Genomic DNA, 70,667 nt, shown 5'->3' with positions numbered 1-70,667 from the left:
TTTCAGGAGATCTGCAAGTGGGAAAACTTTAGCTCTTCTAAATATGGGCATCCATACCCATATAAGGCGAAGGACACACGAAGGACACTATCCATGGGGAATATGTTTGATATGTAAAGAAATAAACAATAAAACACGATGATGTCAACAGTATTATCGCCTTTGTATCCGACTCCAAGTCTCTAGTTGTCACTGTGATAGTTTTAAAATAACTTTTTCCTAGATCCCGTTATCCGAAATAATTTTTCCTCATATCCTCACAAGTAAGAAACTCTTTAGGAACAACACTCTTGCGCTTTTATCAAATACATGTTATCCACGAAGTCAGAGAAAAACAAGTTAGAAGTATATTTGTAAGCAAGAGATCATATGATCATAATGCTCTTTTGTGAGCTAAGCAATTGGATCGAATTCCACGCATGTGTTTTTCTAGAATTCCCCTATCCAGGTCGCTAAACACATGCTAAATCCCGCATACATTTATCATAGGTTATTGTGATAAAAGTCTAGTCTTTCCACATAAATACAGAGAGTTAAGGAAAAATATATTGCTTTATTTTTTCAATGTATTTTTATTTTTTTTAATTAAAATGTATAATTTCCTTTTACAGAAAGAAAGTGTTCTTTTTTATCATTTGCCTGAATTTAGCTAGAAAACACTTTATTTTACTTTAGTGTTTCCATACATATACTATGGGAACATCAATTGGGCGAATAATTATCACACAAACTTAAAAAGATTACACTTGTTGCGAAAAAGGTATGTCAGGATTATTACAAAATCAGAATATCTCAGTCATACAGAGCCATTATTTGGACAAGAAAAACTGCTAACTGTCTATGAAATTAATCTACTAGAAACCGCAATATTAATGTTCAAATTCGACAATAAACAACTACCAAACACGTTTGATAAAATACTTATACAAAATAACACAATCCACAATTACAGTACCAGAAACTTATGTGATTATCGACCACCTCTACGGAAAACTAGACGAGGTCAATTCTCCATCTCTTACTAGGGTGTTGAAGTCTGGAGCAGCTTAAGTCCAAACATAAAATTGTCAAAATCCTTACAACAATTTAAAAGAGCTCTCAAAGATAGTATCATATCAGGGAAGCAGCATTTCATTTCCACATGATTATTTTAATGTTAAAAAACATTAATGCAATTAGTTCATCGAACACTTATATAAGTAATATATCCTTTCTCATATACATGTAATATTTTTTAAGACAAAGGAGTCTACTGAATATAAGCATTTTTGCTTTTAAGTAGACTCCTCATCATCAATATGATAAGGTACCAATGTAAGAATCACTATTTGTTGATGAAATAAACTTGATTGATTGATTGATCTAGCATAGAATCAAGCCCTTCATTCTGTTCCATTCCGTAAATTACTACGGGATCATTTGCGGGCCTGCTATGTTGTTTTTTGGGGGTCATTTGCGGGCCGGGATCATTTGAGGGCCTGTACAGTGCTGGGGCGGATGCTTAGGAAAAATTCGGTTATACACTTATTTCAATTAAGGTTGACTCTTAGAAAATGGAAAATGATAAATGCCTAGAGCACCACTGGTTAGGGAAAACAAGTCTTGTATCTTAATAACATTCAGTGAGGCTAAATTAAGTTTGTAGCTAGGGCCATGTAATGAATGAACGCATTTTTAATACAAGAAGACATTATCATCGGCCAAACTGCTGGCAGGTAAATAATTCCTATCCAATGCTGACTGGGAAAAAAATGGAAATGATCCCTCCTGGGAAAAAAGAACAGGTAATTTTTCCCCAGCAACTTTCAAAATTGATATTTTTGGCATCAGAACATAATCAAAATGTTTTTATGGGACAAAATTTTGTGATGAGGTCTCGAAAAACCATCTAAAACAGCTACATACTACTACAGAAGTTTATTTTCACCATAATATTAAATTACTTGGAGTAGCTATTTTTAAATCAACTTTTATCCATTGAATATTTTCCCTCTTCTTGTCGAGAGTCTCTGAGCTCGCGAACAGCACGAGATTTTTTACCAGAGGGAGCCGCTTATTAAAAGTTTTGTTTCAAAAGAGCGCTTATTCAATTAAATACGGCTGTACTATTCCACAAGCTGCAAGGATGTTAGCCGAGCCCCATTTCCAAAAATGGTATACAATGGAAATATGGTAGCAAATATTGGTAACCCATCGACTCGAGTTTTCGTGTCCTTATTATATGATTGACACCTTTTCCATTTTTCTTGGAAGTCCTTTATTTCACTTAAATACCTATGAATAATTTACAATCTTAAAGAACGGGGATGGCTTGATGTATCAGCAGGGAAAAAGTTGGGTTTGATATGAACTTATTAAAAATGAATGAGGTTAATAACTGGAATACGAATGAGGAGGAGTAGGTTAAAAACTAGATTAACCGTGATACTAATTGACCATCATATTAAACCTTGAGTAGAAATGAGCAAAAAACACCACTTTTTTGCCACAGATTGAATATCAATAATGCATCGATTTAGTTGTCATGAAAGCAAAATTTGTATTTGTAACCCTCGAAATTCAACAATAAGTTCAGCCAAATTATTATGTGTAATTTTGGAAAATTATTCCACCACCAGCAAAGTAAGGCTGTGGTGTGGCTACCTGAGTACCCTGGGTACCAGAGACTCCAAACATCTCTCGCCCTGTGACCCTCAGCCAAAATGTCTTCGCTCGTCACGTCACTGGACGAGAGAAGTTTGGAGGCGAGTTCTCTCGTTCCACTTGTTCATTGTCGTCGACATTACAGTTCTTGAAAATAGATATTTGGCGTAATAAAAATAAGTCGCTCTTCTTCGGTTTCAGTGAGCTCCATTCTCGCAGCGTGCTCACACTGAAACCACCTTTGGGAATTGAGTCCATGCGAGCAGCCCCGCTCTGTCTAAATGTTAATTTCGATTGTGTACAGTATTCAGTATTGAATTAATGAGCTTTTCAAATTTGTGCAATCAACCACCAACTCTTCTGGGTTTTCTTGCAGGTCAATAATAACCTGAACCTTGTTTGTTTTTTTTCCGAAAAAGTTAACTATTATTGAGTTTTGTCGCTTTTCCCCTAGTTTAAATTGTTATTAGTATGAATTATGTAACAAGCCAGGTACCTCGAACGTCGGCAGTTCGCCGTATAACAGCATTCGGGATGCGCCTTTAGGCTGTTATACGGCGAACTGCCGACGTCCAAGGTGTTTAACACTAAATACTTCATTAACTACATTCATTTGAAATATCGCTATAACCTCGCGAAACTGCAGATGGAATTGAAAGCTTTCTCTCAAGGATAACAAAATGGAGGCTGACAGACTCGCTTATCAATCACCAAGGTTGTTTAATTTGTTTGTGAATACCGGAAATGATTTTGACTTCCACTTCCGTTTTTTAGCTATATCGATATTGCCATGTTTTTTCAAGAATACTCATGTCTGAGTATTCTACGGTAAATCCTTGTTTATAAACCTTGTACTTTCGAACTTTGCAAGAAATGATAACAGTTGTGTGTATTTTAACACAAAGTTTGACCGCACTGTCACCTTTTGATAGAGCCATGTAGTAAAAATAGCAATGTTTTCGAGGTTCGCCTTCCGTCTACGTAACTGGAGACAGTTCAAGGGCACGATGACATTGCTCTATTACGAGAATGTAGAAGGAAAACATATGTTTTGAGGTATCGTGTGGCGATTAACAACGAAACAAAGCTATTATTTACTTTTTTTCCAACATGCAACGAGCTTTTACCCCCCCCCCCCCCCCCCCTTCGAAAGCATCAAACTTGGAGAACCCTGTTAACTTGTCATTCCTTATTTGCTAAAGTGTTATCTCTCGGTACAAAACAATGTTTGATCGAGAGTAAAGTCAGAAAGGAGGGAAAAATACAACCCTTCTTAGCACACGCGTCTGACCTTTGGTCGAAACACTAAATGCTATGAATGAAAAGACACGAAATCGTGCAAATTTGCCAGCTATCGGGCGACCAAGGCGACCAGACCCAATCTTTTCTCTTTTGTCCCTCCTAAAAAGGTCTTAGTGTGTAATTCCAGAAAAGTGGAGCAAAGTTTTGCATGTTTTGCAAAAGCATTTTCTGACCACTTCATTTCCGGTATGTCAATTAGCGGTGACCACAAAGAATCGAGGGGTGGTCCCCTCTCTCTTCAGTCAGATAAATAACATAGGAGCACTCACAGCGCGTGACAAAGCGCTCGCTACGAACCAATGAGAAGCACGCTACTAAGTTGTATTAGTCAATTAGCAAGGCTAGTATTGATTTGTGAAAGGCATGTAGACAACAACACACAAATCTGAGGGCCGCGTTTTATACGTATTGCAGGGTACTGGTGGAAAAGACTTCACGACACCCACGCGCGAGACTCAAAAGATTGGGGATTCCTAAGCGATTACTCACTGAAACAGTGGGTTGAGTGGTGAAACTAGTAATCGAGGGTGTAGCAGCGTGTTTTTCACTGAGCAGTTCGTACCACTACCCGAATTCACGCTTGTTCGTGTGCTTTTTTCGCTAAGTGCGAATTGCACACGCATAACAACATAATGAGTAAAAATGAGGAAAGTAACGCAACAACTAAAGAGGATGTCAACGATAACGCCGTGCCATCACCGGAGGTGAAAAAGAAACGGGGTAGGCCAAAAGCGAACAGAAGCGAGGCAACTGAGGTAATTCATTGATGCTAATGGTAGAAATTCACTTACTAAGAACTCAATTTTCTGAGAACTTGTTTGACAAGTCCTTATCCTGGTAATACTCTGATTCTATCTCTAAGGAGAAACCAAGCACGGAAAATTCCACAGAAGGTGCACCGACGGAGAAAAGAAAGCGTGGTCGACCAAAAGGATCAAAAAACAAAAACCCCAAGGTAGAGGTCCATTGTGTACTTCTTGGTGTAACGCGCTCCTAGTATCGTGGTCTCCAGCGTGCTGCTAGTAGTTTTTTTGCGCATCGCGTAATGCATCGCACATTAATCCACCCCTAACCACCTAACCACGCAATAAGAAAACAGCCCCCTGCTTTCCGGAAGTTGAAAAAATCCTTATAAATCCTTCTCTGAATCGGAGCTAAGCACTGGTTGTTTTGGTGTTTGGCGTTCCAGTTGAATGCGTATCTTCTCGCTTGAGCTCGTTGCTTTATCCAAGCCACTCGTGACAGCTTGTTTACAATGTTGAATAATTACACCCGCGAACCCTAGCATTTAAGGCACGAATTCAAATGTTTGTGTACATTATAGCACGACTTTCTCTCAAGATAAGCCGTTTATCGTTTCTCGATGACATTTCCGGTGGAGATAGTTCGATTGCGCCGGCCGTGTAATAATTTTCAGCGTGGTTTGTAGCCCTAAAGAAATAGAATTCTTTTCGTATTTTTGACATCCCACCATAATCACGTGCCGGTTGAGATCGCGCAGGCGTAATGTCCTGTGAAGTGTGACACGTGTTGTTTGCGCGGGAAAAATTAGCGCCAACTGCAAACGGCGGCGTATTGACGCGTGGACAATGTAGTCCACGTGTTCAGTATTGTACAACTACTCGAGGATACATCTGCGTTTTAATTCAAAAAAGAATGAACAAAAACGTAGACATTTTTAAAGATTATGAAGACGAAGGCGTTTTTGTGTTTGGGCAAATCTGTAGTGAGTTTAGAATGGTGGAGGATTTGAAACAACAGCGAAGATCTACACGAAACAAGCGGTACCGCTTATACTGCAGGGCTGATAGCTAGACTGGTCTCTTATCGGTAGACCTAAAATAACCACCATATCCAGCCCGCTAAGTGAAGAGCTGACTAAATAGTCTTGCACAACAAAAAATGACAGCTTTTGTCTCGGGCTTATAACCTAAACACCAATAATAGCTCGAGAGAAAACTCGTATTCTAACCCTAACAATGCGCTTGGTGAATTAGAGCAACTGCCCACTTTGGTGGCAGTTTTCCAATAATCCAGTGGTGTTTAGAGTGAAGTCGTTATTATCGGGGTCAAGTATCATAGTGAGTTAGTCAGGGTCCACGTGTTTCACCATGCTGGAGTTAATGGCCTGGTGTGTTGGACTTTATCTTGGTCTTATAAATCTCAGGTTTCGCTCTTCTCTCCTCAGACTTAGATTGTACTACCTTGTGGAGGTAGAAAGTATCTGAAGAATTTATATTGGTGTCTTTTGCAATTACCTTTCTCGTTATTCGTAAATCATTTTGAAAACATTTCTGTTATGTTTTTTGTTGTTCTAGAAAACTAATGCAACAATTTCATTACAATTTAAAGGACTATTAACCTCTTTGTGAATAATTCCGAAATATGTTTATTCCGAAATATGGTTTATTTCGTGATTTGTAAGATCACACTGTTTTAAGGTCAATCCAGCAATATAGCACCATGTATTAGTATCAACATAAGTAGATACACTTTTTTATAAGAACCTTTTTCATAAAAAAGAACGTCCAGCCTGAGGTTTCATCAAATAAGAAAATGCTAAGAACATACCAAGGCTCAGATAACAGAATTTTGTTTCTTTTTTAGTCCTAATGCGTTCTAAAATGCAGAATCAAATTGTGCTAATAGTAACAACCTTATTATTGCTATTGATCATTAGTACCTTATTACACTTAATTTTCGTGACTTCAAAATTTCGCGATTTTGAGATGGCGATATTTCGCGCCCCTTGATTTTCGCGATTTTCCTACTTCCGTAAAAACCAAATCACTTTATTTTCGCGATTTTGGGATAATAAAATCAAGCAAAACAATGGAATTTAATTTGAGACAAAAAGATGCGTGGGATAATTTAGTTTCATAAAAATCTATAAATACACAGATACAAGTCCAACTCAACCCCTTACGGTACTATATGTACATTAGATGACTAAATAGACGAGGTGTTTCCATAAAGCTTATTAAACGGCCAATATTCCCCCAAAGGCGTCTTGTGTACTCACTTAATTATCGCGCATCCTAATTTTCGCGACACTTAATTTTCGCGTCACTTTATTTTCGCGAATCTTTCAAAATCGCGAAAATTAAGTGTAATAAGGTAATTCTTTTCCTAATAATTCTTGGGTACATTCTTATGTACACTTAAATTTAAGAACATCGTTAAGAACATATTCAGCCTTTAAATCTCCCAAAAATTAAAACGGCCCAGCCTTAATTGAAAATTAGACGTTCTTAAAACAAGTGTATTCAGAATCAAATTCTGGTGGGGTCTCAATTTCTCGCTTTTTGATCAATGAACCAGTTCCCTCCTTCACTTTTGTGTTTCCATATTATGTTTATCTCTGAAACATGCCCTACAGGTGGTGTGTCTTAAGGATTGTTTATTTTTCAATTGTGAGGAAATCTTTTGTGAAGCACTGCTAATACCAGACTGCCACAATTTCACATTTAGGAATTTGCTGAATGGCCAGGCATGTGAGCCAGAGCCGAAGAATAGCCACGAGGTTTATGTATAACATCGACGACAAAACAAACACCTATGAATAATTTTATCATAAAACAATACTTTTAAAGTAAAACAATGATATTGAAATATTCAAACTCCATTAACTGCATATACTGTACGTAACATCATTTTAGTCTTCCTTGGAGAAAGAGGGTAGGGTGTTTGTTGATAAGTGTAGATTATATCCAAGCCGTGCCTCGTGATCTTCCCTTTCCCTCCCTTCTTTCTTGAGTGGAAACCTCATTACTCTTAACTCATGTTTTCTCTCTTTTCAATCTGTCTTCATGAAATTTCACCCATCTTGCGGAACTTGAAGCGTCGGGCGTGAGGCATTGTAAAAAATGCGTATTGTCTCCTTCCTCTAGTTGATCCCTGCCCAATCATACAAATAGCCTATGCATTTCGCCATGTTCTAATGTACCGTATCTTTCGCCTATAGCCCAAACCCGTTGTCACTGGTCCCCCTAGACCAAGAGGACGGCCGCGGAAGTGGGTATGTATAATCAGTGATCAATGCTTCACCTAAGGGAGATTTTTCTTAGCCCCCCCCCCCCCCCCCCTCCCCGATTTTTAATATTTTTATTCTAGCCCACACTAACGCGAATTCGACCGAATCACTTTATTCGCGTCCACACAACAGATCAAAGTATACGGATTCATTTTTATTCACTTTCAACAGCGTTTTCAAAGTATTCGATGTTAGTGAGGACGGAAGGCCTATCAAAAAGTATACGGATTTAAACGAAAACGTGTGACCCTTAATATAGTGATTTTAAGTTGAGAAAGCCCTATTATAGTGATTTGAAAATGAGAAATAAAGCCCCCCCACCCCCTCAGTTTGTCGTGCTCCGAGGTCCCTGTTCTCTTAGAAGTTTTATGCTATTATACCGGAAAATGAACCAACAAATTACCGGAAATTAACCGACATTTTACCGGAAAATGAACCAAAAATATTAATGTAATGTATTCTATTGAATTGTGATATTGATGCTGTTTTTCCGCCTCTAAGCCAAAACCAGACGAGAATACACCAAAAAGAGGAAGAGGCAGGCCAAGAAAAAATGTATGTTTATTATCTCTCGCCTTCTTTAGATATATTGACAGCCGCAAAATCAAGGGGGAGGGGGTGGGTATAGGGAGATACCTTTGTCATCCCTGATCTCTTCTCCCTCACCCCCTCTCCTAATTTTTCGCGCGCTTGTTTTAGCGGCTAGCTCGTTATCGCGCTTTTCGCCTCGGGTCCTCGAGGATGTTCTGGGCTGTAGCAGGGGATGGACCAGGGCCCAAACAGGGGGAGGGACCAGGGCCCAAACAGGGGGATGGACCAGGGCCCAAACAGGGGGAGGGACCAGGGCCCAAACAGGGGGAGGGACCAGGGCCCAAACAGGGGGAGGGACCAGGGCCCAAACAGGGGGAGGGACCAGGGCCCAAACAGGGGGATGGACCAGGGCCCAAACAGGGGGAGGGACCAGGGCCCAAACATGGGGAGGGACCAGGGCCCAAACAGGGGGAGGGACCAGGGCCCAAACAGGGGGAGGGAGCAGGGCCCAAACAGGGGGATGGACCAGGGCCCAAACAGGGGGAGGGACCAGGGCCCAAACAGGGGGAGGGACCAGGGCCCAAACATGGGGAGGGACCAGGGCCCAAACAGGGGGAGGGACCAGGGCCCAAACAGGGGGAGGGAGCAGGGCCCAAACAGGGGGATGGACCAGGGCCCAAACAGGGGGAGGGACCAGGGCCCAAACAGGGGGAGGGACCAGGGCCCAAACACGGGGAGGGACCAGGGCCCAAACACGGGGAGGGACCAGGGCCCAAACAGGGGGAGGGACCAGGGCCCAAACAGGGGGAGGGAGCAGGGCCCAAACAGGGGGATGGACCAGGGCCCAAACAGGGAAAGGGACCAGGGCCCAAACAGGGGGAGGGACCAGGGCCCAAACAGGGGGAGGGACCAGGGCCCAAACAGGGGGAGGGACAAGGGCCCAAACAGGGGGATGGACCAGGGCCCAAACAGGGGGAGGGACCAGGGCCCAAACAGTGGGAGGGACCAGGGCCCAAACAGGGGGAGGGACCAGGGCCCAAACAGGGGGAGGGACCAGGGCCCAAACAGGGGGAGGGACCAAGGGACTCGTGCTTGACGAAGAACAACATTTGTTTTATATACAATGACCACCCCACACCTCCCCCCCCCCCCCCCGTCCCTCCCTCCTCCTCTCCAGAGGCCTGCTACAGCCTCGCAAGCAAGCCATTTTGGAAATCAATCATAAATTGCTTGACAACGACAACCTTCCAATTCAGGAGAGTCAAGGAGAGAAGCTACCTACTATGGTAGGGGAGGTCCCGGCGTCAATTACCCACGACCCCCTCCCCCCTGACGAGATGTTCGCTGACGAGTAATCCTCGCAGGAAAAATGCTCAAACACTGGAAACGACACAGATCATATAAGTATACTCAAACATTGGACATGCTCACAGACCATCTAAAATAGGGGATATAAGGAGCTCTTAAGGTATTGCGTATAAGATATGTGATATCCAAAGAACTACTCTTAGCCTAGCCCTTGTGCAGGATTTTACTCGGCGATTTTAAATCAAAGTGGGATTAGTCGCCATTTTGTTCTGCATGACCGCGTGCGGCCTGGGCTAGAGTAGGTTATGTAAGGCGAAGACGACCTCTCCCCTACATCTTCCCCAGCTCATGCGCGGCCTCATAAAAAAAGGCCACTGGCGACTCCAATTCTACTGAGTAAATGCCTGCAAAAAGGCAACACTTAGTCTACCTAGTCTTCATACGTGGTTGTATATTTTGGTCCTCTTGCCTAGTTGAATTGTACAGTTACAAAATAATCTTGGAATAGAAAACAAGGTTTAGATAGAAAGACATATTGCATATACTGTAGAAAAAAATAGAATTATTGTTTTAATGCGTACATAAATAATTCTTGTTTGGAATTATTTTACCACTGATTAGACGAGGAGAACATTTCATGAAAAATGTAAGTTATTCAAGCTATTTAGAAGCGGCCCCACCCAGCACCCCAACCACGCCTTTTGTAAGCGTTGGTTGCAATACCACACATTTCTTTCTTCTTATCTACAACCTCGTGTTTATTTTAAAGAAAAGAGGGCTTGACCAGAGAAATACAATAACAGATACCCCTCCCCCTCTGTCCTTTCCTCTTGGCACCAGATTTTTGCCTCCAAGCAAAAGTTTTAACCAATCGCGTAGTGGAAAACTCTGCAGTTCCTTCGGTTCTTAACCTCACTGTCTCTGATTGGCTTTTTAAAAGTAATCCTTGTCAATCAAATGTTTTTCTCTTGTATCCTGATTGGCCCTGGGGCTGCCCCAATAGCACATCTAACATCATAAGTTATTTGGTTGCCATTTCTTGAGTTCCCAGGGCCGTAGCCAGGGGGGGTTCTGGGGGTTTGGAAGAGCTCCCACTCGACTGGAAGGTCCGCTCTAATGAAGAAAAATCGAGTAGCAAAGCGAGCTAGGATGGGCTACCTTAGAGAAAATGGACGGCTAATTGGTAAAAGAATCCCCAGCTTTTTAGTATTTAAAAATACTTGCTACGGGCCTGGTTCCTATGTTCCATTTTTTAACTTGAAATACAAATACATAAAGTACTGACGTAGAAAAGAGAATTATATAAAGATATGTATTAACATTCGTAATCTAGAAAAGTTATTTGATGTTATCTGCGTCAGTAAAACGTTTGTTAGTATTTACACATAGTTGGATTATTAATAACGATGTTATAGAAAATATATATCGTAAGTTGTATCAACACGTTATAAGTTGAATTGCTACACAGTTATATAAGTCAAAATGAAATTGTTTCAGGATTTTGAAAACCCGTTCCCAAAGGAACATATGTTTTGTTATTACAGAGTTATAGATACTTTCTTATTATACGCACGGAATTCTTTTGTTAAACTTTTTTGCGTTGCGTTGAATAGTTGGTATTACATCTAGACGCATAGAGTTATTTTAAATTTGTCAAATAAATATAGAATAGCAGTGTTGTCTGGACTTTTTTTCGCCCCCCTGTACATGTTATCTCGTGTTATTTACCCCTTCCGATTGTTATCAACCCCTTGTGCGTTACACAACCCCTCGTGTGTTATCCAACCATTTGTGCGTGTTACACAACCCCTTTTGGTCGTTATCCAACCCCATGTAGGTGTTAATCAACCTCTTGTGGGTTTTATCCAACCCCTTGTGAGTGTTATACAACCCCTTGTGGGTGTTTTTCAACCCCTTGTGAGTGTTATCCACCCCCTTTCTGGGTGTTATCCAACCCCTTGTGGGTGTTATCCAACCCGTTGTGGGTGTTATCCAACCCGTTGTGGGTGCTATCCAATCCCTTGTGGGTGTTTTTCAACCCCTTGTGGGTGTTATCCAACCCCTTGTGGGTGTTATCCAACCCCTTGTTGGTGTTATCCAACCCCTTGTTGGTGTTATCCAACCCCTTGTTGGTGTTATCCAACCCCTTCTGGGTGTTATCCAACCCCTTGTGGGTGTTATCCAACCCGTTGTGGGTGTTATCCAACCCGTTGTGGGTGCTATCCAATCCCTTGTGGGTGTTTTTCAACCCCTTGTGGGTGTTATCCATTCCCTTGTGGGTGTTATCCAACCCCTTGAGAGTGTTATCCAACCCCTTGTGGGTGTTACCCAACCCCTTGTGGGTGTTACCCAACCGCTTGTGGGTGTTTTCCAACCCCTTGTGGGTGTTATCCAACCCCTTGTGGGTGTTACCCAACCCCTTGTGGGTGTTTTCCAGCCCCTTGTGAATGTTATCCAACCCCTTGTGAGTGTTATCCAACTCCTTGTGTGTGTTATCCAACCCCTTGTGGGTGTTATCCAAACTCTTATGAGTGTTTTTCAACCCCTTGTGGTTGTTATCCAACCCCTTGTTGGTGTTATCCAACCACTTGTTGGTGTTATCCAACCCCTTGTTGGTGTTATCCAACCCCTTGTGGGTGTTATCCAACCCCTTGTGGGTGTTATCCAACCCCTTGTGGGTGTTATCCAAGCTCTTTTGGGTGTTAACCAACCTCTTGTGGGTGTTATCCAACCCCTTGTGGGTGTTATCCAAACTCTTATGAGTGTTATCCAACCCCTTGTGAGTGTTATCCAAGATCTTTTGGGTGTTATCCAACCCTTTGTGGGTGTTATCCAACCCGTTGCGGGTGTTATCCAACCCGTTGTGGGTGATATCCAACGCCTTGTGTGTGTTATTCAGCCCCTTGTGAGTGTTATCCAAGCTCTTTTGGGTGTTATCCAACCCCTTGTGGGTGTTATCCAACCCCTTGTGGGTGTTATCCAAGCTCTTTTGGGTGTTATCCAACCCCTTGTGGGTGTTATCCAACCCCTTGTGGGTGTTATCCAAACTCTTGTGGGTGTTTTCCAACCCCTTGTGGGTGTTATCCAACCCCTTGTGAGTGTTATCCAACCCCTTGCGAGTGTTATCCAAGCTCTTTTGGGTGTTAACCAACCTCTTGTGGGTGTTATCCAACCTCTTGTGGGTGTTACCCAACCCCTTGTGGGTGTTACTAACCCCTTGTGGGTGTTATCCAACCTCTTGTGGGTGTTATCCAACCCCTTGTGGGTGTTATCCAAATCCTTGTGGGTGTTTTTCAACCCCTTGTGGGTGTTATCCAACCCCTTGTGGGTGTTATCCAAATCCTTGTGGGTGTTTTCCAACCCCTTGTGAGTGTTATCCAACCCCTTGTGGGTGTTATCCAAGCTCTTTTGGGTGTAATTCAATCCCTTGTGGGTGTTATCCTACCCCTTGTGAGTGTTTTCCAACCCCTTGTGAGGATTATCCAACCCCTTGTGGGTGTTATCCAACCCCTTGTGGGTGTTATCCAACCCCTTGTGGGTGTTTTCCAACCTTTTGTGAGTGTTATCCAACCCCTTTTGGGTGTTATCCAACCCCTTGTGGGTGTTATCCAACCTCTTGTGGGTGTTATCTAACCCCTTGTGGGTGTTATCCAACCCCTTGTGGGTGTTTTTCAACCTCTTGTGGGTGTTATCCAACCCCTTGTGAGTGTTATCCAAAAACTTTTTGGTGTTATACAACCCCTTGTGGGTGTTATCCAACCCCTTGTGGGTGTTATCCAAGCTCTTTTGGGTGTTATCCAACCCCTTGTGGGTGTTATCCAACCCCTTGTGGGTGTTATCCAAACTCTTGTGGGTGTTTTCCAACCCCTTGTGGGTGTTATCCAACCCCTTGTGAGTGTTATCCAACCCCTTGCGAGTGTTATCCAAGCTCTTTTGGGTGTTAACCAACCTCTTGTGGGTGTTATCCAACCTCTTGTGGGTGTTACCCAACCCCTTGTGGGTGTTACTAACCCCTTGTGGGTGTTATCCAACCTCTTGTGGGTGTTATCCAACCCCTTGTGGGTGTTATCCAAATCCTTGTGGGTGTTTTTCAACCCCTTGTGGGTGTTATCCAACCCCTTGTGGGTGTTATCCAAATCCTTGTGGGTGTTTTCCAACCCCTTGTGAGTGTTATCCAACCCCTTGTGGGTGTTATCCAAGCTCTTTTGGGTGTAATTCAATCCCTTGTGGGTGTTATCCTACCCCTTGTGAGTGTTTTCCAACCCCTTGTGAGGATTATCCAACCCCTTGTGGGTGTTATCCAACCCCTTGTGGGTGTTATCCAACCCCTTGTGGGTGTTTTCCAACCTTTTGTGAGTGTTATCCAACCCCTTTTGGGTGTTATCCAACCCCTTGTGGGTGTTATCCAACCTCTTGTGGGTGTTATCTAACCCCTTGTGGGTGTTATCCAACCCCTTGTGGGTGTTTTTCAACCTCTTGTGGGTGTTATCCAACCCCTTGTGAGTGTTATCCAAAAACTTTTTGGTGTTATACAACCCCTTGTGGGTGTTATCCAACCCCTTGTGGGTGTTATCCAAGCTCTTTTGGGTGTTATCCAACCCCTTGTGGGTGTTATCCAACCCCTTGTGGGTGTTATCCAAACTCTTGTGGGTGTTTTCCAACCCCTTGTGGGTGTTATCCAACCCCTTGTGAGTGTTATCCAACCCCTTGCGAGTGTTATCCAAGCTCTTTTGGGTGTTAACCAACCTCTTGTGGGTGTTATCCAACCTCTTGTGGGTGTTACCCAACCCCTTGTGGGTGTTATCCAACCCCTTGTGGGTGTTATCCAACCTCTTGTGGGTGTTATCCAACCCCTTGTGGGTGTTATCCAAATCCTTGTGGGTGTTTTTCAACCCCTTGTGGGTGTTATCCAACCCCTTGTGGGTGTTATCCGAATCCTTGTGGGTGTTTTCCAACCCCTTGTGAGTGTTATCCAACCCCTTGTGGGTGTTATCCAAGCTCTTTTGGGTGTAATTCAATCCCTTGTGGGTGTTATCCTACCCCTTGTGAGTGTTTTCCAACCCCTTGTGAGGATTATCCAACCCCTTGTGGGTGTTATCCAACCCCTTGTGGGTGTTATCCAACCCCTTGTGGGTGTTTTCCAACCTTTTGTGAGTGTTATCCAACCCCTTTTGGGTGTTATCCAACCCCTTGTGGGTGTTATCCAACCTCTTGTGGGTGTTATCTAACCCCTTGTGGGTGTTATCCAACCCCTTGTGGGTGTTTTTCAACCTCTTGTGGGTGTTATCCAACCCCTTGTGAGTGTTATCCAAAAACTTTTTGGTGTTATACAACCCCTTGTGGGTGTTATCCAACCTCTTGTGGGTGTTATCCAACCCCTTGTGGGTGTTTTCCAACCCCTTGTGAGTGTTATCCAACCCCTTGTGGGTGTTATCAAACCTCTTGTTGGTGTTTTCCAACCCCTTGTGAGTGTTATCCAACCCCTTGTGGGTGTTATCCAACCCGTTGTGGGTGTTATCCAACCCCTTGTGGGTGTTATCCAACCCCTTGCGAGTGTTATCCAACCCCTTGTGGGTGAATTCCAACCTCTTGTGGGTGTTATCCAAACCCTGTTGGTGTTATCAAACTCCTTGCCATCACCTGTTTTATTCAAGTTGTAAAATATGGAACACAAGTTCACAAATTTCTTTTGTTGTATTTGTATAAATATAACAAATATTTACTATCCTACTAGCCTATTGTAAATAGAATCAATACCATCTGCTTCATAAATCATACTGGCGATCAAGTGTCATAGCTCGCTCTTCTTCTCACTTTCTGTGGAAAAAATGAACAATAAACCTTAAAAAAAAATTCTAAAAAAACATGTTTATATATTTCAGACCTGAAAGAGTTCAGCCTTCGCTTTGGCTTTTTATTCTAAAACATATGGCCTTGAACTGGTAAAAAAAACAATACTGAAGACTGGGAGACTGCCATCATAACCGAGGAATTAAATATATCCCAACTTTTGACAGGTTCACACTATAGTACTAACATCCTCATATATACCAAATTTTGACAGTTATACACTAGTACTAACATCTGTTCCAGAAGTTCCGTTTCTGTGTACCGGAAGTTGTTAAAATTATTAGTTTATGATCACCAATTATGTAATATGTAATTAGTAATAGGATCGGGTATCATTGTACCAGGCACGGGGTGAACTCGTGAGAGATTGTAAAAGAGATTGTGGAGAGATAGAGAGCTGATTCGAATAAAGTGAGAAGAAAGTCGGAGATCGTTAATTCAGAGTGTCGTTTGGTTCGAAACATTACCAATACGTGGTCCTTCGAAGACGGATAGAAGATGAGTGGGCAGTTAGTCCTGAAAAAGAAAGTGCGTGGAGCTCATAGAGGGGCAGCAACGAAGTTGATTAGAAAGGTAAATGAGATCTTGGATCTTGAAGAACACAGCGAAGATGAGAAGTTAGCGATCCGCCAGCACCGAGACAGCGCCAAAGAAAAGGCAGAGACCGTTCGCGCACTCGACGATGAGGTCATCGAGTTGTCGGCGGAGAAAGAAGATAGCGAAGAGCTCGAGGCAATCATAACGGAGGGCGACGAGATGCGTGCGAGACTGCACGAGGTTATCCACGGGATGGAGGGGTTAATGGCACTGTGGGATCAAGCCGCATCCCCAGCGATCAGCCCGGCTAGCTTACCTAGTTCACCGGCAAGGTCTTCTACCTCGACTGAGGCGAGAGTGAGAGCAAGGCTACCTGAGGTTGAAGTGCCGAAATTTGGTGGCAAAATACAAGAATGGCCGGAATTCTGGGACTCCTTTGAGAGCGCCATTGATAGCAATGGGGCGCTCGCGGACGTAGATAAGTTCGCTTATCTGAAGGGGTTACTGGTAGACGAGGCGAAACATACCATTGCTGGTTTCGCGATGACCGCGGCAAACTACGGCGCTGCTATCGGAATACTTCGCAAGCGATATGGCAAAACCGAGGCTATACAGCGGTCGCACATTAACGACCTACTTAACCTGTCGCCTGTTTTTAACGATGGGGACTTAACGAGGCTGAGGCGGTTCTACGATGTAGCGGAGACGCATTTCCGAGGGCTAGAAGCTCTAAATGTAAATGAAACAAGTTATTCGGGGATCGTGGTACCGGCCCTGCTACAGAAGTTGCTGAACTCGTTCCGGCTCACAACCACCCGTGGATATCAAAACTTCATGTCATGGAGTATGGAAAGACTGTTGGCTGAGATACGAGCGGAGGTAGAGCTGAGAGAAGAGCACAAGCCGATTTCTTCTGAGGCAAGTAACAAGAAACCACAAGACGGTATGCAAAGGCAAACAAGCGGGAGCGCATTATTTGTTGAAGCTAATGGACAGGGAGAGCGAAAGAAAATCTTGGTTAAGTATGCTAGATGTTTTAGATGCCTTAGGAAAAATCACAGGTCCTACGAGTGTAAATCGAAAGATAGTAACTGTAAGGGCTGCGCGGGCGCGCATCATCTTTCAATATGCGAAAATCAAGCTAGTGGCCAAACAGAAACGCCACAGCAGGAACGGGGGGAGAGCGAGCAAGCGGGAGAAGCTAGTTCAAATCACGTAACTTCGGGGTTTGCGGAGAGTTTTCATGTTGGCTCTGGTACGCGCATAGCTTTACAAACAGCGCAGGGCATTGTTAGCTGGGAAGGGGGCGTATCAGCTAGGACAAGGTTTTTGTTTGACGCCGGAAGTCACCGCTCATTCATCACGGCGTCGGCAGCGCGCAAAGCCAAACTTCCTGTCGTTAGGCGTGAATGGCTTTGCATTAACGCGTTTGGTCAGCGCTACCAGAAAGGCACGCTCAGAGAGGTGGTAGAGTTAAATGTAAGTCCTGTAAATGGAGGTGCTAGCATTAATGTGCAGGCGTTCGTAGTGCCATAAATTTCTAGCATACCCAATGGTCACGTAGAGTTAGCTAGAGATCAGTTTCCGCACCTCAAAGGTTTATGGTTCTCAGATGTGAATAGGAATGAGGAAAGACTAGAAATAAAGATTTTAGTTGGAGCGGATTATCTTTGGCATTTTCAGAAAGGACGAGTAATTCGAGGCAAAGTAGAGGAAGCCGTCGCCATAGAGACAGAGTTAGGATGGATATTGTCAGGCCCTATGACAGTAGATAGTGAATGTGTAGAGAATGTACAGATAGTACAGGCTAATTTGTTAGTCCAAGACCGGTCAGCAGAGCAATCAGAGAGTTTGGAGAGTGAGATAGCGAGACTGTGGGATTTAGAGACCTTAGGTATTAGAGAGACACAGGGAGTACAGGAAGAATTTCTGGATAACATTTGTTTCAATGGAGAGAGGTATTCGGTTAAGTTACCATGGAAGGTCAACCACAGATCGTTACCTACTAATTACGAAAACAGCCTAGGACGCCTTCATGGCACAATGAGAAAGCTTAGGCAAGAGCCAGAAGTGCTAGACCAGTACGAGGCAGTAATCAAGGAACAGTTAGAGTCGGGAGTGATAGAGCCGGTTCATGCGTTAGAAGATGGTAACAAGATCCATTACTTACCACATAGAGCGGTAGTGCGTAGGAATGTTGCTACTAGTACACCGGTAAGAGTGATCTATGATGCGTCGGCGAAGACAGGTAAAAAGGGCGTGTCGCTCAACGACTGTTTACACGTTAGACCGTCTCTCAACCCTCTCCTATTTAATGTGTTGCTGAGATTCCGTCTCCACAGGGTAGCCCTCATAGCAGATATCGAGAAGGCTTTCTTGAATATCGAAGTCGACCCTGGAGACCGAGATTGTTTACGATTCTTATTCCCAGAGTACCCGAGAAGGGAGGATTCCGTAATCAAGATATACCGGTTTTGTAGAGTGGTGTTTGGTCTGAACGCCTCGCCATTTCTATTGAATGGAACCTTGAGGCACCACCTCGTGAAGTTTAAAGAGATAGATCCTGAGTTTGTAGAGATGTTAGTCAACAGTTTTTATGTAGATGACTTGGTGACAGGGAGTAACACCCCGGAAGAGGCGTATGAGTTATACGTGAAGTCCAAGTCGAGATTGGCAGAAGGTGGGTCTAACCTGCGCAAGTGGCAGACTAACGATAGCGAGCTCAGAGGTAGGTTGGATGTAAGCGAAGGGAGATGTATGCCAGGTAGTAAAGAAGGTGTGGCGCGTGGTAAGACTAGCCAGGGCGTGGCAAGCGACTGTGATATTCAGAAGGTGTTAGGCCTACCCTGGAATAGCAGTAGTGACACTATAGGACTCACATTTGGCCACCGCAAGTGATCTTGCAGGTATGTTCGATCCCTAGGAATAGTAAGCCCAGTAACTGTAGCTGCAAGAATCCTTTTTCAGACCCTGTGTAGAATGACCGAGTTAACCTGGGACGAGGAATTGACTGGAGAGGTAAGGAAAGAGTGGGAGGCCTGGGTTAAAGAACTGGGAAATTTGATGAGTGTTGAAGTACCTCGGTGCGTATTGGACACGTCCAACCGTAAGGTGCAGATTCACGGGTTTGCTGATGCGAGTCGCAAGGCGAACTGTGCCGTCGTATACCTCGTATACGACGTGGGGGGAAAGAGGCAGGTAAGGTTACTTTGCAGAAAGACTAGAGTGGCCCCCCTTGAAGAGATGACAATCCCCAGGTTAGAGCTAATGGCCGCGTTAATCCTTGCCCGTCTAGTCAGCCATGTTAGAGCTAATGGCCGCGTTAATCCTTGCCCGTCTAGTCAGCCAGGTTAGAGCTAATGGCCGCGTTAATCCTTGCCCGTCTAGTCAGCCATGTTAGAGCTAATGGCCGCGTTAATCCTTGCCCGTCTAGTCAGCCAGGTTAGAGCTAATGGCCGCGTTAATCCTTGCCCGTCTAGTCAGCCAGGTTAGAGCTAATGGCCGCGTTAATCCTTGCCCGTCTAGTCAGCCATGTTATAGAAGCACTAGGCACACTCATTGAAGTAGAAAGCGAGGTGTACCGGTCAGATAGCAAAACAGTGTTATACTGGTTGGCGAACAAAGGTGAGTGGAAACAGTTAGTTAAGCACAGAGTAGATGAAATTTTGCAGCTGACTAGGAACGGTGAGTGGAGGCATTGCTCGGGAGAGCAGAACCCGGCCGACATTGGGTCACGGGGTGCACTCGCCTCCAAACTCAAGAGTAGTGCACTGTGGTGGAATGGCCCACACTGGCTGATTGGTCCCGAACAGGGATGGCCAGCATTACAGATCGAGAGAACGCCAGCTGGGGCGGAAGAGGAGAAGGGCACTGTAAGTATGGTAGTCAACACCAGAGTACCGAAGAGTGACATATCTAGTGTAATCAACCCTAACAATTTCAGTAATTGTAGCAAGTTGTTCAAGGTAACAGCGTATGTTCGGAAATTCATGCACAATGTTAGGGCAGAGAAAGTAGAAGACAGGATGACAGGCAGGTTATCTAGAGAGGAGACGACGAACGCAGAGCTAGAGTGGATAAAGTCAGCGCAAGTAGACTTGACGCAACAAGCGACGTTTAATCAGGTGACCAAGCAGCTAGATTTAGTAGAAGAGGCAGGCATACTTAGGTGCAGAGGGAGACTGGGTAATTCCGAGCTTGCGACAGACGCTAGAATGCCCATAATATTACCGAGAGATCACAGGCTGACAGAGCTGGTTATACTAGACTGCCATAGTAAGTTACACCACAGTGGTGTTAGCGGCACCTTAGCGCAGTTGCGGACAAGGTTCTGGGTTCCGAAAGGTAGACAAGTTGTAAAGAAGATAGTGCATAGGTGTGTCACGTGTAAGAAGCTAGAAGGCAGGGCATACGCGCCGCCTCCCGTGGCGGATTTACCAGGCTTTAGAGTTACGCAGGCAGAGCCATTCTCCAAAGTAGGAGTCGGCTTTGCAGGTCCTCTCTATTACAAGAGTAGTACAGGTATGATGCAGAACGCGTATGTGGCACTTTTCTCGTGTTGCGTGACACGAGCATTGCATCTTGATTTAGTGGTAGATTTAGAGGCTTGTACTTTCAGGAGATGCCTTAGAAGGTTTGCAGCCAGGAAGGGAGCTCCAACGCTGATAGTGTCAGACAATGCGAAAACGTTCAAAGCCGCAGCAAAGGCCCTGAGGGAGCTATATGACCACCCGGAGGTATAAGCATATTTAGGGGTCAACAGAGTATCTTGGCAATTCAACCTAGAGAAGGCTCCATGGTGGGGTGGGTTTTACGAGAGAATGATAGGAAGCGTCAAGCGGGGTTTGAGGAAGACCTTGGGCGAGGCACGATTGACCTATGATGAGCTAATTACAGTTTTGGTGGAGGTCGAGAGCACACTGAACGACAGGCCGCTTACATATGTGTACGATGAGGTCGGAGAGGTGGAGCTTGCACCAGCCCATCTAATGTATGGCAGACGACTAAATAGCTTTCCAGACGAGGTAGTAGAGCCAGACGATGTAGCAAATCCAGACCACAACAGTCGGTTTAGGTATGTAAATGCTAAACTCTCCCATTTTTGGAAGAGATGGAGTAAGGAGTATCTAGCTAGCCTTCGAGAGTTCTATCGTAGTAGTCGTGTCACCGGGCATCATAGGGAGACAGTTCAAGTAGGAGATGTAGTGACGAGTTCCATCGTAGTAGTCGTGTCACCGGTCATCATAGGGAGGCAGTTCAAGTAGGAGATGTAGTGACAAGTTCCATCGTAGTAGTCGTGTCACCGGGCATGGGAGGCAGTTCAAGTAGGAGATGTAGTGACGAGTTCCATCGTAGTAGTCGTGTCACCGGGCATCATAGGGAGGCAGTTCAAGTAGGAGATGTAGTGACAGTGCACGAGGACGGCAGTAAGAGGAGTCAGTGGAAGATGGCGGGAGTAGAGAAGTTGATCAAGGGCAGAGATGACGTAGTGAGAGGAGCACAAGTTAGACTTGTCAAGAAGGGCAAGCCATCTCGCCTGGACAGACCAGTCCAGAGACTCTACCCCATAGAAGTTAGTTGCGCGGACTCGACAGTGAATCGCATCGCGTGCGCGGACAGGAGTGTGCATACCAGAGCCAGGTCCACTCGAGCCGCAGCATTGCACGCGCAGAATAGAATCGCGATCGGGGCTTTGCTTGACTCCTAAGAGTCAAGGGGGGGGGGGGGGGGGGGAGTGTGTTGCAGAAGTTCCGTTTCTGTGTACCGGAAGTTGTTAAAATTATTAGTTTATGATCACCAATTATGTAATATGTAATTAGTAATAGGATCGGGTATCATTGTACCAGGCACGGGGTGAACTCGTGAGAGATTGTAAGAGAGATTGTGGAGAGATAGAGAGCTGATTCGAATAAAAGGAGAAGAAAGTCGGAGATCGTTAATTCAGAGTGTCGTTTGGTTCGAAACATTACCAATAACACCCTCATATATCCCACCTTTTTACAGGTATACACTAGCACTAATACCCTCATATATCCCAACTTTTGACAGATATACACTAGTACTAACACCCTCATATATCCCAACTTTTGACAGGTATACACTATACTTTAACACTCTCAAATATCCCAGAATTCGGTAGGTTTAGTATACACAAGTACTGGAACCTTCATATATCCCACCTTTTAGTAGGTATACACTAGTACTAACAACTTTATATATCCTACCTTTCGGTTCAAACTTCAAGGATGCAGAGTTGATGCAATATCGTTGACCAGTTGGTTGAGGACCATCCTCAAATAGGTGACCAAGATGCGCCCCGCACTAGGAAAAGAATGGATTGGATGTTAATCTGACTGTATAAAGTCTGAGTTAATTATTGCCTCTAATTTCCAAATTATACAATTTTCCGGATTTTCTCTTCTCTGACTCACATCTTGTAAGAATGATATTACTATAGCATTAATTGGTTATTATTAGCATAGAAATAATAAAATAAAGGAATTTCTATCATAGCTGATCAAAGGACTGTAACAACTGAAAGGGTATTGCTCACAGGGCCATAGCAGGGGTAGGGCACTGGGGCCTGTGTCCCCCTCCCCCAATATTTTCAAAAATTATAAGGAAATGACCAGTAGGTGCATGGCTGTGCCCCCAATATTTTCTTAATGTTTCTGTATTGTGCCCCCCCCCCAATAATTCGAGGCCTGCTATGGCTAACTAGAATCTTGTTAAGTTATTGGCTGCTATAGTAATTTAGCAACTCAGAATCCAAAATGATGAAATTAGAAAACTGCCAAAACAATCAATGTCATTTGCTGAAAAAGTTGTTTTTTGGAAAGTTATTTAAATAGCACTCCTTAAATGTCATCTTTGAATTCAATAATACAATAGTAGATTGACCTAGCACTGTTAAATGACTGGATCATAAACAAGGCCACTATTTCATAAGATTGACTCACATTGGCACACACGACTTCAATTCGTCTCATTCCATGAGAAAAGTCCGATTTCTGCTTGACATTTCCATGAGCTATGACATCATAGAAAGATGGCCATCCACTGCCTGAGTCATATTTATTTTTAGAGCTGAATAGCTCTATGTCACAAACAACGCATCTATAGATACCAGGGTCCTTTTTATCCCAGTATGCTCCAGTGAATGCCCTAAACAGGAAGTAATTACATCCAGACAATAGATTAAAGGCTGAGCCACAATAAGACTAGTAACAAAATGGCTTCAAAGTTACCTTCCAAAGATAGTGTAAAATGGTTTCTTTACAAATAAAAATCAGCAACAAATGGTGGTGTGAAGGAGGGGAAGTGTGGCTTCACAGAAGATGTTTCAGAATGCTTTCACTCACATTCACATAGCTGTCAACCTTGCTTTTGGAAAAATCTTGAGAAAAAACAGTGAATTTATCATAAGTATCAACATAGCTGTCAACCCAACTTGGACAGAAATCTTGTGAAATTGGGTGAAATACAGTAAATAATTATGTGGAGGAAAAAAAAAAACAAAAGAGCCAATGCAGGTGAATACAGAGGATGCATATAACCATACTCACACAACTTAGGCTTGGGTTGAGGTCCAAAATCTTGTTACACCCGCCTAAAGCAGATGAGTTAACAGCTATGTACAAGATGTACCAAGATAGCTAATGCTAGGCTTGAGAAAAAGTTCAAAATCAAATGCAAGAGAGTTGACAGCTATGCATTCCAATTTTATAAGAGTGATGCCACAATGTAAGTAATAAATTGATTAACAAAACTGATCATCAAAAGGCAATTGATAGAAAATAGCTCATTTATTATCATCTATTGATATAGTTATAAATTTATATCAATTGTTTTCAATTTTCATCAACCAAAATTGCTGTCAGAAGTCTTAACATGGTCAAGTTTTCACAAAAAAGTGTTGATCAAATAAGTTAGTTATTGTTCTATTCATAGTTAGTAGAGGGAGACTGGTTAGGAAAGCCGGCGAACTTCAAACAAGCATGTCTTTGTTCAATTTATTGATGGTCATGTGATATTATACATGCACATCAACGCATAACCCATGTGAAAAGGAGGACAATGTTTCACAGTAGCTTCACATGGGTTTCACATCATCATTTCACATGGTAATCATGTGAAAATTTCACATGGTCAGTTCACATCAATTTCACATGTTTTTCACATAGTCCCTTCCAGTAGTGATAACAAGCAAAACAAGCAAACTTCTAGTAATCAAGATTTATTTTACGACAACATCCATTCGTTTTTAGCTTTAAACTCTAAATAATTGCAAAGTCTTCAAGTTTAAAGTATCGGCAAGGACACCAGGCGATAATTGGGCGGTTAAAGGCAGTGGATCTTGCTGGAGAAAGCAAGGAATCGGGATATGGAAGCTGCCTGCTGGGTCTACATTAATATTTGTGAGAGGCATTTCCGAGACAAAGACATTGAGATGTATGGTCGATGGTCTGTGTTTTTAAATTTTAGCTTACTTTGCTGGAGTTTATTTTACACATTGCTTCTCTGATTTCCCGATTATTCTACTTGCAGTTCATGGCAAAGTTAAGATCACAAAGAGGCTAGTATTCGGCACTATTCCATCGCAGAATATGCCACAAAAAAGCCACGAAACACCAAAGCCAGAGCCAAGACCTGGGCGTTCGCTTGTCAACACAAAACCATGAGTAGAGGAAAAGGCAGTTTGTTACTCCCATATTCATGGAGTCTGGAAAGCGACTTCATAGGCTTGAAACCCTGAAGAATTGGAACAGTAGAATTATGAGTGACAGGGTTATACTTGAGAAGAAGAACGATGAATACTTGCTTCCAGAGTTGGAGATAAGTGTGGATGACAGCCTGGGCTTTACTGTCAAAGCACTTTGATGCTTTATAGTAGAAAATCAGTATGAGGACATTACAATTAGTAACCTGGTCAAAAATGTAGAAAGCTACATCTTGTGCGAAGGTGCAAAAATATAAGATAACTGCAAAGTTATATCACCATGATGCCCTGTGTACTTGTAATGACCAAGATGAGGATGAAGACCAGGCAATGCAGCAGTTTCCAAGCAAAGCCTACTGGAGGACGACTGGTTGTTTGATTATATGAACGAGTGATACTTCTGTGAGTCGTTCATGTCTGATTATACAAGACTTGCTGAAAGTTCTGGTCAAGCAAAGAAAAGACAGCTGTCTACCCCTACCTGCAAATGTCAAAAGCACCAGTTTCTAAATCAAATCTGGATAGAATTAAACTGAAATTGAAAGGACAAAGATTACGATGTGCAAAACTGAAACAGGAACTGAATGAAATGAGAGTGGAACTGTAAAAGTCAAGCATTAGGATTGATCATGGCCTTAGTAGTGACTCGACCATGCTTTTTGATAAAGATGACTCCCATGTTTCACCGTTCATGAATCTATTCCGGCAACAACAGAAGAAACCTTTCTCAACTAGTAGTGCAACTGGTGTGCGTGACCATCCTATGATCATTAAATTCTATGACTAATGATTCTATAACTATGTTTTATTGGAAACACAAGTTTAAAATAAAAGAAGGCATCTAAAAATGGCTGAAAATGTGAAACTCCCAAAAAGCCCAAAGCAAAGTGTAACCTTATTTTGTTCTTCCGACAACTGCCATGTAGTGTCATTGAATTAGATCAATTAACAGTAAAATCAGTTTCAGTATGTTTTTATCAATTTCTAGATAAATTCTCGTTTTTTTATTAATTACCACTTTTTATCAATTGGTCTTATTTTTTATAAATTATAATCAATATTCATCATTTAGACTCACGGTGATTTTGATTATCAATTGTTATGTAATAAATCTATATCAATTAGACAATCAACTATATTATCAATTTTATCAATTAGTTTTTATCAAGGATACCTATGTAATCAATCTTATCAATCACCGGGCTGGAAGTTCATGCTAGTCACCAATGCTTCTGATCATTCTACCTATTAGGTTATAGCTCAGCCCAGTTTCTGGGTTCCCTGTGGTGTTTCAGGTTCCCTGTGTCCAAAACTTTCTCCGAGTTGGCTCTCCCCAGCACTGCTCACTTAATGGCCAGCCACAGGGGTTCCAATATAGCCCAAGGAACTGGACTAGTTTTAACTATTTATACAATGACACTTGTAAATTGCACGCTCTGATTGGTCAAGAGTACATGTGTTATTAGGGGACACATACACGCTTGCCGTCAGCATGGGTGCGCGCTCCCCAAAAACCTAGATTGTAAAGTAAGAAAATATTAATTGTTATATAAAACAAATAAATCTCATTGTTTTGTGTGTCTGTTCTCTAATAGATGCTAAGAAGACTTCACAGCCTGTCAGGAACAACAGTCATGCAACTCAATGTTATAACTATGTAAAGCTATTGAGTTAATTTTGCTTACACAATAATACCTTTCAGTGCCGCTATCTTGTGTGACTGAAAACTGCTCAGGCGTAAGCTTCTCTTGGAGTGCATCCTTGCTGAACTTAACCTTGAATTCCTCTTTAGCTACTTAAAATACAAAAAATACAAAGCATTTTAGCTACTGAAAACAGAACAAACAGGCGCATACACAGGTGCACAGGGGGCACGCGCACACCCCCCCCCCCTTGGCAGCCAAAAAGTGGGTCATTTCTTAAAAAGGAACCTTCAAATACTAGGCTTTTTCTATAAGATACACGTGACTGTGTAATCCTCAGCCAATCCTGCATAGGCACCTGACAAATACATGACATTGCTTAAATTTTTAGCTACTTAAAATACAACATATACAAAGCATTTAAGCTATTGAATATAGAACAAATACATGGCATTTAAGCTACTTAAAATAGAACATATACAAAGCATTTTAGCTTCTGAATATAGAACAAATACATGGCATTTGAGCTACTGAAAATAGAAAAAATACATGATGGCATTTAAGCTACTGAAGATGAAACAAATATAAAGCACTTTATCTTCTGGTTTGATTAATACAATAATGCAGAGGTAGTTGCTTGTTTGAAACTAATTAAATTTCCTTCTTTTATGGTTTTTATAAGATTACCTCCTAAGATTACCACTAATGTCCTTAGAAAATTTCAAGAAATGTGCACAGGTCCTCGCCAGTGCCATATAAAGTGAGTTCTAATGTACCTTAACTTGAAAAGATGAGGATATACACAACATAGATTGTTAGTTCTCCTGTCAGTGCAATAAGATTCATGATTCTCAGCCTTATGCAAGCTGTAAATCCCTTGCTCAACCAAAATTTTTTAAGGTTTTAGTCCAAAAGTTGACATCTTAAAATTCAAATTGTTAAAATCAAAATGATTTTGTACCTTGATACCTCTTTAAATGTGATGGTTTAAAATTAGGTGGAAGATCTGGTGGAATAATTCTCCACATTGCTCATAGCATAAAAGCAGGCAGCTTTATCTTGGCAAAACCCAGTAAGCATTAAAAGTATCAATAATGCAAAACAGCAAGCCGGGAGTATGTAGGTTTCTGTGGAGGTCATTCTAAGCTTGCCAAGAATGGGTCTATCCCGCTATTAACCCAAATATAGCAATCAGAGATGCCAAATTGAGCTATAACACACCAGGTTTAGTGGCTGAGTGGGTCTCAAGGGATGGCCTTTTCACTTATGACGTAAAGGGTTTTATACGGTCACGAGTTTGTCCACAGAAAGTCAAAATAAACACGAAAACGATATGTTCTAAGACCACATAGGCATTTTTATAACCAACATCATATTCAAAGTGGATACAAGATGCTGATATTGATACGGCGAAATGACAGGCTTGATCTTGTTCGAAAAAAAAATCTGGCGTTGATGACGATGATTTCTTTCTGTGCTTACTGTCATTATAAGTTACTCAATGTCAAAAATTTATCAAAAAGTATAATCACTCGATTCATTCGAGAAAATGCTCTAAGTATTGTAGAATTCAAACCTTCTTGAAAGTTTTACAAACACATTAAAGCTTTTATAATACAGACCTTCGCTCCCCATTACAGTTTTCCTAACGATAAACCAAATTGCAAGTAGAATTACAGACAACAGATCCAACCTTTGCGGTCTTATAATTAACATTGCGTAATGTTGTTTTCCTCTCTCGCGCATAGTTTTAATGGCGCATGCAGACCGCTGGCTGACATACTGCTAGGCGTTACGCACAGGCGGCCCAAGCTCTAAGGCTGTCTAAATTCATATATGCAAAAAAATGTTTTAATATTTTTTCATTGATTCGGCTCAGAAGTAACCGGGCCCCCTTGACTGGCAAGGGAGTATTACGTTATTCAAATCATTGATAAGTTTGCTATCTTTTTTAGGAGGCGCTAATTTCTTTCCAATAGATTCCTACTCTGAGTGGGGTCCAGTCCCCTCCGGGGTACCACAGGGTCCAAGCAGGGTCCGTGGTTATTTGTTTTATTTATCAAACACTTATGGAAGTACGTAGACGACACCACGGTCTCCGAAGTGTTATTGAAAGGGGAATTAAGCAGCGCTCAGGGGTTGGTCAACGACATCATTGAGTGGTCCCACGACAATAGAGTAGTCCTTAATCCCGATAAATGCAAAGAGATGAGAATTTCGTTTGCGCGCTCGCCCCGACCTTTCGCTACCATTGCCATCGAGGGAAAGGAGCTTGAGGTCGTTAAAAGCACGAAATTATTAGGGCTCACAATAAGCGATAACTTGTCGTGGAACGCTCATGTGAACGAGGTAGTCAAGAAATCGAGCAAAAAGCTATACTTTTTAATCCAACTAAAAAGGGCTCGGCTACCTCCCTCAGACTTATCTTTAATTTACAAAGCTTGCATTCGTTCGGCCGTCGACCATGCGGTGCCGGTTTTTCATAACGCCCTGCCGCAGTACCTAAAAAATGAGCTCGTACGTATCGAGAAAAGGGCGCTATCTATAATTTTGCCCCGTACGAGCTACGATGGTGCTTGTGATTTGTTGGGCATAACACAATTAGAAGTGCACCACGGCCTAATTTGCAGCAAGCTCTTCGTCGAAATAGTTTCTGATCCGAATCATAAACTATAGAGCTTGCTGCCTCCATCAAACGTTTCAAGCCATAACCTTAGAAAAAAACGGCCCTTTGCCTTGCCCCGCCTCAAAGCAAACAGAGCCATGAATCTTTTACATTCACGATGGCCAACAAATCTTAAATGGAGAGTTATATATGATTAATTTTATATGGGATGAACTTTATCACGTTTTTAAATTTTTATATTTTATATTTATTAGTGTATATAGTTAAATTTATTATAGTTGTAATATAGTATCTATTGTTTTGTAAATGCCTAATTCAGCCTATGGGCTGCTACGCAATTTTTTCCTAATAAACTATCTATCTATCTAATGTATGGTCTTGCTGTGTAGAAGGCTTGGTTACCTAGGAGCACCACTCTTTCGGAGGACAAGATTGCCTGAGCCTGAGTTCTGTTTATGATTAATTTATTGTGTATTTAACATCAGAGTAGTGCTTCACCGCTTAGTGACAGGTGAATTTGATACAATGAGCCTTGTGCTTCATTCTGTTTATTGGATGGTCCACTAACAAGACTACCGATGCTTTATAAAAGCAGCGGTTTCTTTCGACCAGTTATAAACGTTAGTCTTAATGATTTCTGCAGGTTTTGTTTTTATTTCAGAATACGTTTTTATCTGGGCCTAAAGGTCTATTGTTCTTTATTCTTGTGGCATGTTAATTTCCTTGGACCTCTGTAGTTCGTTATAAAAAACACGGAGCTCCAACGACACACGCACCAAAGGAGACAGTTTTAAAATGTATCTTTCAAGGTCAACTTCTAAGCGCAATTACTTATCTCTCTTCATTTCTGATCTCTAAGGAATTTGCGGTTTTGCGTCCGTGAAAGCGAACGAGAATCGAGATTCGGTGGAAGGTTCTCTCGACATAAATCATGCCGTCCACCGGTAACGAGCCTTCCTTGCGTACAAAGCGATCCCCTTCTACCGTCACAATTGAGAACCTGACGGCCATTCCTGTCGGTGGAAGTATGTCGTTGATGTACATAGAAACTGATAACTCGAGATCCAAAGACAGAGGCTGGGCCTGGATGGTTTGCGCCGGGTCGTTCCTGATAATGTTTATTGTTTACGGGATCCATACATCGTTTGGCGTTCTCCTCAATGCCTTGTTGAATCATTTTCATGAAAGTAAAGCAAAGACAGGTAACATGAATCATAAGTGATATACTTAGATATACTATCAGTCTGATATCTTTTTAGTTCTTAAAGGGCAGAAGACTTTTTAGAGTATTATATTTACCCACTCTCGCAGCGTCATCCATAGCATTGATTTGCTAACGTGATAGCATGAAAAAAAAAAAAGAATTATATGTTTGTTTAGATTCAGAAACTGATCTCACCTGTTGTCATCTTATATTCGTCGTTTTTTATTCCATCTTTATGTACTGTGAGTCGCCGTGCTGTCTGCTTAATAAGTTTTTCTTTCGAGACATTTTTCGATTTCATTTCTATTTAGGGTCGTTCAAATAATGTAAATGTAACTTTGTTAAAAATTAATGCACCGCATTGCGTTGGTCTAGAAAGAAACCAATAAAGTCTTCAGCATGCAAGACTTGAAACTAGACACTGGTTATTTAGATATTCACTATAACTTATTAGATATCAAGAAATATGATTAAATTGGAGATACCCAGCCACATCTGTTGTACGATGGGATTTCACTCCACAGTTTCTACAGGGGAAAGTAATATAAAAAATGGAATTACTGGCTTAACTTGCTGGCCCCATACTAGCAGTGCCAGTATTACTGGCTTAGCTTGCTGGCCCCGTACTAGCAGTGCTAGTATTACTGGCTTAGCTTGCTGGCCCCGTACTAGCAGTGTTATTATTACTGGCTTAGCTTGCTGGCCCCATACTAACAGTGTTATTATTACTGGCTTAGCTTGCTGGCCCCATACTAGCAGTGCCAGTATTACTGGCTTAGCTTGCTGGCCCCATACTAGCAGTACTAGTATTACTGGCTTAGCTTGCTGGCCCCATACTAACAGTGTTATTATTACTGGCTTAGCTTGCTGGCCCCGTACTAGCAGTACTAGTATTACTGGCTTAACTTGCTGGCCCCATACTAACAGTGTTATTATTACTGGCATAGCTTGCTGGCCCCGTACTAGCAGTGCTAGTATTACTGGCTTAGCTTGCTGGCCCCATACTAGAAGTGTTATTATTACTGGCTTAGCTTCTGGCCCCGTACTAGCAGTACTAGTATTACTGGCTTAGCTTGCTGGCCCCATACTAACAGTGCCAGTATTACTGGCTTAGCTTGCTGGCCCCATACTAACAGTGCCAGTATTACTGGCTTAGCTTGCTGGCCCCATACTAGCAGTGCTAGTATTACTGGCTTAGCTTGCTGGCCCCATACTAACAGTGCCATTATTACTGGCTTAACTTGCTGGCCCCATACTAGCAGTGCTAGTATTACTGGCTTAGCTTGCTGGCCCCATACTAGCAGTGCTAGTATTACTGGCTTAACTTGCTGGCCCCATACTAGCAGTGCTAGTATTACTGGCTTAGCTTGCTGGCCCCATACTAGCAGTGCCAGTATTACTGGCTTAGCTTGCTGGCCCCATACTAGCAGTGCTAGTATTACTGGCTTAGCTTGCTGGCCCCATACTAGCAGTGCTAGTATTACTGGCTTAGCTTGCTGGCCCCGTACTAGCAGTACTAGTATTACTGGCTTAGCTTGCTGGCCCCGTACTAGCAGTACTAGTACTACTGGCTTAGCTTGCTGGCCCCATACTAGCAGTGCCAGTATTACTGGCTTAGCTTGCTGGCCCCATACTAGCAGTGTTATTATTACTGGCTTAGCTTGCTGGCCCCATACTAGCAGTACTAGTACTACTGGCTTAGCTTGCTGGCCCCGTACTAGCAGTACTAGTATTACTGGCTTAGCTTGCTGGCCCCATACTAGCAGTGCTAGTATTACTGGCTTAGCTTGCTGGCCCCATACTAGCAGTACTAGTACTACTGGCTTAGCTTGCTGGCCCCATACTAGCAGTGCTAGTATTACTGGCTTAGCTTGCTGGCCCCATACTAGCAGTACTAGTACTACTGGCTTAGCTTGCTGGCCCCGTACTAGCAGTGTTAGTATTACTGGCTTAGCTTGCTGTAAGTCAGTCAATGTAAGTTTCATGGGGATATGAAAGTTGAAAGTGCTGAGGGCATATTTGCCCCGAAACACCTGAACGCCAATATCTTGCAAATTTATGCAAAGGTTTTTCTTTAATTCTCACATTTTTAGGTTTCACCTTAACGGCGCCGCCTCTCCCGACACTGTGATGTCATAATTATTATTATTATTCTCACCATTTTTCGTGTTTTAATAATGATCATGTCATCATTCGGCTCATTCGACTTATCGATTCGTTATTATTTCAGTTTTGTCAATATTTCTCTTTCAAATTTGTGGGCATACATATATATTCGAAATATACGGGAGGGATAAGCTTGAGGCTTGGCACCTAGACAATACGTTTAGTTACGTTTTCTGTTGCATATATATCGGACTATGATGGTCGCTTTTGTGTTATGTGTACTTTTGCTTTTTAAATTGTTTTCTAAGTCTTAAGCGTTCATGTCTCTGCAGTTTGGGTCGTGTACCTTTGCTTTCTAAATTGTTTTTTAAGTCTTAAGCGTTCATGTCTCTTTGCAGTTTGGGTTGTGTACCTGTGCTTTCTAAATTGTTTACTAAGTCTTAAGCGTTAATGTCTCTTTGCAGTTTGGGTTGTGTACCTTTGCTTTCTAAATTGTTTACTAAAGTCTTAAGAGTTCATGTCATTTTGCAGTTTGGGTTGTGTACCTTTGCTTTCTAAATTGTTTTCTAAGTCTTAAGCGTTCATGTCTCTTTGCAGTTTGGGTTGTGTACCTTTGCTTTCTAAATTGTTTTCTAAGTCTTAAGCGTTCATGTCATTTTGCAGTTTGGGTTGTGTACCTTTGCTTTCTAAATTGTTTTCTAAGTCTTAAGCGTTCATGTCTCTTTGCAGCTTGGGTGGGTTCCATTGGCCTCAATTTCCTGTTTCTTGGAAGTCCAGTGACGAGCCGCGTAGCCGAGCGCTATGGAATCAGAACTGTCACAATACTTGGAGGCGTGTTTATAAGTCTTGGTCTCTTTCTAACGTCCTATGCACCTAACATCGTCGTTATATATATCACATACGGACTACTGTTCGGCTCAGGCACCAGTCTTTGCGGGACGATGGCTTTGATCATTTCTGTCGATTACTTTGACAAGCATTTGTCACTTGCAACCGGGATCGTTGCGGCAGGCTGCAGTATCGGAACTTTAGTGCTGGCTCCGACCTTGCAGTTTCTGGTAGAGAAACTCGGATGGCGTTACGCTGTCCGGATTTTGGCCATGTCCGGAGTGTTCATTGCGTGTGCTGGGTTCGTATACCGACCACATGAGCGGCGAAGAGAAACATTCTCTAACGATCGAGCAACTAGGTCTCTTAACGAAAATAAAAAGTGCGAGTTCTTTGATTGCTCTGTGCTAAGGAATAAAGCGTTTATCTTGTGGATTTTTACTACGTCCATTGCCGGATTTGGCTATTTCATTCCACATTTTTTTCTGGTGAGTTTCGTTCTTTTTTTGTCACTGAAATTTCGGTTCTATAGAGGACTGGTATTGTTAGACTTATTGACTTTAAGCTCTTTATATATCTCATTTCATCTCACTGAAAAACGTTTATCCATGATGTTTGCGTGTGTGCTCGCTTTTCATGAAAACATGCTTACTGGCGTAGCGCGTGACAATGCTTGTGTATCAACGCTAGCGCGCCGTTTGTGCCTCCGTCTTACGCAGAAGACGCCAAAACGTCCTTTGCACGAATCCCTCCTCCCCCTGCTAGTCTGCGAGCCTAATTGCGTTTTTCCTCCTTGACTATCTTTTTTGTCGCCAATAGGTACGATACTCCGAAGATCTCGGAATCCCTCCGTCTACAGGCAGCTGGCTCATTTCGTACCTCGGTATCGCATCGGCAGTCGGTCGGATCTTATTTGGAAAGCTTTCGGATATTTGCTGTATTCGCAATCTTCATATCTACAAGGCCTGTATGTTACTCTCTGGCCTTGCATCAGCGTTGTGTTCGGTCGCCACAACATATGGCGGACTTATAACGTATGTAGTGGCATTAGGGATTTTGGACGGCTCGTATATAGGGCTGATGTCCATTGTGACACTTGAGATTGTTGGGTTTTCAAAGATATCCCCCGCATGGGGAATACTATTCTTCTGTCAATCATTCACCTATCTTCTGGGCCCGCCAGCAGCCGGTAAGTAGTCAGCGGTTTTTCTTTAAAATAGCTAACTAAAAAAGTACATATAAGGCTAAGCATAAGAATAAGGGAAATACCCCCTGGTTTTCGAGGATGAAGAATAAGTGGGAAATACCACTGGGTTTCCGAGGATGAAGAATAAGTGGGAAATACCCCTGGGTTTTCGAGGATGAATAATAAGTGGGAAATACCCCCTGGGTTTCCGAAGACGAAGAATAAGTGGGAATTGCAAAAATGACCCACTAGTAAAATTCCTGTATTGTTGTTATTGGCGTATAAAAAAGCTTTCCCCTCGATATTATTCATCTTCCCCTTTTTTCCATTCTATCACACTGTGTGTGATAGAATGTTTATGAAATTTCATTTAACTAATTCCCCCCCCCCCCCCCCCCCCCCACTTTCAGGTCTCTTGTATGACACCGTGAAGAGCTTTAAGCCTGTGTTCTACCTGGCATCCGGTCCAATGATCTTTGGGGGAGTTATTCTGCTCTTCGTATCCTGTGCCCAGACAAAAACACAGACCAAAACGGTTATAGAGACTGCCAGTTTATCCAGCAACTCTCCGAACCCTCTCAGAGGCGCTAATTTGACACCTCCGACGATAATTGTGACTCACGTGGCTGATGAGCACTCAAGACTAATGGTTGATGAGAGACTAACATCGATATAGCAGGCATATCATGCCCAAAGAAAATGGAGAGAACTTGGAAAAGGCAAAAGAGCGCGCAAGTCAAAGTAAAAGATATGGCGACCCTATCTACGCACCTGCAAATCCCAAAACTAGGCTGTACCTATCTACCTACATGAACCTAGATAAACCTAGGGTGGATCTAGATGAGCCTTGATGTACCTAGGTGGACCTAGCCTGGATCTAGATATGGGCGGGTAAAAATAAGGAGAGGGGGGTCTGAATTTTGATAGGGATGGAGGTGACTCTGATATATTTTCTGATATATATATTCTGATATATATTCTGATATATACTCTGATATATATTCTGATATATATAAATTTGTCGCTTGGCGCTACGTATACACTAAGTATTTCCCCTTTTCCGGGAGGAACCTCTGCTGTTGTGTTATGTACGCGCGCGAAATTTGTATAACTATTTTGGAGTAAAATGCGTATTAGTATGATTCAGTCCGGAATCCCCCGTCTTTACAAGGAAGCAGAGAGTGCGGATAACTATTCATAATTTTTCTAAAGAGCTTCTATAGTCTGGTTATGGGTTAAGGGAATTTTTTTAGCTGCTCTGGTCATTTTGATATATTAGAAGAAAAAGGGTGTATTAATAAAGACAAAACAAGAACAGCCAAACAGTTGTTAGAAGCTATAGAAACTTGGTCACTTTGAGCTCTCGCTTAATGGTAATGGCAATATCAAATGTTAATGATGGTTATTCGTGACACACCGTATTTTTTCTTACTTGCTTGATTCCACATTATTCAAAAAGGTTGGGGATGCCAAACGAACTTGTTAAGGTAATTTTTATAGGCCCGATTCCTAAGTCGCGCCACTGCAGTTTTATTTCAATTCACCGAACCATTTCAGCGCTGCCGTTCGTAAACAAATCGTCAACAGCCCGCGAGTCAAGTCAAGACGCGTGTATTTCTTACGAACATAACGCTAAAAATAAAACATTGCGCTCATGGCAGGTCCGTACCCAAGGGGGAGGGGGTGCGAATTTGATAAAAATGGCATTCTAGATCACTCTGGTATATCATAAATCTATATGTCAAACTTTTTTGTAGCAAAATCCGAAAAAAAAGTCCCTTATGGCATTAAAAATCCCTTTCTTAATTAAATCGGGGGTGGTCAGATTTTTATCAGGAAACTCAACCCCTCTAGCCCCCCTCCGCCCGGAAATTTTGGTCTTCTTTTTCGGATGTCCCCCCCCTCCCCCCAAGAAAAATCCTGGGTACAGGCCTGCACGGCACATGGGAATGATTCATGGAAAAGAAACTGGTCATGGGGCCCTTACACGTTTTTTTTACCATACCAAGTGTGGCAAGGATTTTCATAGTTGCAGCTTGCATTTTGATAGTGAAAATGGTTCCACAGCAGATGATCCTGACCCTATATCTGCAGATGTCAGTAAAGGAAGGGTAAGTTATTTATTTTTGGTTTATTTAGTTTCACTTTCCCGACGAACACTAGTGTTTTGGGTAGGTTGAAAGTTTCAAGCGTAAGGCGTATTTTGAGCATGGGACAGAGAGAGAATTTGCTTCACAAAAGAGCATGATTACTGGGATGCCTGTGGGAGCAACATCATGCAGCAGTGTGCGGAAACAGCATCGTTCAAAGACGTGTGAACAGACTAGGGAGAGAGAGGAGTGACATGTTTTATTTTTAAAACTATCTAAAAGCATATACCCATTTTCAGCCTCAAAAGCATATCAATATTTTTTTTCTACGGACAAGGCAGGAGCGTATCAGAGGGAGGGTCCCCACCCTGTGACTAGAAGAGTTCGACTCCGGCTGACCTCTTCTTTGTTAGTTAAGAAGTTTGTAATTTGTGTGTGTGTGCGTGAGTGTTAATAGTCTAACAGCACACTGCTCCTCGTTAAGTGCGTCTAGCAGCAAGTGCATGACAAACGCAACTGCTTGAATGGTCGATTTTCCTAGCGCGAACTGCTTGTGATCCACGTCACGGAGGATGCACGGTACAATCATCGCCGCAGTAAATAATTACATTACTTTCGCCACTTGACTTGTCAATGAAATGGTCTTACATCGTTTTCAATTTCACATGCTGGACGCTGCTTGGGTAAGGGGCACACAGCCGCACGCTTGAGTATAGCTGGAAGGGACCCTTCGCGAACAGAAGCGTTATAAATGTCTGCGATGATCTGATGATAGGCGCGAGTTCAAAAGCGAATTCCTTCAACACTTTATTAGGTCATCGGGCCCTGGGGCTTTCCTAAGCTGAATCGACCGCAGAGAAAGAGACGCCTTTCTGGATGTAACAAACCATTGCTATGCCTGCGGAATCCCAGACAGAGGAGATAATTCAGATGTAAGAAATACGAAAAAGGTGTTTATTCTCTCACAAAGTTCCTGTACCCAGTAGCTAGTTGGGAGTACCACCGCTTTTCGTTACATGACGCCCAGGACAGCTTCTTGATTTCTTTCCACCACCTGCTTGGGTTGGATTCCTTCAGTTTAGCGACCTTCAAGTTGCTGTAAAATATTCCATTACATTCCTTGATTCGTGACTGCATCTTGTTGCGCATACTTTTGAATTGGGCCGAGTCCTTCCCAAACATGCTTAGATACTTTTGCCTTTTCGATATCAGCCTTTTATTATCAGTGGTGAGACAAGGCCGGTTAGTTTCATGGACACGAAGAATTTTAGTGGCAGATATAATTCCACTGCACGTATCTAATTCAAAGACATTGTCCCAATTAAACGCGCTAATCAAACGTCCAAACGCTGTAACAGCGCTTTCTCTCAAGTCACGGAGCTGTAAATGGCCTAACAAGGACAGAGTAGTGGTCGCTCCGGCCAAGTTTAGGTAGTCAAACGGTAGCGGTAATCAAACGCCAAAACGCTGTAATAGCGCTTTCTCTCAAGTCACGTTACAGAACACTCTTCTTGGATGGTTTAATTGGAGCTGTAAGTGGTCTAGCAAGGACACATAGTGTTCGCTCCGGCCAAGTTTAGGTAGTTGTTCGGGTGGTGACCACACCTAGGGATAACAAACTATCCAGATGATCTCTTAAGTATTTGTCAGCAACATCTTGGATATGGTAGCCCGAGTGTCAGGCCCTTTTATCGTTTCCTATGAAGTATATACAATCACCTGATACTCGGGCTATGGATATGGTGATATAGAAGGTTGTTTTCATCAGCTGTGGCGTGGGGAGGATGGTTTTACCCACCATAAGATGGACGTTAAGGGTGTCTAGGGAGGCGCCAAGACCTCAGCTGGAACCACAAATTCTCCGATATTGCATCAGTGAGTTCAAGTTGTTCCATTCGCTTATGGTACAGAATTATGGATGTACGCATCAGCTATACCTCCGCCATGGGATGGTCTTTCCGCCAGAGGTTGTAGTTAGAAATTGCCACCGCTGTATCCGTGATGTTGTCGAACAAAATGTTGTCGAAGTCTCGGCACACCACAAGGTCGGAAGATACGAGTAAGGCAACAAGAATATAATTCCATTAATTTGTGGAAATGCGCGCTGTCTGATAGTTTTCCAACCGTTTCTTCGCCAAATCACGACGTGAAATTCCAAGTTTAACGGTCTAACGAGTACGTGGACGGTGAAGTAAATTCAGCTTTTTCCCTGTTTGCTTCAGGGGCGTAGCCAGGGGGTGGCCTAGGGGGCCCGGGCCCCTTTTAGTAGCCCAAAATACAGTAAATGTATGAGACATTATCTAAAATATAGGAGAAAATGCCTTGAAAGTCCCTTTTGGGCCCCTCCTGTTAAAAATCCTGGCTACGCCGCTGTGCGTTCTATGAAATTTACGTTTATTTCTGTTTGTTTCTGAGTATAATTTATCGCCAAGCGCTTAAGTGTTATCGTGGGAATTTAAGCAACTACGTCGGCGACTGAATGAAACTTGGAGTTTTCACGTTAAAGTTTGAAGGACAACGGCTGAATCTTTGAATTTTCAATTGTTTTTTTTTTTCGCGTTGCCGTTTTCGCTGCTTAAATTCCCTATTCTCTGTCAAGCCGTCCTAGCCGCAGTCTTCTTTTCTCAGTCGATTCCTAAAGCGTGCAATAAATCTTGGAGCAGGCTGTGAACAAGAGATTCCTTGCATTCATACATATTCACAGTGATAACAAAGATGTGTCACATGATATTTCACCAAAAGGTTTTTCGTGTATCACCATAAATACCAGGCCCGTACCCAGGATTTTTATTGGGGATGGGGGGGGGGGGGGGGGGGGCGAAATCCGAAGAAGTGGACCTAGTTTTTACGGGGGGGGGGGGGATTGGGGGGTAGGAGGGAGTTGATAAAAATCTGACAGCCGAAAAAATAAACAAAAATGGTTTTTTTATGCCTTTGCAGTATCTCCACGGGACGTTTATTGTCGGATTCGGCTACAACCAGAGTGATCTAGTGCTTTATAGTTTTGTCTACAAATAGCACGCTATTGAGAACCGAAAGTGGACCATCGGGTACGGGCCTGAATACCATGGTAGTTATACAGAAGATGAGCTGCTATTATACCTCACGAGAGGTAATTTTTTTTTCGCGATAGTCAGCGGTAGGATAGGATTTGATAAAATGAGTGGGTAAAAATCATGTTGGCGATTCTCAGTAGGGTTGAGCGCGTGTCAAACGCGCTTCAATCAGATACCGAGTCGAAACGCGATGGTGTACATTTTTGTTTCGTCCATATAGAAATAAAAATCAGAGTGGGATTTTTAGAGGTGTCCCTAACCTGGTCTTATGCGACTATCAAGTTAATCTCCAGATTTCTAAGGATAATTCTTTACAATAATTAGTTGGCTACTCTATTTTTTTTTTTTTTTGACTTTTTGATAGCTATTCTTAACTAGGCTTCAAACTTTGTTCAACCAATGCCAGCGCCTTTTTTTGGAAAAAATCTAAAAGAATAAATTTCTGAAGATGGTCTGCCTGTGTGGTGTATATTTCACCTCACTCACTAGTTTCATATTTGGGCATGTTGACCATATTTGGCAGCCGTCGTACTATAAACTCATTTCGATCACACACTGACTTGCACAACCTTCGCCGGTCGGGCTCAGGGAAAGTTCACCGAAAATTTATCGCCTGTCTAGCGGCCTGTGAACGCTTATTCTCTATCTACAACGCATTTAAAAATGGAGCTTGCCCGAAAGTGCCCATTTCTAGCTCGAATGCCGTCGACTTTTATCCGCAAAGCTCGCGAGTCTGTTTTGCTATCGTATGCGGAAACCTGCCCAGTGATGTCTAAAGTTCTCGACTCGAATATGACTCCTAATGTTCCCAAGATGAACTTAGGTTAGGAAAATGCTAACTAATAATGAAATTTAGGCACCATGTTTAATCGTTATAGTTGTTTCTAACTCATGTACTCGTGTGTTTCCACAGACATGCAAACTACTGGCGCTACATCGGCGACTGCAAGACAGGGTGAGCTATGATGGGGAATAACATTAAATTTACTTTTTATTTAATTTAAAATATGTTTAAAATATGTTGTTGTTGATTTTGTGAATATCTGTAACAAAGTTCAGAATACGATAAGAGAAAAAAATCACTGTTTGAGGTCTTCATGCTCAAGTTCACATGCGACTTTGTATGCTCATAAAAAATTGCTCCGTCATTCATAGAAGGCAAATTGAAAATATGATAACAAGAACGGTAACAGCAAAGACCGGCTGCTCGTTTAGATTTTTGTTTGCGGGTGGTATTTTGGGTAGCAACCACTAACTACTTCATTCATTATAGTGAATTTTATGATTCCTTTCTTCCTATAGTTTGCCTCGACCACACAGTGTGAAAAATTACACAATATTGCTACTGACGTCAGATGTTTAATTTCAATAGACAAATTTATCCGATGAAATCTACAGAAATTCATCCCGAACTCCGGATATCCTTGACTTTGTAAAGACGGGATGTCCTTATATCTGATCAACTCCCTGATCTGATCCTTTTAAGAATTTATTACAATTTGTACTTATATTGTGCACATCGAAAGTTTTGATAAAGTTTGATTTGTTTTGCTGTTCATTAACCATCACATTCATCAGAAATTTGCTATATGTGTTATAACAACTGAAAGTACAGAAGTTATTTTTTTAGATGTGTACATGTCTATATTACGTTTCTCGCTGTGTTTATTTTTTTCACAGGACAATGTCTACCGAAGGCATACAATCATTTTTGTTTTAAGGTCAACTTTAACCCTTGGGTGCATGCCATGTCTTAGCCATCATAGAGTTTTTGCAGGTTTATTGAAATTCCATGGACCACCATTAACCTTATAAGGAGATAAAAAAACAGCATGAAGTTTGGGTTATCCAGTTAATTCGATCATACATGGATCTAGTTTGAGCTACAGTATCAGAGTTAAAATGTAGTTTTCTTCAAACCAACACTGAATGCTCTTTCAAGAAGGCCCTTTTCAAGTGCAAGGCCAGATTCAAACATTGCGCTGCAGCAGTTAGAACTTAGAATAGGTACTCCCTAAATAGATTGCTCTAATAACGGGAGGGAAGTGCGGAAGCTCATTGTTTATTTGTACCAACACAAATACATTGGGTTCAAAGTTGAATCGGACTCTCGTCTCAACACACCAAACTCGATTGATTCAAAAGTGGTGATACACAAACAATTTAAGATTTTTAAAATAATTGAATAACAACAGTAGCCCAAAAGTGATAACTAGGGTCTTCGAGCTCTGGAAGCAGGGCAAACATCAAGCCAAATAGATTAGAGTTTTCTCTGCTTTAATATGCTACTTACCATCTGTTTTTCCCATCCCTCTTAATCCCACCATTGCTATCCTCCCCACTAAGAACTTCCTCAGTCCAAATATTATGTCATGCTAGGAGTCTAAGGAGGATGATGTTATAATTGGCATTAGAGATTATGCTCATTGAGAATGGTATTTTTTAATGAAAAGTGGTGACCAGCTCACTCCTCTCTCCATTTCCTAATTCTGTATCTCTTTACTGTCGAATCCGTTGTATCGCCACCCGCATTTACAACGATTTGTTTTGGTTTCTGTTCCGTCAGTAAAACAATTTTGAGCCAATCAGAGTCTCGCTTTGTGCACTTCCCTGGCTATCCTCTGGAAAAAAAAACAGACAGTGTCGCGACAAAAAGCCAGGCAACTGCACTAGGCGAGAGATGGCAAGAATCTGATTGGCTTAGAATAATTTGACTGGTGGAACAGAAAAAGACAAACACAAATCGATGTTTTGAAAATGCGGCATCGCAAGACGACAGTAATCTGTCTGGAGTACGAGAAATGATATGACAGACTTGATATCTGCTGTATGCATTCTGGGCCTTGGCATTGCACCAAGACATTTTTTTAGCTATTTTTAGAAATGCCAGACTGTAACTGTTTCAACTGTTGATGATTATAGCTCTTGCAGATGCTTAGGAATAGGTGAATAGGTGTTTGAATGTTGGTTATGATTAGGTCAACCATGTGATTCTTTGGAATGCTTTGCTCTCTGCGGGAGATTTACTTTTTAACACATGGAAAACGATAGACTTACCATATCAACCCAGCTCTCACAACATGATATGCAGGGAGGCGTTAACAAAGCTATTATCCCTTCCTGCTGAGAAAAAATCCCCTAGTCATCTCAAACGCCATCCTGTAAGGGTCAGGTGACCTTTCCCAGCATGGTTTGGCAGACGTCATTAACAAAGATACTGTATCCGTATCAAAGGAGGTCGCCCCAAGGCACCCTCGCCCCGATCACAATGAAAACCATCGCCCCACTCAGATGAACCATGTACTCGGCATGGTTCACAAGCGTAGAGATGGTAGAGACCATAATATAGTCGAGACCAGTTTTTCGAAGGGTACTTAATGACATTTATTCTCGTTTAGTGATCGAAACGGACTTTTTACGGACTTCGGAATCGTTATGAAAAAAAAAATCGTACATATAAACAAAGAAAAAAAAAACTCTAATGTATAAAGAACACCATTCATCTCTCTTTTAGCGTAAGAATTATTTCTCTACGATGATTATTCGCGTTATTCACTACCGAAAGTTGGCTCGATAACAGCAGTATTCTGCTACCGCGTTCTTTACTAACAAACAAGAATATTATCGTTGCTTCGTCTAAATCGTGTCGTTATTAGCTCGTATCCAAATTAACAGACCCATCTAAACCCCTAATAAAGATAGAACATCATTTCAGCTCTCTTTTAGCGCAAGTATTATTTCTCTACGATGTTTTTTTGTGTATTCGCCGACGAAAATCGGGCCGATTAAAGCGGTATTCTGCTACCGCGTTCTTTACAAACAAACAAGAATCTTATCGTTGCTTCGTCTAAATCGTGTCGTTAAGAGCTCGTATCCAAATCAACAGACCCATCTAAACCCCTAATAAAGGTAGAACATCATTTCAGCTCTCTTTTAGCGTAAGTATTATTTCTCTAAGATGTTTTTTTCGTGTATTCACTGCCGAAAGTCGAAGACTCGAAATTGGTCAATCGACTATCCTTCCATCAAATTGGCCAATAAAATAGGCAGTAGCGCCTTCCAATCTTGTTCCCGAAGAAATAACATTTGATGTAGTTATGCCTAGTTCAGGAACCATTATTGTTGTCTTTAAGATACAGACTGAAGCAAGGAAAACGGTGCGCTCCGCAAGAACAACTTCTCTCCGTTCGTCCGTTCTCCATTTTGTTTTTAAACGGCCCCACGGCTTTCTGGGATAGACACAGGGGAACCATAAAGCCTTTCTAGAATACATTTTTTTTTTTAAATTTGCGCATATAATGTTTTCCAACCTCAGCAAGACTGCTGCACTTCCATTATCATTATACGTATCAAATCAGAGATGCCCCTTGCACGTTTAAATACCGCTAATACTACTTTTATTTGGAATTTTAGTCAACCTGATTAAAAACTTCTAGTGTAACAACAAAAGGGAAGCCCCTGTGCTGGCCGGAATCTCGTTTTTATTTGTGATACCGCTGTTATTCCTCGCGGGCCTAGCAAAATGTGAGCCCAGAGAAACCGCTGGCTAATGTCCCTTATTTCTGGGAATGTACAGTACTGTTATCGAATAGTAAACATGGAAATTCGCCGTTGCTTGATCAAAATAACTACCGGGTGGAGAATATTCGCTTCTGCATGACTTTCTTGCTTCAAATGATGAAAATACAACGTATTGTTATCGAATAGTAAACATGGAAATTCGCTGTTGCTTGATCAAAATAACAACCGTGGTTGAGAATATTCGCTTCTGCATGACTTTCTTGCTTCAAAAGACTAATGTAGGGCAGTTGTTCTCTGAGTAGGGCGGTCGTACACAACTATGATGGGGCGATCGTTCCGCAATTCACGGTATCACCTAATTCGCACAGATAATGTATGGCATACTGTATTTACCTAACTCACAGTACACCAAAAACTGCTTTTCGACTCTGCCAAATTTTCATCTTTGATTAACTTCTTCAGGGCAGACTAAAGAAGGTAAATCGTTACAAGTTTATTTATATCAGAATGGTGGCACAAGATGCAAAAACATTACAACTGACAAAAACGCGCTTGTTCTAGAATAGCACGCTATGGATATAAAGAATTTACACATCTCTGTGGTTTCCTACTACAAATAAAATAGTCACTATTAAGACCCCGCTGGTAGATAGACTAAAGCCGATAAGCCCACTGACCTTCCCTTTCTCTAAGCTGAGCCTCAGAGTTACACTTATCTATAAGTTGTACCATAACATTATTAAGACCTAAATAATTGTCGCAATGAAAATGTTGATAGATAAGGTCATCCTTAACTCTCTCTCACCAACTGGTAGTCTAGGGTGCTATTTAACCTACTTTTGTTATTATTAAAACACTTCCTAAAACTATTGAAAGTAGAACCTATGTACTGCTTGCTGCAGATAGAGCAATTATTGAAATAAACAACAAAATCTGAATTACAGTCCAAGTCAAAATTAATGACATATTTCTTACTGGTACAGTAACCTTACTGCGAAACTCCCGCCCTTTCTGAAGAAAGTTACACACCCTACACCTTTTACCACCACTCTTCATATCAATCTCATGGAAACAGCTTTGTTCATGTATAAGCTAACAAACAATACCTTGCAAAATACTTTTGATTACCTAAAAACTACAAATGCTAATATCCATTCTCATAGCACACGAAGATCTCCATATTCCCCTAAAGAAAACAGCAGCTGGTCAGCAGTCAATATCATTTAGAGGCAGAAAAATGTGGAACAGTCTAAAATCTGAAATGAAAGGAAAAACAGTATATGTTCATTCAAATCTGCCATGAAAAAAACATTTCTTGAGCAGAACGCACTGTTCGAAGGAATTTAAGAATGTATTTTTTATTACTTGAAATTATTTATATGAAAATATTACTTTTATTTTTTTATTATTTTTTTCTATTTTAATAATATAATTTGATCTGATTTGAATGCTATCTATATAAAATATTAATTTAGACAATAACTTTTGGTCTTGATATTTACAGACTTTGGGGAATGCCCATTCATGAAAAACATTGGGACCAACCAGCTTCCCAGCAAGCATCAGGTTCACCAAAAACTCCCTGAACATGACCAGCAGATCAAGGGTATGATACGTTTGTTCTCAATTACCCCATTAAAACGGTGGTACTATCCTTGATGACACTGCTTACTTATACTACACTATGATACTTGCGCTTCGCATGCCAGACCATAGTGCTATCTACTGTGACACTGCTTCAACACTGACTCAAACTCACCAACCTAAACTGTGCATATCAGTCCTTCATGCTAATGAATTGCTCATTGAGCTTAACTTACTACTGGACAAATATTATTTGATTGATTTGCCAATACAGCCATCCCTCTTAAACAGGGCTATTGTTTACCATGGGTGGATCTAGGGGTGGGGTAAGTTGAACATCCCCCTCGCCCAATTTGGTTCCCCTGGATCCATCCCTGTTTTTCGCTGTACTTTAAAAAATATCCACTGTCGCGCTGATGAGGTGTCTATCGCAATTTGTTTTGTTTTAGACAGAATGCAGAGTTCTTTACTGGGTGATGATAACAATTTCATTTATTCCCAGGTGATGCTGATGTGATCATGGTTGATGCCCTCAACAATGTCAAGTCAATCAGTCTTGGGCTTAACACCCATGGCAAGATGGGGTTCTTTGCGGCTCAGCATCACATGTCTGGTGGCAGACATGTGATGTCAGTACGACCCATGACCACCCAGGCCTCAGGTAAATACTGTATGTTAACCCAGAAACCCCCAAAAAAACCTTTTAAAAGAACCTACAGTTAACACCTGCATATAACAACCTAGAGATCTAACTTTATCAGGATGCAGGGAAGAATGGGTTCTTATTAGAAACATTACTCAATTTTTTGTCAGAATTCATAACAAGAGGGAAAAGATAATGTGTGATGCGTTCAGGGAGTCCCTGGTACATTGTTTACTGTATTGTACAATGTGGGCTTGTTGTGTTCAGCATTCATTGTTATTGTCCTAGTGACTATTATTGTTTGACGTATACACCTGTTGCAATTAAGGTTGTCAGTGAAACGACAAATGGAAATTGCCAAATGGCAGTTCTACGCCCCAAATGTGCTTATGGGTAGTAATTATTTGTTAAAATGAAGGTGGTAAATAAACTCAAGCAATGCTAGAACCATATATTGATTACATTTAATGGAAAGTCATATGTTTTGGGATCCATGGGTCCTTTCATTCATAGAACTACCATTTGCTTTTTTCACTAACAACATTTTTTGAAATAGGTGTATACCAATTAAGGACCTAAAGAGCCTAATTGTTAAAAGGTACCCCAATTCAACAGAACCTACTCAGCCTGATATTGAAAATTCTACGTTGTTATATGCAGGTGTTTAACTAGCTCAGTAACTTTTCAGAGAGGTGGTCTATTCAAAATAAAAGTTTTCGGATACAATACAATACAATGATCTTTATTTACCGAGGGTAGCATATAAACCGAAATCCAGTTTTCTAACATATGGCATATAGCATATGGATGCTTGTTTACAGACAACCTTAATAACAATGTTTACCATAACAATTTTGGCCAGTGCATGTAGCAATAATATCTTTCTATCTAATCAGTTGTAGAAAAGAAAATGCATCAAGCCCACTTTGAGTATGAGAAGTTTTTTGAGGGTGAGATACAGAAGAAGAAAGCAGATGACACATATCGTGTCTTCAAAAAGGTAAACCGTCTGGCCCAAGCATTCCCCCATGCGCAGGAGTTCAGTGGTGCCGCAAATAAGGACATCTCTGTGTGGTGCAGCAATGATTACTTGGGCATGAGTCGGCACCCCGAGGTCCTCAAGGTGGCAAGGTGGGTCCAAGCTAATGTCCTTGGGTCTTTGAAAAGTTCAGATAGGCACTAAAGCTCTGTATATGAATAACCATTTAATAGCCTTTTTGTTTCTTTTCTTACTGTACAGAGAGACAATTGATGTCCATGGTGTTGGGGCTGGTGGTACTCGCAATATCTCTGGCACAAGTAGCTACCATGAGCAGCTTGAGAAAGTGCTAGCTCAACTCCACCAGAAGGAAGCAGCACTTCTATTTACCTCGTGCTATGTTGCCAATGACACCACCCTCTACACCTTGGGCAAGCACTTGCCAGGTGAGACACTCGGAGACCTGTACAAGATGTACATTAGACAATTCTGGGCATCCGGTAGGGGAGAAAAATAGATAAATAAGACTTAGGAAGTTAGGATGTAATGTATGCAAAATAGTTGTCGTGATGAATACGAGCTTGATGTACAGTATTTGTAATGAATGTTGTATATGGACATATAAATGCCTAATCATGAGAGTGCATTACGATAATTAAAGATATTTAAGTTCTTTTTGTGAAGCTCTGACAAGGTTTAAAAATGTTACCCAATGTTCTTACCTAAACCGTACTTACTAGACAGAAAGTAATTGGTGAAAACATTTTTAAAGGGATTTCAGGGTTTTTTTTTTTTTTGCACAAATGTGATCTACTGCAAATTTGAGTGATGCTACATAAAAATGACAAATTAAAAAGAGGCATTGATCTTTTACATTGTATTGCATATTTAACCTCTATTGATTGTTCACGCAGGCTGTCTCATCTTCTCCGATGCCGGTAACCACGCATCCATGATCCAGGGGATCCGCAACAGTGGGGCCAAGAAGTTCATCTTCCGCCATAACGACCCTGAGCACCTGGGAAAGCTTCTAGCCGCTGCAGACCCTGCTGCTCCAAAGATTGTGGCATTTGAGACGGTGCATTCCATGACGGGAGATATCTCACCAATCAAGCAGCTATGTGATGTTGCGCATAAGTATGGAGCACTGACCTTTGTAGATGAGGTACTGTTACCTGTTTTTGATATGGAGTACTGTACTGATTTGGAATCATTGTTGTGGTCTTGGTGTTCAGGATGTAAGCCTAGCCCTTAACTGGGTGTGTGTAGGTTCATGATGTAGGACTGTACAGCCATTATGGCGGTGGTGTGGTGTGTCTGACCCTTGACTTGATGTGTGTAGGTTCACGCTGTAGGACTGTATGGCCATCATGGTGGCGGTGTGGGTGAGCGTGACGGCCTTCTCGCTGACATGGATATCATCAGTGGTACCCTTGGCAAAGCATTTGGGGTGATAGGCGGGTACATCGCTGGCACTGCCTCGCTTATTGACACCATTCGTAGCTATGGCGCAGGTATTTCTAACTAACTTAACTTAGTTAATTATTTAAGTATAACATTTTGGTCCCTACAGCTCTATAAAAAGATTTTTTTATACAAGCAGTCTTTGTACTAGTACCGAGCGTGGTTAAATTGTTTTTGGTAGAGCTCTATAGAAAATTCTCAGTGAGCATAATAATGTTTATATGAACCAGCATCACGCAAGCGTAATAGTGTTTGTATAAACCAGCATCACGCAAGCGTAATAGTGTTTGTATGAACCAGCATCACGCAAGCGTAATAGTGTTTGTATGATAGTGTTTGTATGAACCAGCATCACGCAAGCGTAATAGTGTTTGTATGAACCAGCATCACGCAAGCGTAATAGTGTTTGTATGAACCAGCATCACGCAAGCGTAATAGTGTTTGTATGAACCAGCATCACGCAAGCGTAATAGTGTTTGTATGAACCAAGATCACGCAAGCGTAATAGTGTTTGTATGAACCAGCATCACGCAAGCGTAATAGTGTTTGTATGAACCAGCATCACGCAAGCGTAATAGTGTTTGTATGAACCAGCATCACGCAAGCGTAATAGTGTTTGTATGAACCAGCATCACGCAAGCGTAATAGTGTTTGTATGAACCAGCATCACGCAAGCGTAATAGTGTTTGTATGAACCAGCATCACGCAAGCGTAATAGTGTTTGTATGAACCTGCACCAACACCAACAGCGTGACTTTTTGCAGGAGCATGCGCTTGGACTGGTCACTTGTAACACGGGCTCAAAATAACACGCCATTGTTATTCGTAATTCACTATTGTCCGGGAATCACTGATGTACTTATGTATACACTCCAAATCTTGCTCTCAAAATGATTTTTTTTCTTAAATAGCTTTATTTCCCAATGGATTTTTACACCAATTGCAACCAAGTTTACCGGGAAATCTCAAGAACTAAAAATAAACTACGGAAGAATGCTTTTCACATATCTATGACAGTTTATCGATCAAATTGGTTAAATTTGTAAGATGGCCATTTCAAAGAATATTGGATATTTCCTCTAAAATCTGCTAGAAATCCAATTTCGTTATATATGCTTTTAAAGGATGTTTACAATATACATATCAGTGTTTATGTTACAAGGGAAGAACCTGTGGTACACGCTCAGTGTATTGCGCCAACCAAATAAATGTGATAGATTCCTGTGATTTAATTTATCACAAACAGTGAATCTAAATTCATTTAAATACTATCAAAATCAATTCCTACAAATTTCGATCTTTGTTAATTCACTAGCCAAATACTTAAACTTGAACAATATTTGTTATTGTCCTATTGTGTAAAATTCTACCAAATACCATCCCTTAGGTATGTAGAGGGCACACACCAGCATAGAGAGAGATAGGAAATCCACAGCAGAGTTAGCACTGAAATAAAATTTAGGAAAACTGAAAATTGCTAAATCTTAAAAATTGCTTTGACCACCCACAATGTGCTATCACTTAGGTGTACATTTGCTGTTACACCCATATAATTGTTTCCTTTGTTAATGACATTTATCATTTCATTTATATATGTGCAAAGTAAACAACAACTTCTATGCTATCATATTGTTTAAACAAACAAATTTTGAAGTCAAATAAAAGAGCTATAGACTTTCCAGACATGATTAGTACACTCTTTTTTTATAAGAGCGTCAAGCATGAGATTGCACAAAATTTTAAGAACATGCTAAGAACATGCCGAGGCTCAGATATCAGAAAAATAATATAGAGATTGTGGCACTGCCTAAAAGCGGAGCCAGCGTACAATCTATTTAAGCCATATTATATTAATCAATCAATCAATCTTTTATTGAATATTTTAAATGTATATACAATAAGGGAAAAGCCGAAGACAGAGGCTTATTAGGCTTAATACATATATGTATGTATATATGTAATGTGTAATGCCTACTGCACACTAGCAACATAAAAACATAACGACATGGGCGTGCGCACTATGTTAAGCCCGACATAACGACATGAACATAATGAAGTAAAAGAAAAAAACTCTTATGTCGTTGTGTCCATGTCATTATGTCGAAGATAAGAGTGCGCGCGCCTATGTCGTTATGTCAATATGTCACTAGTGTGCACTAGGCTTAAGTGAAGCCGTTCATAGAAGAATTCGTGATGCACAGGTGTAGAGTGGGATATGTATGTAGGTATATTTTTTGTTGTTGCTTAACCCGAAAAAAACTTGTTTGGGTGTATTTGGAGGTATCATAGATTACGGAACATTGAAGAATTGAAAACTAATTATAGTTTTTTTTTACAGCTAAATGGGTGCTTTTTTATTCTCTTCAACATTATAAACCATATCAGCACACAACACATTTCTATACATAAACATATTGCTTTTGCCAGTGAATGTGCTCCATACTTGCCTACACTGTCCAAATTCCCTTTCTTCCTTTCACATTGCACTACCAGATTTTCTTGACTTTTATAATTTTCTTTCAGTAAAAAGTGTAATAAAAGTTATTTGGTAAAAATTACAAATATTGGCTTAACAGTTTTATCAACTTTCTTTACTGTGTTTTTGTGGCTACTACTCTATTTGAATTGACACTATGTCTTGGGTATGGTTTGTTAAAAACACTGACCCTCCTTGAGGTTGTCCATGGACCCATATTGAAGCATCAGGGTGTCAAGGGTATGTACATCTGTTATTTTTGTGCTAAAACATAAAATAGGGCTCAGTCGAATTATTCTTTGGCGTAACTATCGCGATGGCTCCATGATGTTGACTAATCTCCGGCAAAATTTGATACTTTAGCGCAACGCAGTTTTAAAATATCATACGAGTGTACCTGGGCACTAGCGAAAGCTAAAGGTTCATGACATATGGCAATAAGTTTGATATGTTTGTTTATCTTCTACTTTCACGGACATATTTCTGCAAAAGAAAACTCGATTTAAAATCAGAATTTTTTAAATTGTAGCATATCTATCGGACTTCTTTCGTGCCAATATATATAATTTGCTGCGAGCTTTTGATCTCATTTTATGTATAGTTAAACATCCGCCCTTTTTTAGGTGCGACACTTTTAAGAGTGTAATTTTTGCATTCGAGGCTGTACAAATAAAACTTGTCGATAGAATTTTTTCTTACTTTCACAGATTAAACTTGATTATAATTACAACTCGCTAGCAAAGCGCCGTTTAGGTTGATATCTTTAAAGCCATCTAGAATTAACTTCAAACTTGGGTTATTTACCAGACCCTGCAAACGCGCATTCTTTGTTTTGTACTAGTACATTCAATACACATTTCATGTCTAATGACTTCCTGAATCCATTTTATGGGATAATTGACGAACAAAATAGCTAAATTACTAGTTAGGAGAGCCCCTCACATGGCTTCAACTGTAATCTTATTTGAGTGCTAGAAATATGTCGACGAAGCCTTTAAATTGAAGTCTTAATTCTTTTTCCAAACACATCGTTTGTCCTTCCGTCCATCGTTTGTACGTCCTTATATTATAAAAGTGTTAAGATGTGCCGATTTTCTTTCTTGGTTTTAGCCACGACGAAAATAATGCAAAAACTTTATCAACAATACTCACGGTGTCGGCCGCGAGTAGTTAGAAGAACAAAAACGCGGCAAAATTAGACGCATGGTTCCCGTGAGTGCAAATATAAAAACACTAAAAACTAAATTATTGTAAGTTTTGCTGTACCTTTCGGGGTTTTATTAAGTATGTAGCATTCTCGGATAGTGCTAAAATATATTCTTGTATAATGATTTCACTGAGGTGACGTTTTACGAAGTTATCGCAAATTGTGCTGGTTCCACGGGAAGGCGGGCGACACCACAGGGTACCCGCGCGATGACCAAAAAACTGAGTCGCATAGCTATATATATACCATTTCTCTATACCTATGGGGCTCCGCGCACGGTCTGCGGCCGCGCTGGCTCCGCTATTACTTTTTTAGTCCTGATGCGCTCTAAAATGCAGACGTTCTTATAAAAAAGAATGTAAGCTTACATAAGCTTATATATTTTTTCAAGGATCAATATCAACAACACTACAAAGACAACAAATTCTCTAGTTGTTTATTGAATTTGTTCCATAAAAATTTAATGACATTCAATGAGGGATAAAGGTATTTTGGGAAGTAAATAAAACTTATCTAAAGGAAGCATAAAAGCTCTAGCGGCCAAGTAGCTTATTCATAACACCACAGCGTTTTAAAATCAAAATTAAAATTAGTTTCATAATTGACCCAGATAACTTTAAAAGATTAAGCAATTTAGTTAAATACCTTTAGTTTATTCTTTTGTTTATTCAGATCACATCAAGGTTAGGTATTGAAGCTGTCTGTAACTGAAGCACATGTTCCTTCTTGAGCTACGGGTCTATACGCGTTGCAAATATAAAAACATAACGAAATGTGGCGTAATCAATCCAAGTAAGGACGACTTTCCACAATAACTTGATAGAAAGTAAAGCTATGGAGCAGTAAAATCGCCAATTGGGCCTTGATTCTGCACAAATACTTAAATCGTAGATGTGAAATTCTAAATTCCAAGATGGCGATACTTCAGCTTGCCTTCTAGTGAATTGCGATGACGTCATAGGCAGATATACTTCGTGTAAGGAAAAGGTCTCGGTAAAATCATAGTGAGTACACTAAAAAAATTTATACACACAGTGGCGGATGGGCTTCCTGGGCATTGCGCAACATTGCAGATTTCTCGGGACCACGAAAAAAAACAGTTGCATTTTATGACTGGGCTCGGTTTCAATTATTTTAATTTAGTGCAATTTCACAAATTTGTGACTAAATCACCGAAGTCCCGCCCTGCGAATCTTAGCTTGATTTCAACAGTTTGAGATAATAACAAACCTTTTACATCATGAAATTGCGTATATTCTTTGGTCTCGACCTTCCAGATTCTATAATTCAGAAATGTAATATTCCGTCCATGGCTTTTTGACCTGATTTATTCGCATATCCCAGAGATTCAAAAGTCGAGAAACGCAACATAAAATAGTCTAATTGCTAAACTAACTCTATAGATACCCTGCAATAGCATACTGACATAGACATCCTCTGAAAAGAGGCCTTCCTGCAAGCGTAAAGCAGATATTTGAGATCCAAAAGTTCACCATATCTTTAAACACTGCAAGTGAATCTCGCTATCCGCACTAGCCGCTGACTACATCGCCCCTAGACCTGGGATGTGATGCGCATGCTCAGACAAAAAGTCACCCTGTTTAATTCTGCATGCTCTACTTGTGCAGGGCCAATGTGTGACAATGTGAAAAACCTAAGAAACCGGAGAATTTCATGTTTTTGCTACCCAGACACCTGTACTAGCTATGGCTGAAAAAAAGATAGGATTTACTTTTTAAATGGTTTCATAATTTGCAACTGTTTGTTTGACCACAGGTTTCATTTTCACCACCGCGCTTCCTCCCATTACCGTCAAGTCTGCTATCAAGTCCATTGAGATCTTGTCCGGCGACGAAGGGAGAGATCTCAGGCGGGTCCACCAGTCTGTTGTCGCTAGACTGCGCAATAAGCTGGTGCAGCGCGGGCTACCTGTGGTGTACGCTCCCTCGCATATCATCCCTATCCATGTGAGTATGCAAAGCGACCACCTGTCAGGGGGGTGGGGTTGTTGCCGTATGGTTAGTGCGAGGACATGAAATGACGTCTCAGCAACCTTCTCTGAACCATGTGTTGCGTATCCCATCTCCCGCAACCTTCCAGTCTGAACTATGTGTTGCGTATCCCATCTCCCGCAACCTTCAAGTCTGAACCACGTGTTGCGTATCCCATCTCCCGCAACCTTCCAGTCTGAACCATGTGTTGCGTATCCCATCTCCCGCAACCTTCGAGTCTAAACCACGTGTTGCGTATCATTTCAGGTGGGAGACGCAGGGAAGTGCACACAGGTATCCAATGACCTGATGTCAAAGCACAACATCTACGCGCAGGCCATCAACTACCCTACAGTAGCGAAGGGCGAGGAGCGTCTCCGCATCGCGCCAACCCCCATGCACACGGAGCCCATGATGGAGCACTTTGCAGACGTCTTGACGCAAGTCTGGCTTGACAACGGGTTGGAGCTGCTCAACCAGACGTGCAGTAACTCGTGCGACTGCCAGGAACGATGCCTCAAGATAGACGAGCTAGTGTGTAACAAGTACGCCACTCCCGTACAGGCCTAGAACCACACCCATGGAGCTTGTGTGATACTGTAAAAATATTTAACTTCCATCATTCATACCACCTAGTTAGGTTTTTTTGTTACAGCACACGATTTCTTTATCGAATTCTTTTATATCTTTCGAACACTTTTATTTTCATTCTCGGAAACCCAAGTTATTCTGTCTTATCGCTAAGGATGTCAGGGACATGTGACTGGTTTTATTAGTTGTACTGGTTATACCTCATGGCTTTCACCGGTATGACTGGTTTGACCTGTTTCCTTTCCCTGTAACCCATTCACTGCAGGTTTGGTTTGTTTTCTGGTACGTGGGGTAGAAGGATTTCATTTGATTTGAGTTTTTCAAAGGAACACACGAGCGTACTTGACATGTGACTAGATGCAGACTGATGCGGCTTGCCATGGGTCACAGGACTTTCTTGGGGTACCTGTGGTGAATAAATCGGTCTTTGTCTCTGCACAGTTAGTGGGTTACCTGTGGTATCACACAAGCTCCAATGATAAGTGAAATGACATAAATGATCTCGGATTCTAACATAACCCATTCATTAAATTGTAATTGAAATAAGATCAATCTTATTGAAAATTAAATTATAAAAGCAACAGTGTGTTTGTGTGTTGCTATCACTTCCAAAGCAACAGTATGTCTGTCCCTTCGTATCCCTTCTAAAGCACAGTATGATGTCTGTTGTTATCCCTTCTAAAGCAACAGTGTATTTGTTGCTATCCCATCTGATGTCTGTTGTTATCCCTTCTAAAGCAACAGTATGATGTCTGTTGTTATCCCTTCTAAAGCAATAGAATGATGTCTGTTGTTATCCCTTCTAAAGCAATAGAATGATGTCTGTTGTTATCCCTTCTAAAGCAACAGTGTATTTGTTGCTATCCCTTCTAAAGCAACAGTATGTCTGTTGCCATCCCTTCTAAAGCAACAGTGTGATGTATGTTGCTATCCCTTCTAAAGCAACAGTATGATGTCTGTTGCTATCCCTTCTAAAGCAACAGTATGATGTCTGTTGTTATCTTTTCTAAAACAACAGTGTATTTGTTGCTATCCCTTTTTATCCCTTCTAGAGCAAGAGTATGTCTGTTGCTATCCCTTCTAAAGCAACAGTATGATGTCTGTTGTTATCCCTTCTAAAGCAACAGTGTGTTTGTCTGTTGTTATCCCTTCTAAAGCAACAGTGTGATGTCTGTTGCTATCCCTTCTAAAGCAACAGTGTGTTTGTCTGTTGTTATCCCTTCTAACGCAACAGTGTGATGTATGTTGCTATCCCTGCAATCAACTTTCCCACAATCTGGTACTATATAGGTGTCACGGCGTTTCCTAGGACCAGGCTATTTTTAGACGCGCGGACTGCACGCGCAGTCTCAGACAAAAAGATATGTTTCTATCTAATAATAATAATACATTTATTTGTAAAGCGCTAAAACTATGGATACATATTCTAAAGCGCTAAATAAAAAGAATCACAGGAAACAAAAAGTTACAAAAATGAAATATTAAACATTATAGGCTAGGCGGAACAGATACGCCTTGAGCGCTTGTTTAAAAGAGCAGTTAATTAGGGACTTCAGATAGGAGGGAGCGTTGCCATTAATGCTGTGGTGAACATAAAGCAGAATCTTGAACTGTATCCTAAATTCCACAGGTAGCCAGTGTAAGTAAAGCAGGACGGGTGTGATGTGATCAGACTTAGGTACTAGTATCAGACTTAGGTACTAGTATCGGAATTAGGTGCTTCAAAGGAGTTTTATCGAATGCACTACCCATTAATGTGGGAGTTCCTCAAAGCAGTATTCTCGGTCCTTTGTTTTTCTTTCTATTCATCAATGACTTGCCCCTTTTTCTCTCCTCTGACTTTGTTACCGATACTACAATGTTTGCAGACGATACCACATTTTTGATTTTCGGCCCCAGTGTGCCTGATGTTGACCTTAAGCTAAATAAACTGGCAGCTGATGTACATAAATGGGCTACACTCAATCGTATGGTACTAAACACCAAAAAAACTAAATCAATGTTAATTGGTTCCCACCAAAAAATATCAAATCTGGCTGAATCCTCTCTTTCAGTAACTTTAAACAGTTGTCCAATTGAGCAAGTAAACAGTGCGCGGGTTCTTGGAGTGGTGTTTGATAACCACCTCACCTGGGAACCTCATGTCGAGCACTTATGCAAAAAGATTAACAGCCGCATATCCCTACTACGCCGTATTGCTCCCTTCCTGACGCCAGCTGGTGCAATACATTACTACAATGCCTGTATTCATAATCAGTCCCTCTACTGTGCTAGCGTTTGGGGCAACCTTCTACGCTCTCAGAAGCGCGCTGCGCGCACTATTTTGTCTGCAGATTTTTCCGTCCCGTCTGTTTCGCTCTTTTCTCGTCTAAACTGGCTCCCCATTTATGATTTGATAAAGCAAAGGAAATTATTGACTCTTTTTTCAATCCTTATTAATCCGGATTCCCCTCTTTGTTTGCGTCTAAAATTTTCTTTTGTCTCGCATGAACGGAGAACGAGATCGTCAACTTCACACAATCTCGTGCTCCCCCAGCCCAGGACTGATGCTGGTAAACGCACCTTTTCCTTTTCTGCAGTTTCTCTTTTTAACCTTCTACCCCCCAGCCTTAAACAACTTGCTGACTCCCGTATTTTAAATCCCAATCAACTACAAAATGTTACAAGTCTTGCTAAGAAAAAAGTCCGAGGGTCCGCATAGAACCAGAAGCAGGGTGTAAGGGGATAGTGACTTGTCCGCTACATCCGCCCTCTGTTGCATAGCAACAATGATGCTTGGAAATAATCTAGATTTGTACCATGAAACATTAGCAATTGAAATGTCATTATGAAAGAGGAAGAGTCACCTAGTGTTATGATCAGATAATGTCAGAAATGAAAAGAATATTAAAATAAGAATAAAAAGATATAAAAAAATAGAATAAAAAAGAACAAGTGGAACGATGGCACAGAAAAAAGTTATCACAAGAAAGGGTAGGAGAAAGACAAAAGTTGAAAACTATCTGTTATGACATTTTTCAAAAAGTCATTTTCATCTATCTTATGAAATGATTGAAATTTCTGAAACGATTATCAAAATAAATCTTTTGCATTTCTAAATAAATAAATATCAAAAAACTACAGATTTTCGATTCATAAAGTTATAGTATTTACACTGGAAAACAAATAATATTTTCAAAGAAAGACAAATAAACAAAAAGGTCCATTTGTAGCAGTGTTTGTATAATCCCGTCTAATCCCGATAATACCGTCCCTAATAACACTAATAGCGTAAAATGCCATTTTAAAAACCTTTCATTAAACCCATTCGTTCCCACTGTCAACCGCTACTCAAATGTTAATGTGGTGTTCACCATCTGGCAAGTTAGAATTGAGTTTTGCTCTTTAGGCTTCATGTGATAGAACAACTTTCAGCTGAGCCAGCAAACATCAGGCCTCCCGCTAGCAAGGGACTTATTGCAAACCGTGACATCGACTTACCAAAATGAAATGACAGACGACTACTTGAAACTAACAACGGTAAGTTTATAATCAAAATAATATTAAAGCTCTACATTAGATATCCCTGACAAGGAGCGTAAAAGGTATTAAAATCCATAGCGCTATCCGTAAACAGAGAGCAACAAGCCGCCTGGAACCGCAAAGTTGAATTCAGGACTAAGAATTCCTCTCTCTGCTCTTGACGGGACCCCTCTCTTCTCCGACAGGGACGGGACTATAAATCCCTCTCTTCTCCGATAAGGACGGGACTATGAACCCCTCTCTTCTCCGATAAGGACGGGACTATGAACCCCTGGTACAATTTTCATAAATGAAACCACGCTCGAAGAATCCTTTATCTGCCACTTCTCACCACGCTTCATCAATCTGTATTGGGGACGCAAGAACTGCTGGAACGCTGTCCCGTGGGACCCTATTCAGTACTCACACACTAGCTCACAATGACCGTAACCTGCGCGAAGCTGTATCTACGTCACGTGACGTCTTGACGGGTAAAAGTCGCATATGAGGCGCTCAGACACCGACATTGTTGTGAAGCGCTTACGAAAACTCTTATTTAAAGAACTTAAAAAGCAAGATAAATTAGATTTATTCTAACATTTAAAATTTATATGTTTTTCCTCCTTTTTTGTCTTGCTATATCTAAGCAAACAGTTCTGCCTTAGAATATTATGTTTCTTTGTCATCTACTTTAAAGCTTTATCCCCTAAAGCTAAACATTCATCCAAAAAAAACGGAAATAACTCTTAATTTCCTTTCAGGTAGCCAGGAAATGTATTGATGACAAACAATAAAGAGTGAAAACCTCTTCTTTTCTGACAATCCGAGCGTCAAGTACTGCGACGTTTATAGGACTTAGCGAGTTCACTAATTATACACGTATAACCCGTCAGAGCAAACTCTTCAAGAAACAATGCATGATAAGATGTGCTAGATCTAGTATACAAATAGGAAAGGGATATAAAAAAAACACGGTTAACAATAAATAATCAACAAAAAGACCGCGTAAGTCTGCCCTAATAAGTAAAGATCTGCTTTTCCCTGTCTGGTGTGACTATTTTTTTTTAAGGACGACTTACAAAAAGATATGCGTGAAAGATGGATTTTTTTTATAAGCACAAGCTAATCATAGCTAGAGCCAATGCCTTGCGCTGGCCTTTTTTTTTTAAAAAGTGGGTTTATGTTTACCAAATTCAATGGATAAAATCAAAGTATATAACTACAAAGCATTTCTATGGAAGAACAACAGTAATTTGCTCAATTGCAAATCTGTCATAAATTCTGGTAAAAATGTTTGTCGGAATATTGACATAAAACAATAAGAAAGTCTTTATTTTTTCGCATCTGTTATCCACTTTTTAACACACAAAATAAAGATTTTCTTTTTTTTTATTTACATAATTCACTTTCGTTTATTAACAAGAGCATGCTCTGTTTTAATGTTGCCGCCAATATGAATTCCCGCAAGGTTTGACAAAAATACATTTATCTATGATGGTTGAAGCAGGAAATTAAAAATGAAAATATAAATTAAAGTCAGGTGTCGGAGCGCAAAATGTCAACTTCAATGAACGGTTCACCATGATCACCGTCATTGCTAGTACGGAGCGTATAATTGATGAATCAAGTATGTTTATTTGGCAAAATTAAACAAATGAGATTATCATTATGCGATAAACACACTAGACAGCTTATTTCCCAGTTAATTCAACAATATGGCTTATCTTGATCGAGAATTGTCCATCCGCTTTTGTCTGGAGATTTAGGAAATATTTTTCAAGAAGTATAAGACATGCGTTTGTTGCTGCTCATATGAAGTTTGGAGTTGTTGGCGTGAAGGTTAGTGTGTTCTTTTGCTCCAGAGGTTAGAGTGAAGACTAGACTAACCGTACATACTCTTACCGTGTTCATACTCGTATTCCCGTGTTCATATCTTTTTTATTTGAAGCTGTTTTCCAGCGATCTATTAATGTTACGAATGCGATATGAGCTTCCATCGGAGTGTGAAAAAGAATACACTTTATTTCATCCCATGGACAAGCATTGTTAGATATCTCTTTTGCAACAGCAATACAAAAATGTCCACAATATGCCCCCACATCCCGTTATTTCGATAGAAAAGTCACGCTAATCCATTTCGTCCCATTTCTATCCCGAATCCCGCTTGTGTTTTCCTCGAATTCCATCTATGGATCCTCAAATTACTTCTTTTGAATTTGCCCTTTTTGACTTTGAAAAATATGTTATAACTATTGGCCATTCAGAAATGTTACCACTTGCAACTAGTGACTGTTTTGCAAATCCGATACGTATTGTAAATCGTGATAATTTTAATTTTTTTTTCATTTCTTTTTTATTTTAAACAAGGACCGCACTATCAAAGGCTTAGCTCCGCCCTTTTGCGGCTGAATAAAATTCAAATTTCAAGATGACAACACACGGAACATTGCGTTGGTAGTGACACTTTTTAGTTCTGTTATCTTTAATAATTTCAACTAATTTTTACTGCACGTTCATGTCCTTTTGGTGGGTTATTCTTTGTTAGTAGCCAAGAGAAATCAAACCGAGCAAACGAGAAGAAAAGCGTTGAGTTTGGCTTTTGCTCTCCGTGGGCAAATAAGACACGCTTGACTGAACTCCAGAGCTCCGCACCGCGTAGCAGATTACTGACAACTGAGACTTTCGTGGACCTGGTCCAGGCCCTTTTATAGTACGCGTCCTTGTTTAGACCTTTTGCTACATTAAATACATAAAGTGACCAATTTTTTTTCCCTCAGTAATCCGTTCATAATGCCGGAGAATTTACCTTTTCATCTTCTGATTCAAGTACAATTACTACTGATTGCAGCAAAGGCGCCGTTGGCGGCTGAGCGTAAGTTATCATAGCAACGTGAGTTATCATAGCAACGATCATGCAATGATTAATATATTCTATTAAGAATAGATTTTAAAAACTTGATTGGAATTAATTAGATTTTCTAAAAAGCTCTTATTTCAACAGTCCTTAGCAGTAAAAAATATTAGAACAATTTTACAAACACGTTTAGCTTTCACGTTTATATTACCCGAATAACAACAGAGATCACCCCAAATCAACGTCAATCTCGGAATAGCGTGTTTCTAATATGCTGGATTTTACTGTATTGCTGTAAAACCATCGTGTCGCTCTTTCCAGAGTGTAACATAACTACATCGTGTCGCTCTTTCCAGAGTGTAACATAACTACATCGTGTCGCTTTTTCCAGAGTGTAATATTACTACATCGTGTCGCTGGTCTAATGATGACCTTTGTTCCGTCGACACAAACGCGGAAGACTGCGTATTAGATAATAACTGTTGTTGGGGATATCAAGAAGGGAACGCTGGAAAGTGCTTCAACCGCACCTTCATGGAGGGACGGATTGAAGGTGAGACGTTACCATGGTGATAATTCAAACTACCCATCATTCAACATCTTGACCCATTCTCGCGCATACCAACCATAAACTTAAAGATAGCTCATTCTCTTGGCGCATACTACCCATGAACTTAAAATAGCTCATTATCTTGGCGCATAGTACCCATGATACTTAAAGATAGCTCATTCTCTTGGCGCATACTACCCATGAACTTAAAGATAGCTCATTCTCTTGGCGCATACTACCCATGATACTTAAAGATAGCTCATTCTCTTGACGCATACTACCTTTGATATATAAAGATAGCTCATCCACTTGGCGCATACCATCTATGAACTTAAAGATAGCTCATTCTGTTGGCACATACTACCCATGATATATAAAGATAGCTCATTCTCTTGGCGCATACTACCCATGATACTTGAAGATAGCTCATTTGCTTGGCGCATACTACCCATGAACTTAAAGATAGCTCATTCTCTTGGCGCATACTACCCATGATACTTAAAGATAGCTCATTCTCTTGGCGCATACTACCCATGATATATAAAGATAGCTCATTCTCTTGGAGCATACTACCCATGATATATAAAGATAGCTCATTCACTTGGAGCATACTACCCATGATATATAAAGATAGCTCATTCACTTGGAGCATACTACCCATGATATATAAAGATAGCTCATTCACTTGGCGCATACCATCTATGAACTTAAAGATAGCTCATTTTCTTGGCGCATACTACCCATGAACGTAAAGATAGCTCATTCTCTTGGAGCATACTACCCATGAAATATAAAGATAGCTCATTCACTTGGAGCATACTACCCATGAACTTAAAGACAGCTCATTCTCTTGGCGCATACCACCCACGAACTTAAAGACAGCTCATTCTCTTGACGCATACTACTTATGATATATAAAGATAGCTAATCCACTTGGCGCATACCATCTATGAACTTAAAGATAGCTCATTCTCTTGGCGCATACTACCCATGAACTTAAAGATAGCTCATTCTCTTGGCGCATACTACCCATGAACTTAAAGATAGCTTATTTTCATGGCGCATACCACCCATGATATATAAAGATAGCTCATGCACTTGGAGCATACTACCCATGAACTTAAAGATATGTCATTCTATTGGCGCATACTACCCATGAATTTAAAGATACCTCATTCTCTTGGCGCATACTACCCATGATATATAAAGATAGCTCATTCACTTGGAGCATACTACCCATGAACTTAAAGATATGTTATTCTATTGGCGCATACTACCCATGAACTTAAAGATAGCTCATTATCTTGGCGCATACTACCCAAGAACTTAAAGACAGCTCATTCTCTTGGCGCATACTACCCATGAACTTAAAGATAGCTCATTCTCTTGGAGCATACTACCCATGAAATATAAAGATAGCACATTCACTTCGCGCATACCACCCACGAAATTAAAGTTAGCTCATTCTCTTGGAGCATACTACCCATGAACTTAAAGACATGTCATTCTCTTGGCGCATACTACCCATAAACTTAAAGATAGCTCATTCTATTGGCGCATACTACCCATGAACTTAAAGATAGCTAATTCACTTGGCGCATACTACCCATGAACTTAAAGACAGCTCATTCTCTTGACGCATACCACGTATGAACTTAAAGATAGCTCATTCTCTTTGCGCATACTACCCATGAACTTAAAGATAGCTTATTCTCATGGCGCATATCACCCATGATACTTAAAGACAGCTCATTCTCTTGGCGCATACTACCCATGACACTTAAAGATAGCTCATTCCCTTGGCGCATACTACCCATGATACTTAAAGACAGCTCATTCTCTTGGCGCATACTACCCATGAACTTAAAGACAGCTCATTCTCTTGGCGCATACTACCCATGATACTTAAAGATAGCTCATTCTCTTGGCGCATACTACCCATGATACTTAAAGACAGCTCATTCTCTTGACGCATACTACCCATGATATATAAAGATAGCTCATTATCTTGGCGCATACCACACATGAACGTAAAGATAGCTGATTTGCTTGGCGCATACTACCCATGGTACTTAAAGATAGCTCATTATTTTGGCGCATACTACTCATGATACTTAAAGATAGCTCATTCTCTTGGCGCATACTACCCATGAACTTAAAGATAGCTCATGCTCTTGGCGCATACTACCCATGAACTTAAAGATAGCTCATTCTCTTGGCGCATACTACCCATGAACTTAAAGACAGCTCATTCTCTTGGCGCATACTACCCACGAACTTAAAGATAGCTCATGCTCTTGGCGCATACTACCCATGAACTTAAAGACAGCTCATTCTCTTGGCGCATACTACCCATGATACTTAAAGACAGCTCATTCTCTTGGCGCATACTACCCACGAACTTAAAGATAGCTCATGCTCTTGGCGCATACTACCCATGAACTTAAAGACAGCTCATTCTCTTGGCGCATACTACCCATGAACTTAAAGATAGCTCATTCTCTTGGCGCATACTACCCATGAACTTAAAGATAGCTTATTCTCTTGGCGCATACTACCCATGATACTTAAAGATAGCTCATTCTCTTGGCGCATACTACCCATGAACTTAAAGATAGCTCATTCTCTTGGCGCATACTACCAATGAACTTAAAGATAGCTCATTCTCTTGGCGCATACTACCCATGATACTTAAAGACAGCTCATTCTCTCGACGCATACTACCCATGATATATAAAGATAGCTCATTATCTTGGCGCATACCACACATGAACGTAAAGATAGCTGATTTGCTTGGCGCATACTACCCATGGTACTTAAAGATAGCTCATTATTTTGGCGCATACTACTCATGATACTTAAAGATAGCTCATTATCTTGGCGCATACTACCCATGAACTTAAAGATAGCTCATTTGCTTGGCGCATACTACCCATGAACTTATTTGCTTGGCGCATACTACCCATGGACTTAAAGATAGCTCATTTGCTTGGCGCATACTACCCATGATACTTAAAGATAGCTCATTCTCTTGGCGCATACTACCCATGATATATAAAGATAGCTCATTCTCTTGGCGGATACGTAAACAAAGGCCATCGTAGTAGACCCGCGCAGCTAGTGCGGCACATTTTGATGCCAAAGCAACCTTATAAATGTAATTTAAAATTTAGGGCAATTTGGGCGTCTATTTGCCTTTCCTACCGCCTTAAGAGAGCCAAAAATGTCAAATAGAGGGTAACAAGGATAATACAAAAAGCTAGGGCAGGGTGAAGGACTAAGTCCCGGAAACAGAAATTATTCGAAGAGAAGGGTCATTATTAACGGGGGAGGGGCTGCTATGTTTGGGGGAGGGTTGCAATTTTTTATTAGGGGGATGGCCTATTTTTTTAAATAGGGTTTAGGGGAGTGCTTTATTTTTTTAACAGGTATTCTGATCAAAATCCGACACACCTAATAGTCTGGAATTTCAAAATTTTCTGTGCCCTAAAAATTTAATAAATAAATATGATTGGCCTCTTGCCTGCACTTTCATGACTGGCGCTTCTATTTGTTTTCATTATTCAAATTTCCATTCATGTCAACCCCCAACCCACCCTACTAACTTTTCAGTTGGTAGTATGAAAAGATATACAAATAAAAACTGGCGGAAAGGAGCTCTAATGATGCTATTTATAAAAATAATGACAAACATTTCACGGGAATTAATGCATCCGGACCGCATAAATATGGGATTGAAAGCAACACTGCTCCTGACTTGATGATGTTATAAGGCCAGGTCCGCCAAAAAAAGTGCCGAAATAGTGCCCACATAGTGACGAAATAGTTTTTATTATAAATTGCGACAGGTATTACAAATTGCGACAACTTTGTTACAAATTGCGACAGGTATTACAAATTGCGACAACTTTGTTACAAATTGCGACAGTACACAGGACCTCTCTATTCGTCTTGGAACGGAGTGTTTACCTGTTCGTCTCGTTCTTTGCTTGTCTAGATTGTCTCATTACCCCACCAATCAGCTGCAAAAGCCAGCGTCCATGGACTGGCGACATAGGCTCTTGGGGAGATGCGCTCAAAGGGAAGATTTTAGAAGAGCAATTTGTCGTAAGTCGACTTCAGTGCCACGACTTCTGCACAAGGAATGCTAGGTAAAGGAAGGGTCAGTAAGGCATCGAACACAGCGGGTGTGCTGGTGAATAGTCCACAGAGAGGTGGACGGCGGTGAATATTAGTCCCCTTTCTCTTCCCTTCAAAAGTCATTTGTATGTTAGGTGTACTCAATATCTATCTAATACCTTGAAACTTTTATTGTATGCTATGTGCACAGCAATTCACATGCGCTTTTAATATTTAAAAATATTTTATTTTCCAGAGCAGGCCACGGGGGAGGGCGGACAATACAGGGACATTAAGAAAATATTGGGGGGCACATCCACGCCCCTATCCACGCCCCTATCGGTTATTTGGCCCCCAGCTACGGCCCTGTCTTCTCTTCAAACATCCTTTGTATGTTAATGTGCAATGAATATCGGCCTGATCTATCTCTTCCTTTCAAATTCATTTGTATGTCAGGTGTGCGGCAGTAAATGTCGGTCCCGTATTGATGGGGAAGCGGGTTTGTGAGTTACTGGAAGCGACAGATAGCGTTCAAACACAGCAGCGCGCCGGTTACAGTGGCAGCATTCTCATACACGAAGAGTTTCGCAAGGTGAGGCCTTCATTCCTTGCATCGTAATAGAACACAACTTGTAGAACGGGGTAGCTTCCCTTTCATCGTAATAGAAAACAATTTGTAGGTCGGGGTAGCTTCCGAATAAGCACACGCTCAGTTGCGTGATATCCGTATAGGTGTGTGTTCTTTTGCACTCTCCCTCCACTCCCACAAACAAGAAATTGGTTAGTGTGGTCCTCCTTGTCTCCCTATAGGAAAAGTGGGATTCAGCCAGATTACGTCCAATTAGCGAATCAAATATCAAGCACTAACAAACGTTGTATTTTCCGTACACAATTTGTCCCGCTCGCACTAAAGATTGTCGTGCTATTCCACGCTTCTCTCACCACTTTGAGGAAGTATTCATTAAATACACCGAGAGGGGGAGGGAAGATTTTTTACTTAAGACACCTTAAATTGCGCAGCCTCGCCCCTTTCATTGTCAACATTTTTTGGTGCCCCCCCCCTTTCAGAACCCCAAATTACAGATCCCCCGCTCCCCCTTTACGACCTCAAGAGCCCCCGCTCCCCCTTTACGACCTCAAGAGCCCCCTCTCCCCTTTACGACCTCAAGAGTCCCCACTCCCCCTTACGACCTCAAGAGCCCCCACTCCCTCTTACGATCTCTAGAGCCCCCACTCCCCCTTACGATCTCTAGAGCCCCCGCTCCCTCTTACGATCTCTAGAGCCCCCTCTCCTCCTTACGACCTCAAGAGCCCCCTCTCCCCTTTACGACCTCAAGAGTCCCCACTCCCCCTTACGACCTCAAGAGCCCCCGCTCCCTCTTACGACCTCTAGAGCCCCCTCTCCTCCTTACGACCTCAAGAGCCCCCTCTCCCCTTTACGTCCTCAAGAGCCCCCTCTCCCCCTTTACGACCTCAAGAGCCCCCTCTCCCCCTTTACGACCTCAAGAGCCCCCTCTCCCCCTTTACGACCTCAAGAGACCCCACTCCCCTTTTACGACCTCAAGAGCCCCCTCTCCCCCTTTACGACCTCAAGAGCCCCCTCTCCCCCTTTACGACCTCAAGAGCCCCCTCTCCCCCTTACTATCTCAAGAGCCCCCGCTCCCCCTTTACGACCTCAAGAGCCCCCTCTCCCCCTTTACGACCTCAAGAGCCCCCTCTCCCCCTTACGACCTCAAGAGCCCCCTCTCCCCCTTTACGACCTCAAGAGTCCCCACTCCCCCTTTACGACCTCAAGAGCCCCCTTTCCCCCTTTACGACCTCAAGAGCCCCCCCCCCCCCTTTACAACCTCAAGAGCCCCCACTCCCCCTTTACGACCTCAAGAGCCCCCTCTCCCCCTTTACGTCCTCAAGAGCCCCCTCTCCCCCTTTACGACCTCAAGAGCCCCCACTCCCCCTTTACGACCTCAAGAGCCCCCTCTCCCCCTTTACGACCTAAATAAAAATGTCTGGAAAATGACCTCCTTGACGGAGTTGATGATCCAGTCCAGTTTATCATTATTTCACAATGTGACATCTCTCCTGCACAACATGGTGCAGGGTTGGGTTGCTGTATATATTTGTTTTTGTTAAGAATATTTTTCTGTATAAAAATAGATCTTTTTTTCACGGTCCAAATATTTTACTAAATAGAGGTGTTCCAGTTCCACTATTTTCTTCTTTTCTTTAAGTTTTCTGCACTTTATTTGGAATTATTACAATATTACATCTCACAGGTTGTTACAATAAGACAAAACACATCTGTACAGACAAATAAACAAAAAAAAATTAAGAAAATTCTACTATCAGGTGTTATTTTTTAGCCAGCCACTTATTGCATTCCATTTGTTGATAAAATTGGTATTGTTTGCGCTTTCCTTTTTGATAATATATCGCTGATGCAGGGAAAATAGGAAGCTTTTACACCTGGGTCTCTGCTTAGATAGGAATGAAAAATAAATGCGAAATTTTATAATCAATAAAGCAAGATTTAGTATTTTGCTGTTACTGGAGTGCAAGAGTATGCGGTAAATAATAAAAGTTGCATTAAATTCAAATTTATCTTCAGTAACATTTTCCCACCATGCTGAGAAAGCTTGGCAAAAACAGCTAGTGTTTGTGCACGTGACGAATAAGTGTTCTAAAGTGTGCTTCTCTGAACAGGGGGCTTTTGTTAGTAGCTTTTATTTTAGCTTTATTAAGAAAAACCATTCGTAGCCAATATATCATTGTTTATCTTAAATTGGAACATTTGAAGTTTTGTGCTTTTTGTGCACTTTAAAGGGAAGCAAGTAAACGTAGGTAAAATTGTTTCTGGCGATTGAAAATCGCCGAGGTGGGAGTTTTACAAGATCGGATCTCACGTTTTTGGATGTTATTATATGTAAGTTATTGAACCAGGAAGGGGGAGAAGTGGTTTGCTCAATTTGCTTGTCCTTTTTAAAAAAACTTGTGTTTGGTTTTAATGGCGTCTACCAGACCAAAAAACGTAAAAACCGCGAGTCTTTTAGGTTAAACTTCTTTTTGGCAGAATTGCAGTCCAGTATTTTAGTGCCATATTGTCTCAAAGTTTTGATACCTTTATTCTACCAGTCTCGGTAAAACACCGTCTTTCCACTAATCTTAATATTTGAATTTTTTCAAATAAGTTGAGTTCCGTTTGTTTCGGGCGTGTACTTGTGAAACCATGAGGTCAAAAAAGAGATCATTTCCAACGTAGAAAACATAGTGTAAGTATAACGTTTTGTGATCCACAACTGTTTAAAACTTTATTTCCATTTGTTCCTGTTAACTGTTAATAAACTGTATCAGTAAATCCAACTTTTATATTGAAAGCTGGAAGTATCTATATTATGGTTTATAAAGACAAACGTATTATACACAGTGGTCATTTGGCTTAATATTCAATCTGTATTTGCTACAAACGCTGAAAAGTACAGCTTATTAAAAGATTCCGAGCCCCTCCCCCTAAGAGGACTTTTTTTCGGACCCCTCCCCCCACTTTTGGTGGTTTAAAGAGCCTCCCCCCTCGGTGTATTTCATGAACACTCCCTTAGTTTCAAGAGTCAATCATCTTCTCAAAAATGCTTTCCCCCGCTCAAGAACTGCTCTTCTCTTTTACAGACTTATTTGGAATCAGGTTGTTCGACCCAATGATGCGTGCCGATATTTTGAGGAGACCATTTACGTGGCCCTATATATACGGAGAGTCCGCTAAAAACAATTAGAAAGTTAGTGGAGAAATATATGGCTACAAATGATTGGGGAGGACACAGAGCAAGTAATGAGGAAAAAATTGAAAACGAAGTTGATCAGATTACGTGAAATAGACTTCCAGACATGCGCTGAAACATTGTATCGCAGCTGAAAGCTTCTAGGTCAAAGGACACATCGCATTTCTAGAGAGAGCCAGAATAGCAAGGTCCCTAGCCCTGTTACTCCACGCATCTCTTAGTCCGTCACACGCGTGCATATGTGCGCACAAAGAACAAAAGCAAGCCACTGTACTTTTATTTGGGAACTAAACAGTCGTTGTTTGATTACCAAAAACAAAAACCTATTACTCTAAAGTCTTTTAAGCATAAAATGTATAAGAATGTGTGAGAGCTTTAAAAAAAGGGCTTCTTATACGCGGGTTTATTTTGCAAAGCTGTGGGAGGGCCTCGAAATAATGGAAGGGGGCACGATACAGTAACATCAATAAAATATTGGCGCACAGCCACACCCCTACTGGTCATTTCCTTTTTCTGTTTTGAAATATTGGCGCACAGCCACGCCCCTACTGGTCATTTCCTTTTTCTGTTTTGAAATATTGGCGCACAGCCACGCCCCTACTGGTCATTTCCTTTTTCTGTTTTGAAATATTGGCGCACAGCCACGCCCCTACTGGTCATTTCCTTTTTCTGTTTTGAAATATTGGAGGGAGGAGGGTTTAGGCTGCCAGAAAGACATATGTAACAAAATAATTTCTCACACACCCAAATCCCCC

At 41.3% G+C, this 70,667-nt stretch overlaps 5 protein-coding genes and 1 long non-coding RNA gene across 12 annotated transcripts; 4 read left to right on the top strand and 2 right to left on the bottom strand.

Moving 5' to 3' along the window:
- Positions 1-15,447: 15,447 nt before the first annotated feature.
- On the bottom strand, positions 15,448-28,311 carry LOC5518300 (peptide methionine sulfoxide reductase MsrB). 4 transcript variants are annotated; one of them, XM_001638161.3, is made up of 5 exons: positions 28,189-28,311; positions 26,619-26,715; positions 23,164-23,368; positions 22,429-22,525; positions 15,448-15,634 (listed from the first exon to the last, which is right to left on the bottom strand). In XM_001638161.3, exons 1-5 carry the CDS (start codon positions 28,280-28,282, stop codon positions 15,609-15,611), a joined length of 519 nt encoding a protein of 172 aa, XP_001638211.2. In that variant the 5' UTR covers positions 28,283-28,311; the 3' UTR covers positions 15,448-15,608. The 4 variants fall into 4 exon arrangements, with proteins under 4 accessions (XP_001638211.2, XP_032218802.1, XP_032218804.1 ...); XM_032362911.2 differs by having other exon boundaries at positions 26,619-26,718; positions 28,189-28,304; XM_032362913.2 differs by lacking the exon at positions 28,189-28,311 and adding an exon at positions 27,528-28,139 and having other exon boundaries at positions 26,619-26,718.
- Positions 16,166-22,143, top strand: LOC116601971. Its single transcript, XM_032362906.2, has 2 exons — positions 16,166-19,461; positions 19,554-22,143. The coding sequence occupies exon 1, from the start codon at positions 16,166-16,168 to the stop codon at positions 17,738-17,740; it is 1,575 nt and encodes a 524-aa protein (XP_032218797.1). The 3' UTR covers positions 17,741-19,461; positions 19,554-22,143.
- Positions 28,312-29,583: 1,272 nt separating the features above from the next.
- On the top strand, positions 29,584-35,839 carry LOC5518256 (monocarboxylate transporter 10). Of its 2 annotated transcripts, none has more exons than XM_048730857.1 (5): positions 29,584-29,703; positions 30,052-30,394; positions 33,232-33,818; positions 34,150-34,519; positions 34,927-35,839. In XM_048730857.1, the coding sequence occupies exons 2-5, from the start codon at positions 30,124-30,126 to the stop codon at positions 35,190-35,192; spliced, it is 1,494 nt and encodes a 497-aa protein (XP_048586814.1). In that variant the 5' UTR covers positions 29,584-29,703; positions 30,052-30,123; the 3' UTR covers positions 35,193-35,839. The 2 variants fall into 2 exon arrangements, with proteins under 2 accessions (XP_048586814.1, XP_001638270.1); XM_001638220.3 differs by having other exon boundaries at positions 29,584-29,812.
- A 4,375-nt stretch (positions 35,840-40,214) lies between these two features.
- Positions 40,215-55,699, top strand: LOC5518255 (5-aminolevulinate synthase, non-specific, mitochondrial). Its single transcript, XM_032362878.2, has 10 exons — positions 40,215-40,485; positions 40,576-40,617; positions 45,688-45,789; positions 46,270-46,428; positions 47,307-47,541; positions 47,651-47,835; positions 48,304-48,554; positions 48,732-48,903; positions 54,313-54,503; positions 54,795-55,699. Exons 1-10 carry the CDS (start codon positions 40,326-40,328, stop codon positions 55,095-55,097), a joined length of 1,800 nt encoding a protein of 599 aa, XP_032218769.2. The 5' UTR covers positions 40,215-40,325; the 3' UTR covers positions 55,098-55,699.
- Positions 41,002-42,282, bottom strand: LOC116601964. Its single transcript, XR_004290230.2, has 2 exons — positions 41,956-42,282; positions 41,002-41,470 (listed from the first exon to the last, which is right to left on the bottom strand). It is a non-coding gene; the product is annotated as an uncharacterized LOC116601964 (long non-coding RNA).
- Positions 55,700-58,219: 2,520 nt separating the features above from the next.
- On the top strand, positions 58,220-70,408 carry LOC116601991. 3 transcript variants are annotated; one of them, XR_007312372.1, is made up of 7 exons: positions 58,220-58,637; positions 59,385-60,458; positions 61,397-61,491; positions 61,865-62,026; positions 66,021-66,174; positions 66,599-66,734; positions 69,803-70,408. XR_007312372.1 is itself a non-coding variant. In XM_032362969.2 (7 exons), the coding sequence occupies exons 3-7, from the start codon at positions 61,410-61,412 to the stop codon at positions 69,833-69,835; spliced, it is 567 nt and encodes a 188-aa protein (XP_032218860.1). In that variant the 5' UTR covers positions 58,247-58,637; positions 59,381-60,458; positions 61,397-61,409; the 3' UTR covers positions 69,836-70,408. The 3 variants fall into 3 exon arrangements, 2 of the variants coding, with proteins under 2 accessions (XP_032218860.1, XP_032218861.1); XM_032362969.2 differs by having other exon boundaries at positions 58,247-58,637; positions 59,381-60,458; XM_032362970.2 differs by lacking the exon at positions 59,385-60,458 and having other exon boundaries at positions 58,248-58,637.
- Positions 70,409-70,667: the final 259 nt, after the last annotated feature.

This window comes from Nematostella vectensis, chromosome 1 (assembly GCF_932526225.1).
Source record: "Nematostella vectensis chromosome 1, jaNemVect1.1, whole genome shotgun sequence".
Taxonomy (NCBI): Eukaryota; Metazoa; Cnidaria; class Anthozoa; order Actiniaria; family Edwardsiidae; genus Nematostella; species Nematostella vectensis.
Note: the sequence above shows the minus strand (reverse complement) of the source record. Positions and strands in the feature narration are given on the sequence as shown.

Bases quoted from the DNA above. Each gene is read 5' to 3' on its own strand.
- LOC116601971 (XM_032362906.2), top strand. From the start codon at position 16,166: ATGAGTGGGCAGTTAGTCCTGAAAAAGAAAGTGCGTGGAGCTCATAGA.
- LOC5518255 (XM_032362878.2), top strand. From the start codon at position 40,326: ATGGAGCTTGCCCGAAAGTGCCCATTTCTAGCTCGAATGCCGTCGACT. The intron at 40,486-40,575 runs GTTAGGAAAATG...GTGTTTCCACAG, and splicing joins TGTTCCCAAGATGAACTTAG to ACATGCAAACTACTGGCGCT. The intron at 45,790-46,269 runs GTATGATACGTT...ATTTATTCCCAG, and splicing joins ACATGACCAGCAGATCAAGG to GTGATGCTGATGTGATCATG.
- LOC5518256 (XM_048730857.1), top strand. From the start codon at position 30,124: ATGCCGTCCACCGGTAACGAGCCTTCCTTGCGTACAAAGCGATCCCCT. The intron at 30,395-33,231 runs GTAACATGAATC...GTCTCTTTGCAG, and splicing joins TGAAAGTAAAGCAAAGACAG to CTTGGGTGGGTTCCATTGGC. The intron at 33,819-34,149 runs GTGAGTTTCGTT...TGTCGCCAATAG, and splicing joins TCATTCCACATTTTTTTCTG to GTACGATACTCCGAAGATCT.
- LOC116601991 (XM_032362969.2), top strand. From the start codon at position 61,410: ATGCCGGAGAATTTACCTTTTCATCTTCTGATTCAAGTACAATTACTA. The intron at 62,027-66,020 runs GTGAGACGTTAC...TTGCTTGTCTAG, and splicing joins CATGGAGGGACGGATTGAAG to ATTGTCTCATTACCCCACCA. The intron at 66,175-66,598 runs GTAAAGGAAGGG...TTTGTATGTCAG, and splicing joins TTCTGCACAAGGAATGCTAG to GTGTGCGGCAGTAAATGTCG.
- LOC5518300 (XM_032362911.2), bottom strand. From the start codon at position 28,282: ATGTTAATTATAAGACCGCAAAGGTTGGATCTGTTGTCTGTAATTCTA. The intron at 26,719-28,188 runs GTCTGTATTATA...TTGTATTTTAAG, and splicing joins AACTGTAATGGGGAGCGAAG to TAGCTAAAGAGGAATTCAAG. The intron at 15,635-22,428 runs GTAGGATATATA...TTTTTTCCACAG, and splicing joins CTTGAAGTTTGAACCGAAAG to AAAGTGAGAAGAAGAGCGAG.